We start from the raw sequence: 71,460 nt of genomic DNA, 5'->3' as shown, positions 1-71,460 counted from the left end.
CACTCTGAGGAAGCCATAGTTCCCTCAGCCCATGACCCTTGCCTGCTGTCTCCCAGACTCTAAGAGCTCCCTCGACCTAATAGGCAAGAAGACCTGCCAAGTCATGCATGGCTGCTCTCTGAATGTTCTTGGTTCAGGTACCTGGGCTGACAACCACAGACAACTGTAATAAGGCACAGAGGTGTATCACCTCCTCTTTTGCAGCACCCACAGCTGGCTCATCCACAGGGACATTGAGCTGACAGTGTCTTACACACAATCCCCAGGATTCCTTAAGAAATTAAGGGTGGGCATGGTTTGGTAGCACATGCCTGCAGACCCAGCTCTCTTGATGAGACAAAGACAATAGGAGATTCCCCAACTGGTGTGAAGCAGTCGGCAAGAGTCTATTCATAGAACAAAAACCTCAGGATGTCCAGGCAATTAAGGGGTGCTAGGGCACATAGGGTCAGGAGGCATCATCCCTTCCTCAGAATCCTTAGGTGGGTAATGATTACCAGGTAGGGAAGAGACATGTTTTTTTCAGTGATACATATCTACCTTTAAAGTGCCTGTTCTGTTTAAGAAGTTCTTACCCAATTAGTTACTGAACTGAATTTTTGGATGATCAAAAACAAGAAGACAGTAAAGTTGAAGAGGTACTAATTGAGAGTAGAAAGGAGAAGAGGGACAGTGAATGCAATAGTGGAATGAATATGAACAAATACTTCATTCACAAGTATGAAAATGTCATAAACCTATCATTATGTATCTTAGTATATACTAATGGAATATATAAATGGACTTCAACAGTATTAATTAATATCAACATACAGTTAATTGCTATTATTAATAACTTCTGGGATAACAATGATGCTATTAACACCTTCACAATGTCATTGCGCTCTTATTTTTCAACTTCTTGGCCAGAGAATTCCCTGGGTGCCCACAAAACGACTGTAGAAAGCTTCCTGGCCCTGGGCATCCAGAACTTTCCAGCCTCATACCCCACTGCTGAAATGAGAGGCCCAGGTTTCCTTCCCAATGTATCTGACCTTGGGCAACAGTACAACTTGGCTTCTAGAGTAAATGCAGTGTTGATAATAAGAATTATATAATTAATTGCATTGTTAATAATTAATAATGTCTGCTGTGAAGAGTATCTACATCAAGGCATAATTGCTTTTTAAGAATTAAATAATCTTTTTAAAATTTAATCACATTACAGTCGGATCTCAACCTTCTCCCTCCTCTCTTCCTAGACCCACCCTCATGCCCTCTTCCTCCTATTCCCTCCTCTCCTTCTTCTCAGGGAAAGGAAGGCCACTAAGGGGAACCAACCCACCCTTGTACCTCAAGTTGCAGCAGGACTAAGCACATCTTCTCCACTGAGGCCAGACAAGGCAGCCCAGCAAGGGGAAGAGGATCCAGAGGCAGGCAATAGAGTCAGAGATAGCCCGAACTCCCATTGTTAGGGGACCCATATGTTGACCAAGCTGAACATCTGTGTCCTATATGTATGAGATCTAGGTTCAGATGTCCTTGCATGATCTTTGGTGGTAGTTCAGTCTCTGTGATTACCCCATGGGCCCAGGTTAGTCGACTCTGTAGATCTTCTTGTGCTGTCCTTGACCCCTCCAGCTCCTTCTAGAGAAATATTTTCAAGAAGGAAGTAATTCAAGAGCATGCATCCTGCTGCAGGCCTAAGCATTCTCTGCTTTACTTCCCTGCCAGGTGTAATACTACAAGGTCTGGGAATCTCAAAAAGAAGACAGTGAACCTTGTTTACAGTACCACACCCCCAGCCAACCTCTACCCAGTGCACATCAGCAACCACCCATAATCCCATTCACCAACAAAGAAGACGTTTCTTTCTTAAAATTTATTTATTTATTTATAGAATTATTTATAAAATAACAGTTTATTCACTTTGTATCCCTGCTGCAGCCCTCTCCCTTGTCTTCTTCCAGTTTCACTCAACCTCCCTCTTCTCCCCCTATGCCCTTTCCCTAGTACCCTGACAGAGGACAACCTCCCCTTCTATCTGACCCTAGCCTATCAGGTCTCATCAAGGCTAGCAGCAGCATCTTCCTCTGCAGCCTGGTAAGGCTGCATCCCCCAGGGGGAGGTGAACAAAGAGCTGGCCACTGAGTTTATGTCAGAGACAGCCCATGTACCCTTTACTAGGAAACCCACTTGGAAACTGAGCAGCCTATGGGTTTCCTCTGAACAGGAGGTCTAAGTCCTCTCCATGCATGGTCCTTGGTTAGAATATTGGTCTCTGCATGTCCCCCTGGGCCCAGGGTTTTTTTTTTTTCTCCTCGTGGAGTTCCTGTCCCATCCAGATCTTTCTATTTCTCTCTTCTTCCATAAGGTTTCCTGTACTCTACCCAAAGTTTGTCTATGAGTCTCAGTATCTCCTCTGATACCCTGGTGGGTAGAATCTTTCAGAGGTCCTTTGGGGAAGGCTCCTGTCCTGTTCCTTGTCTTCTACTTCCTATTTGTCTATCCTGTTTGCCATTCTGAATGAAATTTGAGAATCTTCCCTAGAATCCTCCTTGTTTGGCTTCTTTAGGACTATAGATTTTAGTATGTTTATTCTATATTCTATGGCTAGTATCCACTTCAAAGTGAGTATATACCATGTGTGTTTTTCTGGTTCTGGGTTACCTCACTCAGGATGATCTTTTCTAGTTCCCACCATTTGCCTGCAAATTTCATGATTTCCTTGCTTTTTAATTAGCTGAGTAGTATTTCATTATGTAAATGTAGCACACTTTCTCATTCCTCTGCTGAAGGACATTAAGGTTGTTTCCAGATTCTGGCTCAACTATGTTTATAGCAGCTTTATTTGTAAAGAAAAGGTTTCTTACGCCCCTTTGCGATGTAACGTCAGAAGGCTCCCCAGTCCGACATGTGGCTGTGGTAACAAGGAGACTGTCTTGAGATATTAACACCCATGCTTGAATGTGTCTTGTCCTTCCCCTGGTGCCTCTCTTTAACACCTGTGCCAAAAACATGCAATCATCTCTGTCTTTAAAATGCCAGCTTAAAGGAAGTAGACTCTTGGATCTGAAGAGAAGAAAGAAAGGAGAAGAAACTCTTGGATCTGTTGAGCTGCATGGAATCCTCACATAGATCTCTAGGGAGGCAGCTATCATGAATTGTCACTTGGGCTGGGGTCTCTTTTGAGTTATCCGTGCTTCTATAAGCAACTTCTCACCAATATTTCATATTCCAATAAACTCCTTGATCACCAACCCTAACAAAAGAAAAACAAATACTGCCAGCTCTGTTTAATAAAAACAAGCAAACATGACAATAAATGTGTGTACTTATCTCTGGTTTTCCCAGATTGGTCACAACCTGACTCCTTTCTGGGATGGACTTTGCCACCCTCAGACTAAAAGAACACCATTCCTCTAAATGCCATGGCAGGAAAAGCTTCTCTCAGAGGATGAGGCATCATTGTTGTGCCATGCTCTAAGCAGGACGACTTTAGCAGATTTTATCTGTTGCTGTAACAATATCAACTGTGGATATCAACTGTGTCAAATATCAACTGTGGACTCAGTGAGCTCCATGGTCAGAGATGCCATACAGGAACATTTTCCATGTGTGAAGCAAGCCACTGAGAAGAGGAAGTTGAGCTTCTGTTGACCTTGGAAAGATGTAAACCAAATTCTCTGATGCCTGTAGTTGCTGCTCTTCTGGCCTCATCCTTGTCAGTTGGGACAAAACACGTGGACCTGTGTGGATTTGATAGGAGAGGGCATCTCAGAAACACAAGGCTGGTCTAAAGCTTCGGCCTGCCAAATTCTACAGTGTCAAAGCACGATGCTATAAGGCAAGGTGCCAGGGAGATGGGAGCTTGTGGAGATGACAAACCGTAAAGGCAAGAAGGGCCTCACAGGACACTTCTTGAGCATCTTTGGGCGTGGAAAGAATCAGAGCTGTCTAAGGAGTGCACAGCATCCGAGCCAGTTCCTTCTGAGACAAAACAGAGATAAGGGTATGAGAAGAATATGCCCACTATTTCACGTACGAAAGGAGGTGACTTTGTCTGCCTCCTGGCCATTGGCTCCAGTCACTTCTGAACTTATCAGTTCTCCTACAGTGAGAACCTTGACTGATCACACCAAGTTCCCTGCCTACATACTATTGGTTTAAATTTATGCCGGACAAGGCTCACAGGCTCTTCCTGTTTGGAAACGTGGTCGTCCTAGCAGCACAGACTCAGGCAGGAGCCGATCATGCCACTGACCCAACTGCACAGCTGGCTGAAAGCTGTGCTCCTTGGGCTCCTGCTTCTCCTCCTCCAGGTGCAGGGTGAGGCTTCCTAAACAGGCAATGGGGACTAACTGGAGCTGCTGGGAATCCTCTATGTCAGACCCTGGGCTTGTGGGAGAAAGGGTATGGGGGTTAATGGAAATAATAAATCAGGAGTTCTCAATGTGTGGAGTCTGATCATAGAAAAATCCATATATCCAATGGTCTTAGAAGGCCCAAAGTGTCAGTTTGTTTTTATTACTACTTTCTAACTGTAATTTTTCTCTTCTGTGGTTCTCAGTTGTTGAGACAATCAGAAATATGCATTTTCCAATGGTCATTACAGGTTGAGGACTGGTGCTATAGATAAGGGTATAGGAAGTGTGTGCCTACCAATTTCCCCAACAAAATCCCACACATGTTGTGAGTCCATGTCAGACACATCTAAGATCAATCCATACTGAGGAGACTGTTCAGTGTAAGGAGTTCTGGAGAGAACAGTAAACAATTCAAGAAAAAGTGAGAAGGTATTTTTCCCTTCTTGGTGTATGGTATGACTGTATCTACTTTTGACATTTGGATAAGAATGACAATAATCATGAATTCATGTGTCCAAGTGGCCATGAGTGTCTGACCTCTTTGGCTAGAGAAATGCTCTGATGCCCTTCAAATGGGTAATAGGAAAGTTTACCGGCCCAGGAGAGTAGGGAAGCTCCCATACTCATACTGAGTTGGGGGACCCTGAATTTCCTTCTCCTGTGCCCTGGTGAGAATGTAATAGGGAAATCTCACAATCACCTTTCAGCTAGTTACAGAAAATTAACCCTTATGGTGTCTCCCCAGCAGGTCAGGACTCATCAGAGGCCAGCCCCATCAGAAACACACATCTAGGCCAAGTCCGGGGAAGTCTCATCCAAGTAAAGGACAACAACATTGGCGTCCACACCTTTCTGGGAATTCCCTTTGCCAAGCCACCTGTAGGACCACTGCGCTTTGCACCACCTGAGGCCCCTGAACTGTGGAGTGGTGTGAGGGATGGGACCTCACACCCAGCCCTGTAAGTTCTAGACCCAGAGGGTTTAGAACTTAGCCACTGGGGTGAGAATGTGCTCTGAGCTCTGGGCCACTCTGAAGTGTTTCTCCAACTCAGCTACGCAGCAGTTTTCTCTCCTTGTGGGGAGTGTCCCATGTGTTTTTCTGATGATGTGTTAAAGTTGAATAGAACAAGCTGCTTGGTCAGAGCTTGGCACTCATGGGGAGTTATATGTAGACACTGTTAAGAACAACAAAGACAAATTTGTTCACAGTTTCTAATTAAGGCCAGTGGTCTCTGTCACAATGCGAGGGATCTCTAGGCTTCAGTTAATGTGACTTATCATGCAGCAAACACTCCTGAATTCAGGAGAATTCACTTCAGGTCCCTGAAAACTGCAGCCGTGATAGATACATGCAAACCCACTCTCATAATCACTGTGACAACCAACAGAGCCAAGTGCCATTGACCAAGGGACAAGCATATGCAATTAATTTCCTCTGGAGACACTATAGGCAAAAGAAGTTCCCTGAGTGTCTGTACTTGGGATGAAGGACTGCTCACCACTCTTTAGGGCAGTGTCGTCCATTGATTCCTCTGTTATCTGTGAGAGTACAATACTCCAATGTTGTAATCTTAGCGATTTTTTATGTTGCTATAAAAAAGTACTGATAAAGGCTATTTAGAAGTGAAAACTAGTATCATATGCTCCAGACTTTAAGGTATTACTTGGGGAAACACAGTGAAACAAAACTACAGGAGTTGATCACACATCATCCATAAGGGTGAGCAGACTAGAAAATGCTTGCATGCCTGCTAATGCTTAGCTCACTTTTCCATTCTTATATAGTTTAGTGAATGCCATTATAGACAACCAATCATTTCCACAGAGACATCTAGCAGTGTCTCTCTCCCAGACTCAGAAAGATTAACATCCAGGCCACACCCAACTGGAAGCCTCCCTAGAAGTCAGGCTTCACTCCAGCTTTCACGAAGCTTGTGGCTCCTACCTTGGTTTGAAGTGACTTAGGGAGGGAGTATGTGTTACCAGGCATTGTGAAGAGCAGCAGCTGAAGGTGGCTGAGAAAAAAATAAAGACTCGCATTTGGTTTTGATAATCATACATCTCTTGATATAACTTTTTTTTCCATCAGATGTCTGCAAAATGTTATGATGACTGTGGAGGTCCTGAAGAAAATGAATCTGAGCCTGCGTCCCATCTCTGTATCTGAGGACTGCCTATATCTTAACATCTATGCACCAGCTCATGCTCATGAGGGTGCTAACCTGCCTGTGAGTGCCAGGCCATGGTCAGCTTGTGGATATGACATTATTTTCCAAGCTGATTAGAAGGGACAAAAGCAACCTGATCTCAAGTGCAGGATAGACTCTGATGAAATGTCTTACCTCACTTAGGACATAGAAGGTCTTTTCTATGCTGAAACCTGGGTATGGGACACAGACTGGAGCACTGAGTAAGGTCTCCATCTCTTTCATAAAACAAGTACTCATGCTACAACACCTGTTGAACCGCTTAGTTGTTCAACACCCCAACATTTTGGTCACCCAAATTTCCACTTTTGCATTATCTGTTGTGATGATGAGAGCTGATGATCCTTTCCATTTTTAATCCAGAGAGATACCCATGGAGACACCTCTCTTTGTTCCACTATGAAGGGTCTGAGTAATGATGACATTACTCGATACAGAAAGCCATCAATTCAGAGACACATGGTGGGGATGGGGACTAGAGATATACTGATGGGGCATCTAGAAGGCCCTGCTGTGGCCAAGCCCCTGAAGCCCTGAGGATTTTTGTATTTCTGGAGCTGCACAGAGGCACAGCAGTTGATATATAATAAGCAGATCTGCAGAGCGTGGATGGACTAGGAGCTTCCTGGCCTCTCTCTTGACTTCTCCAGGTGATGGTATGGATCCACGGTGGTGCACTGGTTACAGGAGGGGCTTCCATGTTTGATGGATCCCTATTGACAGCTACTCAGGATGTGGTGGTGGTCACTATCCAGTACCGTCTGGGTGTCCCGGGCTTCTTCAGGTGAGCCTGGGGCTAGTCTGGACAATGGTAGCTGAGAAGATCCTAGACAGCACTTTGATCCCTGTCTCTTCCACTTCTCAGCACTGGAGACCAGCATGCCAGAGGCAACTGGGGATACCTGGACCAAGTGGCCGCCCTTCGCTGGGTCCAGCAGAACATCGCTCACTTTGGAGGCAACCCTGATCAGGTCACAATTTTTGGCGAGTCAGCAGGTGGCACAAGTGTGTCTTCACATGTTGTATCCCCCATGTCCCAAGGACTATTCCACAGAGCCATCATGGAGAGTGGGGTTGCCGTGCTACCTGACCTTATCTCTGACAGCTCTGAGATGGTCTCCACTGTAAGTGCCCTCAACCATCACTGACCAAGTTTCCTTCCTCTGCCTTCATATGCTGGTACTCTGGGGTTCTGTTGTGTGGGAAAAGAAGGATCATTGGAAATAACTTGTTTCCAATAATTTCTGAGACACTCAGGGATTAGCATCTACTGACATCTACTTCATACTGAGTGAGTGAGTTATCTGACCAGAAAACTGCTCTTGCAGCTTCCATCCTTGCAAAATAAGTATGCATGGGTTTGGGAGCTGTTTCATCAGTTTTTCCCCCCAAAAAAGGTGCTTCGAATGCACGCCTGAGGACTTAAGTTCAAATCCCCAGTACCCACAAAGGGCTGGAGATAGTAACAGGAATCTGTAATCTTGACGTTTCTGTGCTCAGGTGAAGACAGAGACAAGAGAATTCCCAGTCATTGACAGAAAAGTTCAGCTAGTGTAGGCAGCAATAAAACAAAAAACACCCTGTCAAATAAGGAGGGCATTGAAGACTGAGACTTTGTCCTCAAACCTTCATATACAAACCTTGGCACACTTACTCCATCCCTCATACATGAAACAGAGAAAGAAGGGTGGAGAAAAGAAAACTACCCTCAACAGAAAGAACAAGTATGTAGGTAGAAAAGGCACTGCCTGCTGGCTGTCACCTTTGACCACTAGGGGAATGGGAACAATTTCTACTTATTTTAATCCATACAACACACATGATAGAATGGAAATTGGAGGAGAGAGGATCAACTTGGAACTGAGAAATCTTCTTCCTGCTCATTCTCTTTACAGACGGTGGCCAAACTATCTGGATGTGAGGCCATGGACTCAGAGGCCCTGGTGCGCTGCCTGAGAGGCAAGAGTGAAGCAGAGATTCTGGACATTAACAAGGTGGGAGAATTTTGTGTGTCTGAGAACCTGGTCTACATGATGAGGAATTCTGAACTACATACCTCATCTTTATGAGTTTGTGTTCTTTCAGTTTGCATATACAATGAACATGAGCTTAGGCTACTCTAAGTGCGGATTATCCTTAGGGTGAGCAGTGCACCCTGAACTAGTGTGAAATGAAAAGAAATGGTGATGGTAACTCAATGGACATCAGCTATTTCAACAATTTCTGCACTGATATTTAATGTTCCTCAGGACTTCAAGGTCATTCCTGCTGTGGTGGATGGAGTATTCCTACCCAGGCATCCCCAAGAGTTGTTGGCTTCCGTGGATTTTCACCCTGTCCCCAGCATCATTGGTGTCAACAATGATGAGTATGGTTGGAACCTTCCCATGGTGAGGCACAGTTCCAATCCTCTTGGAGCCTTGAGACCCATATGCTAAGCTGTGGGAACTCAATCCATCTTTAATCTAAGTCCCCTGATCTAACACTTTACACTGTCTTGTGCCTCCCAGTACTTGGGCTCTGCTCAGACAATAATGGAAATAACCAGAGAGAACCTGAATGCTGTTCTGAAGAATGCAGCAGCACAAATGGTGAGAAACCTCTGATCCTGTCCAAGTAGAGGGGTCCTTCATATCTCCTTTCAGACAGATTCTCTAGTAATACATCTCATTACATATTTCTGATTCTCGGTGGGCGTCCTCAGAGATGAAGCTTTTATTATTATTATTAATTACACTTTATTCATTTTGTATCCCCCCATAAGCCCCTCCCTCCTCCACTCCTGGTTCCACTCTTCCTCCCCTTTCTGCATGCATGCCCCTCCCCAAGTCCACTGATAGGGGAGGACTTCCTCTCCTTCTTTCTGATCTTAGACTATCAGCTCTCATCAGAAGTGGCTGCATTGTCATCTTCTGTGGCCTGGTAAGGCTGCTCCCCCCTCAGGGGGAGGTGATCAAAGAGCAGGCCAATCAGATTATGTCAGAGGCAGTCCCTCTTCCCATTACTATGTAACCCACTTGGACACTGAACTGCCATGGGTTACATCTGTGCCAGGGTTCTAGGTTATTTCTATGAATAGTCCTTGGTTGGAGTATGAGTCTCTGGGAAGTTCCCTGTGTTCAAATTTTCTTGTTCTGTTGCTCTCCTTGTGGAGTTCCTGTCCTCTCCAGCTCTTGCTATTTCCCACTTCTTACATAAAATTCCATTAACTCTTCCCTACAGTTGGCCATCAGGCTCAGCATCTGCTTTGATAGTCCGCAGGGCAGAGGCTTTCAGAGGCCCTCTGTGACAGGTTCCTAGGTTGTTTCCTGTTTTCTTCTTCTGGCTTTCAGAGGCCCTCTGTAGCAGGTTCCTAGGTTGTTTCCTGTTTTCTTCTTCTTATGTCCATCCTCTTTTCTTTTCAGGATGGAGATTGAGCGTTTTAGTTAGGGTCCTCTCTTTTGCTTGGTTTGTTTAGATGTACAGATTTTAGTGGGTTTATCCTATGTTGTATGTTTATATGAGTAAGTATATACTGTGTGTGTCTTTTTACTTCTTGGACAACTCACTTAGGATGATCCTTTCCAGGTCCCACCATTTACTTGCAAATTTCATGATTTCTTTATTTTTCATTGCTGAGTAATACTCCATTGTATAGATGTACCACAATTTCTGCATCCATTCTTTAGTTGAGGGGCATCTGGGCTGTTTCCAGCTTCTGGCTACTACAAATAAAGCTGCTACAAACATGGTTGAGCAAATGTCCTTATTGTGTACTTGAGCCTCTTTTGGATATATGCCTAGGAGTGGTATGGCTGGATCTTGAGGAAGCGCTATTCCTAGTTGTCTGAGAAAGCGCCAGATTGATTTCCAGAATGGTTGCACAAGTTTACATTCCCACCAGCAGTGGAGAAGGGTTCCCCTTTCTCCACAACCTCTCCAGCATGTGTTGTCACTTGAGTTTTTGATCTTGGCCATTCTGATGGGTGTAAGGTGAAATCTCAGGGATACCCATTGTTATCCCAGGTGTCATTCTCCCAATCAAAGGCTGCTGCTTACCTAATGTAGAATATACCTATCCTCATTCCTACTCGTTTCCTTGGTGTAGATGCTGCCTCCTGAGTGCAGTGACCTGCTAATGGAAGAGTACATGGGAGACACTGAGGACCCCCAGACCCTCCAAATTCAGTATACAGAGATGATGGGGGACTTCTTGTTTGTGATCCCTGCACTCCAAGTGGCACATTTTCAGTGTGAGTACATCTGTCACCAGGATTAGGGGAGCATCTCAGAGATGTGGGTCACAGTGAGCACTGTGGTATTCGGGTTTCCTCATGTCTAATTCAAGAGAATGAAATCTAGATACAGAGGAGAAAATGGGTTTTTGACATTCTTTTGAATTAGCAAAATCACTCAGCTAGAAAGCCTTGGGCACTGTTTCCCCAAGGGTTTTTCCATAGCTAGTGTTCCAACCTGGAGCTCCTATTTAAATCCTATTTAAATCTCCTATTTTACCCCTGTAATTCAAGGTAACCAAATATGCAACAGTAAACCTTCAACTACATCACTCTCTGTCCCCACCTGCAGGTCCCCATGCCCCTGTCTATTTCTATGAGTTCCAACATCAATCCAGCTTTTTCAAGGATACCAGGCCACACTATGTGAAGGCTGACCATGGGGATGAGATTCCTTTTGTCTTTGGTTTCTTTGGCATGACACGTAAGTCTTCTTTACTTTTCTTCAGCTGAAGGAGGTCCCTAATGACTCCTTGGGGACTTCTGAGCTCTCAGTCTCTTTGAGAGAATTTATGTTCTGAGAGAGGACAAATCCAATGTGTACCACGTTATAGCCCTAATATCATAGCTTGTGCAGAATCTTTAACCAGACTAGCCAGTGATGAAGGGCCTGCCAGTACATTGGGGCAGAAATTCAGTTAGAGGCTTGCATGGCTCTTGGATACTCTTTATATCAAAGAAGGGAGGCAAAATGCCAATAGTGTGGGGTCAGACATCACCTGAGGTGGTGAGTGTGAAGAGTGAGTTGGCACTTGCTTGAGGTGGCATATACTTGGACCATTTTCTTCCTCATAACTACAGTTAACCTCACTGAGGAGGAGGAGCTGCTGAACAGGAGGATGATGAAGTACTGGGCCAACTTCGCACGATATGGGTGAGAACACAAATCTCTCTCTCAACCTAATATATGTGGGTCTCTATTAGAGATCTCTTTTAGTTTGTCACCTTCTAACATGCATGGATCTTCCATTGCATGAATGTATAATCTACACAATAGCACATTTATGAAGATACCTTGTAATTATCAGATCCTTGTCCTCTCACAGTGACCTACCTGATGAGCTATAGTGCTGTGGTACTGTTGTTGAGATCTTTCCTCTTAGCGGCAGATCTAGAACTTTCCCCACAAGGAGCCAAAACTAGTGAGTGACACTTGTATGCACGTATCAAGATACCTGTATCATCAGACCCCTTAAACACTGGCTGGCTTGTTCCACTGCCATGACCTAAATCAGGGGATTAGGCTTTGTAAAAGAGTGACCTCATCCTTCTTTCCTGTGTTATATTCACAGGAACCCCAACAGTGTGGGTCTACCTTATTGGCCTGTGTTGGGCTATGAGGGGCAGTACCTACAGCTGGACATCCAGCCTGCTGTGGGACGAGCCCTGAAGGCTAGAAGGTTGCAGTTCTGGACCAAGACTCTGCCCCAGAAGATCCAGGAGCTAAAGGGGGCTCAGGACAAGCATGCATAGTAGTAGTGTTCTCTGTCAGGAGAGGTGTGTGGGGTTCAGAGCAGATGTGGCTCATTCTAAAGTTACAAAGTTCATTTATTCATTTTTATTTGTTCCATCACTCACATAAGCATTTCTAACTTCACCATTTGTCCTTTCAGACTAGTATATCAAACCCTCTGTGCATTACTCCTTATTCTCCTGGGCAAACTTTCGTTGAAGCCATAACTGCTCTCATACACTGGGTGTGTGTGCCCTAAAGTCACCCATCTTCTTTAACTCTTCCCTGTGTTTAGACTCCTGTTCTTCCTTCTTTCCTTTCTTCCTTCCTTCCTACTTTCCTTCTTTCTTCCCCTCCATTAGCTCCTCCCCATCATCACTCTCTTCTTCTCCCAGTCCAAGACAATATTCAAATGAAGCAGAAGCTTCAGAGACTGCTGACTACAGGGATTGGCTGCATCAAAATCCTGTATAATCTCTTGGCAAGTTCATGTTTTTATCTGCCATCAGAAAACATTCTTTCCCCAAGCCCCATTGCCTTCATCAGTTCAGAATCATGTTCCCAAAGATCATAAATTCCAAATTGAACTCAGCATCTGTGGCCTCAGATGTTTGGAGGCTGAGACAAGAAGATTACATAAGCCAGGGAATACAAGACCCATACCTCTGCAACAAAACAAAAACCATGTCCTCAATAACTTACAAACAACAGTAATAAATATACTCATCTATAGATTGAGAAATCCAGGGTCAAGATCCCCACAAATTTTCTGTGTGGTGGTAATCAGTTCTCTGGCTAGAGGTCTTAATTATATCTTATGCTCTGTTCTGTTAGAATGTGTAAACAAGAGTATTACATGGGTAATATTAAGTCCCTGCTGACATGAACTGGGGGCAGGGAAGGCTTTCCTGTCAGTGAGACTGACCATGTAGATTTTTTGACTCTACATGTGTAGCATTGATAAAAGATCTTGTTGCTAGAATTTCTTTGCTTATCAGTTCAGTATATACACACTAAACTGCCAACAGTAAGTCAGAAAAAGTTTTAGTCTTCTAACAATTATCTCATTATTAATATCTTGAGTGTGAATTGTTTATATGGTGCTCTGGACTTATCTTGGACTTGTGTAAATTAGGTTAGTGTTCCATTCATGCATTATACTCTGAATTGTTCAAATGCAATTACGTTACTCTCTTTTAGGTGTCTGGCTTAGTAAGTCTGAGAAAACTCTCAAGGCCTGCAACTGCCACTAGATCAGAGTTAGAACATTCTTCCTACTTCCCACAGGGCTTTCCTCAGGTTCTTTTCTGTCTTTCACTACATTTAGCCCTGTTTCAAAGTAAACATGACATCACTTTATCTGGCTCTATTGAGTCTTGTCTCAAGTCCAATATAACAGCACATTTTGTCTTATTCCATACAATGTCTTTGTTTCTTTTTTTTTTAGAGTGACAGCCACGTGTGCACATTACACACTTTATATACTTAATCTATGCACAACTGTTGCCTTGTTTATTAGTTTGTAGTTTTGGAGACGTGGTTTCTATGCAGCTGTGTATTTGTCCTGAACTCATGATCTCACTGTGTGGTTGGATTTTAGCAATGGGCCACCCATCTCAGGTTTGCATTTTAATGAGCTATATGGATATTCTCACACATTATTTGATGTATTCAATTTTTGTATTTACAACCTAGAGTAGAATAAGATATATGTGTTAAACATTTAAAAAATTTGTAAGGCTAGGGATATGGCAGTGATAGAGTGCTCCCCCTGAATGTACAAAGCCCCGAGAAAGCAAAAAATTAAACAAAGCCAGATCAGATGCCATAGGCTTGCAATCCCAGTAGCTCAGAGAGTTGAGGCCAGAGAACACAGGTTAACACCTGTCTGAGTTGTAGAGCAAGCTCCAAGAAAATTGGAAAATTTAGTTGTGGTGTGTTTCCACATAAAAAGTACAAAAAATGGCTTGTAGGTGGCAATGGAATCTTAAATCCAGCACCCTGGAAGCAGAAGCAGGTGGATCTCTGAGTTCATGGCCAGCATAGAATATACAGGGAAGTTTCAGGACAGCTAGGGCTACATAGAGAAAGCCTGTCTTAAAAACAGGTATAAAAAATTCATAAAAATCTAACTTAACTTAGTGGGTTATCCAAAAGGGAGAGTAGTAGAAAAAGGAGGAGGAGAAAAGAAGAAAGAAGAGTAGAAAGAGTAGGAGGGGAGAGGAGGAGTGGGAGAATGAGAAGGAGAAGATGGAGGAAGAGCACAAGAAAAAGAAGAAGTGGGAAGGAAAATATGGTTCTGGGTTTGCTGGGTCTTGGGAGCAATGGGGGAGGCATGCATATGACAATTATGTTTGTTCATGAAATTACAAAAACAAAACAAAACAAACAAACAAACAAACAAAAAATAAAACCCCAAGGTTCTGGCATACATGTCAGTGGTAGAGGACTTATTTGACATATGAAAGACCATAAATACAATGTTCTGTGCCCTCCCTCTTCAGAGCTGGTTGGGTGTCAAATTTCCACGTCCACCTCCTACCAACCTCCAAGCTTTCTCACTTCTAGAAATGGCTTCAAACACATCTGATGAGCAGCGGACCTGCTCCTTCCATCAGTTCAAACTGCCTTGAAAATGAGCATAAGCTGCCAGCTAGGTCATCCCCAAGATGGATGTCTGTGGCTCAGCTTCTTGAAAGACTGAAGCAGGAGGATTTCATGAGCTCAGGAGCAAAAGGGCTACCCATTCTATATTCATACACTGGATCTCAATAATATATTGCTATGTTCATGTGTGATCATGTAAGCATCATAACATGTGGTTTATAAAAATAGACATGTGCATATAGTTTTGGAGACCATGGAGCTCAAGGTTAAAATACCACATATGTGCTATGTGGTAAGGGCTAACTCTCTATCAAAGATTGGACCTTGCATTTTCAACTGGGCATTTGGGGAAAATGATGGTGTTCAAGATATGGACATACTTTTTTGCATGTATGAAATTACTGAAAAATAAATAAAACCTTAAGGTTATGGTTATACAGATCAGTAGTAGAAGTCTTATCTAGAGTGTAAAACCCTAGATCCCATTTTCTGTACTGGCTTCTTTTAGATCTCCTGGTCTCCTGTGACAACTTCTAAAAACCTAACTCTTCTTAGCATCCCATTGGAGACAAGATTTCAACATAGGTATGAGATGCATGAACTTTCAGACCATTGCACCTAGAGGTTCCCATATTGCCACCCATGTTGTGAACAATGGAAAAGTTTCAACTTATTGTGCTTAAAATCAAATGTCACATTTTTTGGTTCTGTTGCTCTTCTTGTGGACCTCCTGTCCTCTCCAAATCTTACCATTTCCCACTTCTTTCATAAGATTCCCTGCATTCTGCCCAAAGTTTGGACATAAATCTCAGCATCTGCTTTGATAGTCTGCAAGGCAGAGCCTTTCAGAGGCCCTCTGTGGGAGGCTCCTAACTTGTTTCCTGTTTTCTTCTTCTTCTGATATCCATCCTCTTTGCCTTTTGGGATGGGGATTGAGCATTTTAGCCAGAGTCCTCCCTCTAGATTAGTTTCTTTAGGTGTACAGATTCCTGAGACTCATACTCCAAACAAGTACCATGCATGGAGATAATCTAGAACCCCTGCACAGATGTAGCCATTGGTAGTTCAGTGTCCAAGTGGGTTCCATAGTAATGGGAACAGGGACTGCTTCTGACATGAACTCATTGGCCTGCTCTTTTACCACCTCTCCCTGAGGGCAGAGCAGCCTTACCAGGCCACAGAGGAAGACAATGCAGCCACCCCTGATGAGACCTAACAAACTAGGATCAGAAGGAAGAAAAAGAAACCCTCCCCTACCAGTGGACATGGGGAGGGGCATGCCTGGAGAAGGGGGAGGAATGGAGGAATTGGGAGGGGAGGAGGGAGGAACTAGAGGGGGGAATACGAAGTAAATAAAGTGTAATTAAAAATAAAAATTAAAAAAATCAAATGTCACCTATTACCCATATTTGAGAGAATCTATTAATGTAGTTTATTTCTGTCTCAAAGTGGCAGGTGGTATAAGCTTTTGAGAAATAGGTCTTGGCATGTATTAGCTTTTTATGCCTGAGGCTGTGTGTGTGTGAGTGTGCATGTGTGTGTGTGAGTGTGTCCAGAGGAGTAGGGCTGACACTTTTGTGTCTGCTGAGGTTTGTTTTTGCCCCCAATGACTCTGGTGACCCTGGGAGGCCCACCCTTGCATGATCACAGCACATCTGTGGAGATATTGGACTGTGGGTTGTGTCATAAAAGTAGGACGAGTGTGTCAGAAGGTTCAGAGATTTCCAGTAGAGGAGATTCCTATTCCCGGTCCCCCTGAGACCATGTCTTTCCTGGACTGATCATCCTGGCTCTTTTCAATCTCCTGGTCCCCTGTGACTTGCCTCTACTCCCACTTCTGACCAACTGAACTTGTAGGAGAAGTTTTGTGGGTTAACAAGCTTTTCCCTTTTTAATACACTGCACTGAAGGCCAACCACAGGACCGCACGACCTTTGGAGTTATGTGTCTAGCAAGGTGCATGTCATTCTCCATACTCCAAATACAGTCATGACATGGTCTGCAAAGGTCATTTTTATACAGAATGGAGGACCTGGCTCAGGCCAGAGTGAGTGCAGCTTGTTCTCAGCAATGCAAGCCTGAGGGAGTTTTGTTTTTTAATCTAAACAGTTACGAACATTTCAAGCATGAGTTTCTGTGATAAACTTTCACATTATTAGGCAAGAAACATGAGAGTAGATTTATTGAATCAAAAAGCACAGGGTTTATTTAACTCTTGAAGGTAGTGCCAACCCGTCTTTCAAAATGACTACACCATTTTGAGCCACGTGTGAGGATGCCATTGATTTTTTTTTTTTCGAACACTGATTATATGGGTGTGTAGTAGTGGTGTAGTAGAGGAGCCATTTTCAACCTTTAAAATCTATTTTCTTCTTTTTAAATTTATTTCCCCTTTTATTAAAAATAGATTCTTTTCTCACTTTCTATATCCTGATTATGACTTTCTCTCCCTCTACTCCTCCAAGTTCCTCCTTACCTTCCCTCCCATTTGGATCCACTCCTTCTCTATCTTTTATTAGCAAAGAACAGGCTTCTATGAGATAATATTAAAATATAAAATAAAATATAATAAGATACATTTAAAAAACTATCACATCGAAGCTCAATAGAACCAGTGAAGGAAAAGAACCAAAAACAAGGTGTAAAAATCAGACACCCACACATTCACACTGGAATCCCATAATAGCACTAAATTTACAGCTATAATATATGCAGTAATGTCCTGGTGCAGACTTGTGCAGGCTGCTTCAGTCTCTATGAATTCACATGAGCTTTGCTCATGTCAGTTTAGAGTGCCTTGTTTTTTGGGTATCCTCTATCTCCTCGGGCTTTTTTTAAAGTTTATTACAATTTATTCACTTTGTATCCCAGCTCTAGCCCCCTCCTTCATCACCTCCCAGTCCCTCCCTCCCTCTTCTCCTATACCTCTTCCCCAGTCCACTGATAGGGGAGGTTCTCCTCCCCTTTATCTGATGCTAGCCTATCAAGCCTCATCACAACTGTCTACATTGTCTTCCTCTCTGGCCTGGTAAAGCTGCCTTCCCTTCAGGGGAGTTGATCAAAGAGCCAGACACTGAGTTCATGTCAGAGATAACCCTGTTCCCCTTACTAGGGAACCCACTTGGACACTGAGCTTCCATGGGCTACATCTGTGCAGGGGTTCTAGGTTATCTCCATGAATGGCCCTTGGTTGGAGTATCAGTCTCAGAAAAGACCCCTGTGCTCAGATTTTTTTTTAAGTTTTCTTGTGCTCCTTGTGGCGCTCCTGTCCCCTCTAGGTCCCTCTATCTCCTCCTTTTTTCATAAGATTCCCTGCACTCTGCCTTCAATTTGGCTATGAGTCTCACCATCTGCTTTAATCCCTGCTGGGTAGAGTCAGAGGCCCTCTGTGGTATGCTTCTCTCCTGTTCTGTGTTTTCTCCATCTTCCAAGTCCTATCCCATTTGCCTTTCTGAATGAGGATTGAGCATCTTACCCAGGGTCCTTCTTGCTCAGAGCATTGGCAGGATGCCGAGTATGAATGGCCTTGAACAGGAGGTAGAGGTGTGTACCATAAAGTCAGTTAAGAGAAGTGTAGATAGAACAGAAAAAAAAAATCTGCTGCAGGCATGATGGTCCAATTAAAGGAGTCCTGGCATGACCTGATGAGGTGCAACCAGGAGAGCCCATCCTGGCCAAATGCACTGATGTTAGGACCAATGAAATGATGATGCACACAGAAGATTTCATATTAAAGAGGTTTATTAGATGGAGATGAAGATAGAGAAGGAGAGAGTGAGACAGGATAGGGGGAAGGGGAGGGATTGCCCTGACAGAGAAAGGGGAGAGGGCAAGAGGGTAAGAGGGCAAGAGAGGAGAGGGCAAGAGAGAGACAAAGTCATGGGTTGAACCTTTTAAGGAGCAACTGTAACCATGTCTGTCAGGTGTGGCTACCTGGTGCAAAACATGATGACATCATAGGTTACTAGGCAACCCAGAAGCAGGCTGCCTAAATACTAACAAGCACTAGTCCTACTTTTCTGAGAAAGATCCAGATTTATTTCCAAAGTGGCTGTACAAGTTTACATTCCCACCAGCAATGTAGGAGGATTCCCCTTTCTTCACAACCTCTCCAGCATGTGTTCTCACTTGAGGTTTTGATTTTAGCCATTCTGATGGGTATATGGTGAATACTCAGGGTCGTTTTGATTTGCATCAAGAAACCCAGAATAGCTATAATAATCCTCTACAATAAAAGATCTTCTGGAGGTATCTCCATCCCTGATCTCAAGCTGTACTATAGAGAAAGAATTATAGAAACTGCATGTTACTGGCATAGAAGCAGACTAGTGAATCAATGGAATTGAATAGAAGAGCCAGAAATAAACCCCCACACTTATGGACACCTGATTTTTGACAAGGATGCCAAAAACCATACAATGGACAAAAGATCACATCTTCAACAAATGGTACTGGTGTAACTGTATATCTCCTCTTGCCGTGAGTCAAAGCTATCTACGGAAGCCAAAGCCAAAGCTATCTAGTGAAGACAAAGGTATCTACAGAAGCCAAAGTCAATTAGTGAGCCAAGGCTATCTATGGAAGCCAAAGTCAAAGCTATCTAGTGGAGACAAAGGTAGTTACTGAAGCCAAAGCCAAGTAGAGAGCAAAGGTCATTTAGTGGAGACCTAAAGCTATTTAGTGAAAGAGTTATCTAAGACCCTAAATCATGGGTGATAGACTGTGAGGACATCCGTTTGTTAGAGCATCTGTAAGATATCTTTAGAAACCATCCTTATGGTATCTTGCAGGTACAATATTTAATCCATGAAAGCACTCTTCCTATTTCCTGCAGCAGTAGATTAACCTTCCCCCTTTCCTGCCTTCTCCCTATATAAGTTGGGTAAAAATTTCTAATAAACGGAAGCCTTGATCAGACAAACAGCCTTGGCTTTCATTCCTGCGTCTCTTGTCCCTACCCCCCATTCCTTCCATTCTCCTACTTTAGGAACCCCACTGAAGCCCTGCGGGATGGGACATCCTCTTGCTCCCAAGGTCACTCTTCTTTTCTGCAGGCTTTCCTGAGCTCCAAGGGGAAGGATTTGATGGAGAAATCTTCTTTAGAGCTGAGTATTCCAAGCCTCTCACTTTCTGTGTAATGCCTGGCTGTGGATCTATGCATTTGTTGTCATCTACAGCAGGAGGGAGTTTCTTTGATGATGGCGTAACAAGGCACTGATCAATGAGCATAGTCAGTTAATCATTTCTTTCCTTTTTTTTTCTTCAGACTAGTAGTACTTGATTTTACCCTAGGTCCCTGGGTTGTCTAGTCTCTGTTTCTTGGTCACCCAAGGAGTGTTGAGTATGAGTTTCATCTCACAAAGCAAGTTGGGGGGTGGTTGGAAGGGAAGTAAAGGTGCTTAAGAACTCTAAATAAAATAGGTTTTGTGAAAAATCTAAGCATACATTGGTGTCAAATATTTTTACCCAGTGACCAACCTTGTCAATTGGTTTGGTTTTTTTGTTTTAATGTTGATTTGGTTTTTTTAGAGACATTCTTGGTGTATATAGCTCAGTCTGGCTTTGAACTCACTTTATAGCTAAGTCTAGGCCCAAACTCACAGCAGTACTCCTGACTCAGCCTTCCAAGTAGTGAGGTTATTGGCATTCACCATTATTCCCAATTTCTTTATACATTTATTTATTTATTTATTTATTCATTCACTTTATATCATGATTGCACCCCCTTCCCTTCTTTCCTCCTAGTCCTATCCTCCCATCCCTGCCTTCATGCTTCCTCCTTTCTTTTCAGAGAAGTGGAGGACCCCCCTATTTGTACCAACACACCCTGGCACATCAAGTCACAGCAGGACTAAAAGTATCTTCGCCCACTGGAGCTAGACAAGGCATCCCAGCTAGGGGAAATGGATCCAAAAACAAGCAACTGAGTCAGAAACCCCCATGATGACCATGCTTCACATCTGCTACATATGTGTAGGGGCCTTGGTCCAGCCCATGTATGCTCTTTGGTTGGTGGTTCAGTCCCTGTGAGTCTACACGGGCCCAGGTTAATTTATTCTGCAGGTCTTCTTGTGGTGTCTTCGACCTTTCTAGCTTCCTGAGTTCTTCCCCCAACTCTTCTCCAAGTCTTCACCAGTATCCACCTCTTTTTTTTTTTTTTTTTTTGGCTGTTGTTCTCTGCATTTATTTCCATCTGCTGTTGAATGAAGCCTCTGAGAGGACAGCTCTGCTAGGTCCCTGTCTGCAAGCATAGCAGAGTATCATTAATAGTGTCAAGGGTTGACTCTCTTCCATGGTGTGGGTCTCATGTTGAGCTAGTCGTTGGTTGGCTATTCTTTCAATGTCTGCTTCATCTTTATTCCTGTCCAGTGTGTAGGCAGGACAAATTTTGGATGAAAGGTTTCGTGGGTGGGTTGAGAGGTGCACCTGGTCACAGAAGGTGGCCATTTCAGGCTCCATATCCCCTGCTGCTAGGAATCTCAGCTAGGGTAACCCATATAGGCTCTTGGGAGCCTTCCCTGTCCCAGGTCTCTGCCTCACCCAGAGATGCCCACCCCTGATCAATTTCTGTTCTCCCTGATCTCCCTGCTCTGCACTATCTCCACATCTGATCCCCATCTTATTTCCCCTCTCCATTCTTCTCCCACCCAGTTCACTTCCTCCAGATGCTTCAGATGTACATTTTAGTTTCCCCTTTGAGTTAGATTCAAGCATCCTTTGTTTGGCCCTCCTTGGCTCTTGTATTGTAAATTATTTACTTGATGGTTTGTTGGTATAATGTTTTTGTGGCATGTATACAATTTCCCCTTGTTCATTCAAATGATGATTTCTCTACCCCACTATCTGGTTACAATCTGGACATGGCATTATGATGTTTATTCTAAGCATCACTTGTCTCAAGTTTGTGTAAACATGCCACCATTTGTTTTCTCTACTGTCAATAAAACAACCAGTTAATGCTAAGCAATGGAGAGATAAGGGTGGGACATCCTGGTCCAGAGGGGAGGAGAAAGAAGCTTGTGGGAGGAGTCAGAGAGGAGATCTTGGGAGGAGATGACTTGAAAACACCAGGAGAGATGAACCAACCGGACCTAAGATATGACTAAAAAGCAAGTATTGAAAGGGTTAGACTAACTTTGTAACCTATATGTCTTCTAAAGCCTATAGTTTTGAGTTTTAGGTCCAGGTTAAGCTAAAACCTCTTAGTACCTTTCCAGAGAGTGAAGGAATGTGACCCTATCTGTGAGGACAGATATAAAAAAAAGGGCAAGCAAGCAATGACCTTCACTCAGCAAAAGAAGGACCAGACCCTTGTCCTTGAGATAGCGTTTCTTAGCAACGAACCTAGACTTCTTCTGAGTAGCTTTTGACCTCCAGCCAAAAGTCTGTAGCCCCTAATCTTCAAGGATGAGCTAACCACCCCCACCTTAAATTGCAGCTGCATCCACACTTGGCAGGACTGGCCAAGCTTGAGCACCTAAGACTAACCAATTATCTTACTTTATAACTTCCTCATCCAATCCTAAATTGCCAAAACTACAACTTCAAATTTCCCGCAATTTTTCTTTTAAAAACCTAAAGGCCTTTGTCTCCCGGGGCCACTCTTTGCTGACCGGCAGGGGTGACCCCGTTGTACAATGGTTAATAAACCTCTTGCTTTTGCAACGAATCTTGGTCTGGGGGAGTTTCTGGGAAGGGCGCGATTGAACTCCTGAGCTGTGAGACCCCAGGTCTTACATTTTTGGTGCGTTGGCCCGGAAAGGGCGTGCCCCTTCCCCAACCCTCATCAGACTAAACTCGGAGGTCACACTCGGAACAGGTTAGTCGGTTTCTGTCTTACCAATCTGTTTCTTGTCAGAGGCAGCCTCTCAATTAGATTTCTGTGGTACCAATCTGTTTCAGTTTAGGCGCCTATCTGGACCTTTTTGGTCATCTGATCAGCCATTGCAATTGACAGAAGTGTCAAAATATCGCTCGACTGGGAACTGGGGGACGCCCCAGTTTCCGTTTGGGAAGTTAGATCTGAGATGGTCCTCCTCCCTTCTGATTTTCGTAGAGAACAATCGCCACCAGGCAGCCGTTCTATCAGAGCACTGTGGTACCACTCACAAGGGTGTCCTTGTTTGATTACTTGCCTGATTCTTTGTGTTTCTGTTGTTGTTGCCTCTCTGACTCTTTTGACAGGGAGATGGTCTAGCTTGAAAGCATCTGTAAAAGGGGTTCGAGTCCCCTGAGTGGTTCGAGGCCACTCGCCTGGAATGGTTTCATTAAGGCAGACAGACATGTCATTAATGCCAAGTCCATGGGACATCCTGTAGGACACTCAGCTTGCCCCTTTCTGTGAACAGGGAGGAGCAGAGAGATTCTGCTACCCCAGCAATTTAAATCCTGTGTTTCTCATGTATGTATGTATTTTTCTGTGTCTGTTTCTTTGTAGACTTGGACTGATAAAAATTCGGACAGAGGATAGTTAAAATTAGAACTAGTTCTCGGCCCGGGAGTGCACATGGCTGCATGGCAGGACACCAAGCAGTGTGCTCTCCCTCCCGAGGGAGCCAAGGAGGGAATGCTTTTGGGTGGCTGGGGAGACATGTGGAGCTGGGGCTGGAGGATTGGGCAGGCGGTGCTCAGGCACTTGATCGTCTGTGGAATAACAATGCATACCCAGCAGGGCATGGGCTTGACATGGCCCCTTGTTGCGATGGACATCCAAAGAGCACGGGGGAGGGGAGAGGCCCAGCCAGGAAGCAGGTTCAGGACCTGCGGGGGAGGTAAGCTACAGTAGAGCTCACAAGGGAGCCAAGGGAGCAGGCAAGGCTCATGGGCTTGCTGGGTGGAAGTCCTTAGACATGGCTAGGTGGGGATTGGCACCGTAGCTGCTCCATGATAGGAGCTGCTCTGGCTGCGAGGAGTGAGGAAAAACTCCTCCCCCTTGCCTTCATGCCAGCTTAACAGGGAAGTGAGCAGCAAGAGCTCACCACGCCCTCTTGCTCCTCTCTTCCCTCCTCCCACCTAGGGGGCTTGCAACTTACAGATCAAACAGTAATTTAGAAAAAAAACTGCACTTGCTGTAATGTTTAAAATTGCAGCTGAGTCTGTCTGTTTAAATATATGGCCATTATATGATTGTTTTCAACTGGTCTTAAATGGTTGATATGATAAAAAATAATTGGGTATGTTTTAAGGTTAAATTCAAATTCTTGTTTTAAACACGTATATGTGCCTATGTGTTTGTAGGGTCTATAAATACATATGTTTAAATAACAACAATGTAAATTGCCACATGGTGTGGCTCAGGAAAAGAACAAAGGTTGCAAAATCTCTGAGTCAAAATGATTTTATTTCCTTTTAGGATAAAAAAAGTTTTATTCTAGTTAATATTGGTTCTAAAGATTAGGTTGTTTTCACTGATAAATTTTGGTCTTAAAATCTGGTTTCAACTTTTAAAATTATGGTTATGCTTTATAAATTCACTCCTAAAGAAGATACTTTGCTTTGATATTGCAGGGACGAGTTTTAAAAATTGTTTAGATGTTTAAGAGGATAAAACATCTGCAGTTTATCAGATTTTTTTAAAGCAATAACTCTTGGGCAGTCTAACAATGAACTTAAAACAGTTTTCCAACCCTTAAAAAATTTAAAAAAAAAAAATTGAGCGTTTTCCTGTTGTCTAAAAAAAAGAGAGCGTGAGCAAGAGATATTAAAAAAAAATAGCTTGTCTAAAGCAAAAATGTTGGTTAAGCCAGAAAAAGAAAACTAAAAACCTGAAGGTATATAGGATGTTGCAGAAGGTTAGTGGATGTATTATAAAATGCCAGAGAGTTAATATGATTAAAAAAAAACAACTGTATTTAAATATGTTATAATTCATTTAAAAGGCTGGTGATTCTTCATTACAAAATGTTTTTTTATGCTCTTTTAAGGGAAAAGAATTCTGGCTGATAGGTTTGGTATGGCTATGTTTGATATTGCCAGTAACAACCTGTGCTAACACATGGCTAGCCGCCATGATGGTTCAGGGATAGAGAGCACGTGAAGCTGTAGTTTTGCTGCCATATTTGTTTAGGGCTTCCAGCTGAGTTCAGTTACATGTGGCCAGCCGCCATGCTGGTCCGGAGATAAAGAGGGTGGAGCCATGAGTTTACCACCATTTTGTTTAGGTCTCTCAGTTATGTTCAGTCCTCCAATTAGTGTTAAGTGCAAAGCTTTTTACTGTTCAATTTTAATACAAAGTGGTAGGATCAGCAAGATTTACTAGCCCCTCTATAAACTGTATCTGATTGAAAGGTTTACTTTAATTTTAGTTCAGAAAGAGCAGACTTAAAGCTACACTAACGACTGCAGTTGGTTAAGATGTTGAGCTCTACCTAGTGTCTTTGTATAGGGTTGTTTTTAAGGTTAAGCCTAGGATGGGTAACTATAAAGTTTGCCTATTTGTCTTAAAATATATCGTTCTAAAACATACATGTCAAAAATATGCTGGAACTAGATTAAATAGCATTCTATTTTATAGGACACAGTTTAAAACAGATAATAAAAACAAAGAGTAACTCAGATATGCTGACCCTCAAGCTTTTCAGAGATCTGATAAATATGGCATTTTAACATATGTAAGTTTATTGTTGCAGAAAGTCCCAAAATCCTGGCAGTAGCTCCCCAAAGTCTCCAAGAAGATTTGAACAACGACAGATGACTGTTGGTGTAATGTTCTTTTAAAATGTGTATGCCTTACCCTTGTTAATTAAAATGCTAATTTCCCCACCCCCAACTCTCTGGTTTCAATTTGGACATTGCATTGTGATACTATAAGCATCTTGTCTCAACTCTGGTGTAAACAGGACACAAATAAAGCAACTAGATACAATGTTGTGCAATGGGAGGAGCCAGAGGACAGGAAAGAGGGGAGGAGCTAGAGAACAGGAAGGGGCGAGAAGGAGGAGGAGCTCGAGGAGAGGAGTGCAGGAGGAGAGCAGAGCTGGAGGAGATCTTGGAGGCCGTGGAGCATGAACCAGACCTAAGATTTCACAAAAAGCAAGTATAATGTGGGAAATCGAAATGTTAGGAAACTGAGGGCTTGGAGGTTTAGGAGGGAGTAAATATTGCCCAGCATTGTGTTCTAGGTTAACTAAAAACCCAGTCTCTGTGTGGTGATTTGGTTATACAGCTGCTGAGGGTTAACAGCAAGCATTACTAAAAGATAAACCGGTAGTAAATATTGATAACCACTTACAACAGATGACTACAACTCTGGATTGTGGTATGCTAACCACTGGGCAATACTGCCCCAACTGGCCCACTGCTAGGGCCCAGCCTAAACTACGGACAAAGCTGGGGACACCTAAAGAGCCATTGTCTCACATTGTGAGAGGCAAGGTGAGGTCAATCTCTCCTGTTCCTCTTTCCACAGCAGCAGTTTCTCATCCTCTATGCCTGATGGCTGGACTGCCTCTGCTCAAAAAGCCAGGAGACCACAGGAGCCAGGGACACTGCCTAGGTGATGGACTAACTAGTCATCTCTGTCATTTTGATCGGTACATTTACTTAGCTCATAATTTATCCTTCTCAGGTCTCTGATCACATTGACAGCTAGGCTAAAAGGCTAGGCTTAGTTAACAGTAACTTGGCAGCTAAAGAGCAGACAGTTAGGTTCACTATCAGCTCATTGGACAGTTCATTAGTTAGTTAAAACTACTAGGTACTATATCTTTTGTGTAAAAAAAAAAAAACAAGTTTGCCCTGCTCACAGGCTTTACATCAGTTGCCAATGTCTTATAATAATAGTTAAATAAAAAATATAAAGTTTATATAGGGTCTGAGGATATAGGAGTTCAGGTTATAAAAATCTAAAAAATGTTGGTCTACATACTGATCAAAGTGTCAATTTAATGGACGTCAGGTTAACACTTAAGTAAAAAAAAAAAAGTATAAGCAGTTTCTCATGCAGGCAATTTTACTTAGCCAAAATATAGGAGGGTTTACTCAAGGTTGCACAGAGCCTGCTGTCTGGTTACTATAGTTGCACGGAGTTTCTCAGGGTCAGAGCAGTCTGCTGTAAGACCACCAAGGTCAGTCTGTCAGAGACTGGACTTTGGAAAATAGCCAAGAGGCTGAGTTCCGCTGCTCAGATGCCGTTAACTCCAAAAAGGCTGCCACGTGGACACACTTAAGTTGTTTATAAAAGATATAAAACAAACAGCTGACTGGTACCAATTCTGTTGGATATAGTTTTTACCTGTTACTCTCAAAATGTTGCTGTATTAGATTTGCTGATATGTTACTTTTCTGAGTTTTTTAATATATATATGTATATTAAAGGAAATATATGTATATATTTCCTTTTGTGTACCAAAAATTCATATGAGTTTATAAAAATCAAAAGGTCATGAGACCTAAATCTGGCATAGCTCAAATGGATCCCAGAAGAGTTTTTCCCTGCTGTTGGGATTCCTCACTTTTTCCATTTAACAGACAAATCTTAACTTCTGTCTCTAGTCTAAATTTGTCTCAGCAGATTGTCACCTGGTTGACTCTGGGCTGCAAACTAAAATCTGGACTTGTTGAAAGCTGACATGACTGCTCCCTGTCTCTTCAATTGGATCAACTAACCAGAGACCGTTAAGGACTGCCTCATTGACCAGCCTTTGACTGGCTCCTAGTAATCTTTACCCATGTACTCTCCCCAACTTTTCACCAGCATTTCAGCCTCTTTCAAACTGAGATATCAACGATCCAATCATCAGCATGAAAAAATTCCAGAAGACGGATCATCGGCCCATTGTCCCATTCTACAGGCTGAAATGTTGAGTCAAAAAAAAAAAAAAGAAAATTTTTTTCTTAAAATAAAATTCTCACTCTGCAGCTGCTTCATGATTAAAGCAGTTACAAGGAGAAGGGGGAAATGAAAGGGTTAGATTAACTTTGTAACCTATATGTCTTCTAAAGCCTATAGTTTTGAGTTTTAGGTCCAGGTTAAGCTAAAGCCTCTTAGTACCTTTCCAGAGAGTGAAGGAATGTGACCCTATCTGTGAGGACAGATATAAAAAAAAAGGACAAGCAAGCAATGACCTTCACTCAGCAAAAGAAGGACCAGACCCTTGTCGTTGAGATAGCGTTTCTTAGCAACGAACCTAGACTTCTTCTGAGTAGCTTTTGACCTCCAGCCAAAAGTCTGTAGCCCCTAATCTTCAAGGATGAGCTAACCACCCCCACCTTAAATTGCAGCTGCATCCACACTTGGCAGGACTGGCCAAGCTTGAGCACCTAAGACTAACCAATTATCTTACTTTATAACTTCCTCATCCAATCCTAAATTGCCAAAACTACAACTTCAAATTTCCCGCAATTTTTCTTTTAAAAACCTAAAGGCCTTTGTCTCCCGGGGCCACTCTTTGCTGACCGGCAGGGGTGACCCTGTTGTACAATGGTTAATAAACCTCTTGCTTTTGCAACGAGTCTTGGTCTGGGGGAGTTTCTGGGAAGGGCGCGATTAAACTCCTGAGCTTTTCTGGGGTCTCACAGTATAATGTGGGAAATCTGAATGGGAGGACGCTATGCAGGTTTGGAGGTTTAGGATGGAGTAACTATTGCCCCGCTTTAAGTTCTAGGTGAATTAAATACATTCTAGTCTCTCTGTGGTGATTTGGGTGTACAGCTGGTTTAGGAATAACCACTGTTTAACTAAAAGATAAATCAATAATAAATATTAAAAATCAACAACAAATGGCATACCAATGTGGGGCAGGTTTGACAGTAATCTAGCAAGAACTCACATAGAAAGTAAAACTATAGAGCAGTTTTCTACTTGTGTTTCTTATAATCAAAACAAAGGCAGTTCCTCAACTAGGAGCTCCCAGATTCCTGGTTAGACAGAGCCCCTCAGGGCAGCAAGGCCTCCAGAGAGCTATAGTAAAACAAAAATTGATACATTCAGTTTCTTTAGGTGGAGAAAAAAAGTGGCTTTTTAACAAGGAAGCTTTTCAAAGCCAGACTTTGCCAACGCAGAAAGCAAAATCCTATTGAGAAGGTGTTCTTGCCAGTATGAGGGACAAACAATTATGGACCCAATAACTTCCCAGAGTATGGAAGGGTTCAGGAAACAGTGAGGGTGGCAGAAAAAAATACCTCTCCCTGGAAACAAGAGCTAGAGACCGAGAGAGAAGCCTCAAACATCTGAAGTGATAAAGTCTAGAAGAAAAGCTGGACTGGTGTTTAAACAGCTTTCTCAGGACAAAAGCTTATGTAAAGGAAAAAGGCCAATTTAATATGTCCAACCTAAGTGCTTTTCCAAGTCAGACAGGCACTCAACTGACTGGGGGAGGAGTAGAGTTCTGGTAAAATAAATCTAAGTTGCATGTGTGATGCAAAAACATGCTGTTGTATGTGGCGATTAATATTTACTATTGATATATCTTCTGGTAATGCTGCTGTAAGTCCTAAAACTTCCAAGCCCTCATAGTTTCCTAACATTTAGATTTCCCACATTATACTTGCTTTTAGTGAAATCTTAGGTTGGGTTCATTCTCCACATCGTTCCAAGACTCTCCTCCAGTTGTGCTCTCCTAGCTCTGCCTCTGCCCTTTTGCCTCCCACACTTTCCTGTCCTCTGCTCCTCTCCTCTTTCCTGTCCTCTGGCTACTCCCCTCTCCTGCCTACTCCTTCCTCTCTATTGCTCAACATTGTGGCTGGTTGTTTTATATTGGATGTTTACACAAGTTGAGACAGGTGATGCTGAGAATAAGTATAACAATACAATATCAGGATTGAAAACAGTGTGTGTGTGTGTGTGTGTGTGTGTGTGTGAAATCAGCATTTGAATGAACAAGGGTAAGGTGTATACATTTCAAAAGAACATTATACCAACACCACGCCTTTTTTCTCTGAGCTGATAAATAGGAGCATTGTGAGACACAGCACAGCACAAAAGAACACAGACTGGGAACAGAACTTATGATCAGGTAAATTGTTTCATAATCACACTTTTATGCTATACACAAATTTTAAGTAAAGCAGACAGGATGGGAGGGACAATAAAACAGACTTCTTGGAGCTTGGATGATAAACTCTCCCATGGTTTTAAGACAGAAATAAAGGAAAATTTAGAAATTACGAATATGGTTACCTTCGTAGTCCTCAATTTAACTTTAATCATTGGATTAGCCTTTTATGTCTTCTTAAAACAAAGGCTTTAGAAAAGGTATTGGACCAACACAAAGAACAAGTAGAACAATATAAAGAAAAATGATGGTTGGAAACAGGACATAAAACAAGAGATACAAAAACTTACAGAACAGAATAAACAACAGGATGATAGGGCAGAGGTTTTAGAAAAGATACTGGAACAACACTTTGAGCAACTAGAACAATATAAAGAAAAAATTAAAAGTTGGAAGCGAGACATGTAACAAGAGACTCAAGAGATTGTTGAACAAAACAAACTACAGAGAGATAGGTATGAAATATGGGTACAGACCTTAAGAGAAGAGTTTAGAATACTAAGTAAAGAAAATACTCAGGCAGAGGCGAAAGATACAAATAAAGAAAGCCAACCAAAGGTGGTTAGAAAACAAATGTTAGCTTATCCAGTCAGTATGCAACAGAGAACAGCAGATGATGATCATCCACAGGATTATCACAAAGCTGAATGGTGCCCTGTGGAAGTTCTAGATCTGAGGAAATTTAAGGAAAGTGTCACTAATTTTGGAATATATTCACCATTTGTAAAACAAATGCTGACTCCCTGGTCAACCAGAAGTAGAGTAATCCCAAAAGACTGGGAGGATATGGCAAAGGCAATATTAGAACCTGGGCCATATTTACAATGGCTTTCATGGTGGAGAGAAGAGGCTAGAGAGGTAGCACACAAAAAATAGAGCCAGAGGTGTTGGTGTTCCTAAGAAACAGCTGCTTAGTGATAGCCAGTATGCTGACACAGAGATACAAGCTGTATATAATGAGGAAACCTTAGCATTATGTCACCTAGCAGCCTTAAATGCCTGGGACAAGGTTGAGAAATCAGAAAAAAGACATTCTCTCAGGTCATGCAAGGTCCAAGTTGAAACATTCACTCACTTTTTGCAAAGACTGACCTCAGCTGTGGATAGAAGTATATCAGATCCACTAGCTAGAAAGGCACTCATAGAATCTTTAGCTTTTGAAAATGCTAATACTGAATGCAAAGAGGCAATAAGGCCATTAAGAGCAAGATTTGCACCAATAGGCGAAGGGATTAGGAATAGGATTGACATCAGACCTCATTCACACAGTATGACCTTGATAGAAGGTAGCGATAAAGACCTTGGGAAATGTCTTAATTGTGATGGGCAAGGTTGCTACAAATGGAATTACAAGGAAAACAAAAATAATTCAAAAAGGGATCCTATGCTTCCTAGAATATGCAGAAGATGTGGCAAGGGTTGACCTTGGCCTAGTGAATATAGAGCAGTTACAGATAAATGGGGTAATCCTTTCTCAAAAAATGCCCAAGGGGTCCTCTCAAGGACCCCAATACAGGAAAGGGATACTCCTCCATAAGAGAATTAAACACCAGTGCTCTGGGAATAAACATTAAAAAATTAGACAGTGAATCCAGAGCAAGTTCTATAGATAAATCAAAAAACAAGGAATGGAACAAAAACAAATACTTGGCAAGCCTCTATAATGATCAAAGGCCAAAGTTAAAGATAATTTTAAACAATATTGAAATTGAAGTTATTGTGAATACTGGGGCTGATGTCACAATTATCACTCCTAAATCCTGGCTCCCAGACTGGCCACTTCAAGAGGTGGATATTCAATTTCAAGGAGTTGGAACTTTATCTAAAGTAAAACAAAGTGTCAGGTGGATTAAATGTCAAGACCAGAATATCAATTAGGAAAATCAAGGCCATACATGGCTGAGGTATCCATAAAATTATCGGAAGAGTTTTGTTACAACAATGGAAAACCCAGATTAACATTTGCCCCCCCCCCCCAATTTCAGAGGCAAGCCACAAAACAGGTACATTTATTTTTAAATGTCATCAAAATCAGTTACAGACTGTCCAGGCTGTCCCTAAACAAAATACAGCAGAGGCCATCTCTTCAACTTCATGTTGGAAAGCCACTGGTAATAAAACCTGGCTGACCAACCTCTTTGGATTGAACAATCGTCTATGAGTAAAGAAAAATTACTGGCATTAGTACAGCTAGTCATAGAACAGCTGGAGGCTCTCCTGCATTTATCATCAAAAAGAAATCTGGTAAATGGAGGTTGTTAACAGGTCTCAAAGGAATTAACAAAATTATTCAATCAATGTCAGTGTTACAATCCGGAATCCCATTGCCTTCCTTGTTACCTAAGGAATGGCCTATTACAGTGTTTCATTTACAGGATTGCTTTTTAACAATTCCTTTACATGAACAGGATAGGGAAAGGTTTGCTTTCTCAGTACCCACTTTGAATAGAAGCTGTCCAATAAAGAGATATCACTGGAGGGTTTTACCACAGGGATGTTGAACAGTCTTACTTTGTGCCAATATTTTATACAACAGCTGTTGGAGACAATTCATAAGCAATTTTCTCAATCCATAATTTACCACAATATGAATGATATCTTATTGGCTGATTAAGATATGAAAACATCAGAAAAAATTTTGATGAAGTAAATAGGACTTTGCCTTTTTGGAGATTACAGATTGCTCCCGAAAAAATACAAAGTGGAGATTCTGTTAATTACCTGGGATACAAAACAGGTCTACAGAAAATTTGACCACAAAGGGTACAAATTAGTAGAAACCAATTAAAAACTCTTAATGATTTTCAAAACTTGCTGAGTGATATTAACTGGCTATGGCCTACCATTGGTTTAAGTACTCAGGAGCTAAGTAACTTATTTCAAACCTAAGTAGTCCAAGAACTCTATCAACTGAAGCTGAAAAGGAATTGGCTGTGGTAGAAAGGAAGTTACAAGATGCATATAAAGAGAGTATTGATCCAGAGATATCTTATATTTTGGTTATCTTGCCTTCCACTCATTCTCCCACAGGAATTCTTATACAGAGGAAGGATTATGTCTTAGAATGGATATTTTTGGCACACAAACAAAATAACAATTTTTTAAAATTTATTTATTATGTATACAGCGTTCTGCATACATATAACACCTGCATACCAGAAGAGGGCACCAAACCTTATTATAGATGGTTTTTGAGTCACCATGTGGTTGCTAGGAATTGAACTCAGGACCTTTGGAAGAGCAGCCAGTGCTCTTAACCTCTGAGCCATCTCTCCAGTCCCCCAAAATAACAAATTTAAAACCTAAATAGCAAAGGTTTCCGAATTAATCCTAAAAGGAAAAATGAGACTTTGTCAATTAGTTGGAATAGATCCAGCTGAAATTATGGTGCCCTTTACCAATTGCATCATTATGGGCAGACAACAAATACTGGCAAAGAGCTTGCTGTGCATTTTTAGGAGAACTCAACAACAGATACCCAAAAAGCAAGTGACTTTAGTTTCTAAAAAGAACCAATTGGATTCTCCCTCATATAATAAAAGAAAGTCCAATTTCTGGAGCTGCCACATTTTATATGGATGTCAGTAAATTTAAAAAGGCAGGTTATAAGTCAGAAAATATGAGTAAAGTGGTGGAAAGCCCTAATGATTCAGTTTGAAAATCAGAATTATATGCAATTCTCTTGGTGTTATGAGATTTTCAAGAATCTCTACTATATTCACTGACTCTCAATATGCACAGAATTTTTCTGCATGTAGAAACTGCTGATCTAATTCTGGATAATTCAGGTTTAACTTCACTGTTTCTTCAATTGCTTCAAGTAATCAGAAATAAAAATAATCCATTGTATGTAATATATCAGATCTCATATGGGTCTACCAGGCCCTCTAGCACAAGGCAATCATGGAATTGATCAACTACTGGTAAGAAGTGTGTTAGAGGCTTCAGAATTACATTAAAAAAACACCATGTTAAGAGCAAAGGTTTAAAAAGGGAGTTTTCTATCACTTGGCAACAAGCCAAAGAAATTGCAAAAAAATATCCCACTTGTTCTTTATATATCCAAACTCCACTACCTGCAAGGAGGACCCTAAAGGTAACCCAAGAGTGAATTTTGGCAAATGACATATTTTATTTTACAGAGTTTGGTAAACTGAAATATGTGCACCATACTATAGACACATATCCAGGGTTTTGATGGGCAACAGCCTTACATTCTTAAAAACCTGATTCAGTTATTACACATTTATTAGAAATGATGGCAGTTATGGGTATACCTAAACAAATTAAGACTGAGAATGCTACAGCATATGTCTCTAATAAAATGGAAGAATTCTTTTCATATTATAATATAAAACATATTACAGGTACACCACACAATCCTACTGGCCAAGCAGTCATTAAAATATCCAATCGTACTTTAAGAGACATACTTAACAAAAGAGATGGGTATCAAAACCCTCCCAGAGACAGATTACATAATGCTTTTTTGACCTTAAATTTTTTAAATGTTAATGAACAGCAAACCATGGTTGCAGAGAGACACTGGGTTATAGAAAAAAAACTGCTGAATAATTTCAGCCTATGTATTTCAAAGATACCCTAACTTCACAATGGAGAGCAGGGAATGTGTTACTCTGGGGAAGAGGTTTTGTGTATGTGCAAACAGGAGAAGAGAAATTATGGGTTCCAGCAAAACTGATAAAAATCAGATATGACTGAGGAAGTCCACCAGAAGCTCTTGGCCACCCAAATGAAGAGAGAAATCAAGAAGACTAAACAGAACAGGTAACATAAAGGGCTGATCCCTTCACATGGGAACAACTCTGAAACTGACTAAGACATAAAAAAAAATGTCTCCAGCCAGAGCTTCAACAATTCACAGCCAATAAATCTTTGGCTACACATTCTTCAAAATTTATTATGCCATTTTTTTTAAAAGGCAAAGATAAAATTAGTTTACAGTTTCGTTTCATCCTGTACATCTCATACATTTATAATTGTAGGACTGTATAATGCTTGTGAGAAATTCTATGTTTGCAGAACAAAAGGACCAGACCTGGAGACACTGGATCAAACCTGACAGAATTCATTCTTCCAGCATGCTGAGACATCAGCACATCATTTCCAGCCTCTTGCATGTTCCAGCATTCTGCTTGTTCCTGCCTCAACTGCTTCAATTGCTGTTTGTCATCAAAGCCTGCTCCCAAGAGAGCTTTGAAGAAAGCTACTAATCACAATTGGTTAGCATTTTAGACTCTTCAAACAGAACTTCTGTGAAGCCTGAAATTTCTCAACATTCAAAGACTGAAACACAAATATTAATGCTTGCTTAATTAACCATTTTTTTCCCCCAATTTTCTTTAGGCCACCTAACAGGATTTCTGTTTGTCCAAAAAATCAACTAGAAAAAATTCATGAGAATGACATCCAATTTCCTTTAAAGTAGGTTCCTTTAAATTTTTTGGGTTGTTTTCTGGGACTATGAATGTTTACTGTCATTGGGAGTGGTTATAAGTTGTTAATGATCTTACTCAGAGGAAAATAAGGTTAGGATATTAGGTAATGCAAGTTAATTGTTAGTTACTTAACTCATAGTCATATCAGACACTAGTCTAATTTATCACAGGAATGTATATCCTAGGGTTAACAGATAGATATGATTATATAAAGATAGGGTGTAAGACCTGGGATCTCACAGCTCAGGAGTTCAAGATCGTGCCCTTCCCAGAAACTCCACCAGACCAAGGCTCGTTGCAAAAGCAAGAGGTTTATTAACCATTGCACAATGGGGTCACCCGTGCTGGTCAGCAAAGAGTGGCACCGGGAGACAAAGGCCTTTAGGTTTTTTAAAGAAAAATTGCAGGAGATTTGAAGCTGCAGTCTTGGCAATTTAGGATTGGATGAGGAAGCTATAAAGTAAGATAATTGGTTAGTCTTAGGTGCTCAAGCTTGGCCAGTCCTGCCAAGTGTGGATGTAGCTGCAATTGAAGGTGGGGGTGGTTAGCTCATTCTTGAAGATTAGGGGCTGCAGACTTTTGGCTGGAGGTCAAAAGCTACTCAGAAGAAGTCTAGGTTTGTTGCTAAGAAACACTATCTCAAAGACAAGGGTCTGGTCCTTCTTTTGCTGAGTGAAGGTCATTGCTTGCTTGCCCTTTTTTTTATATCTGTCCTCACAGATAGGGTCACATTCCTCCATTCTCTGGAAAGGTACTAAGAGGCTTTAGCTTAACCTGGACCTAAAACTCAAAACTATAGGCTTTAGAAGACATATAGGTTACAAAGTTAGCCTAACCCTTTCAAGGGAAGTTTTCAAAAACCTCAGAGACCCACAAAATATGGCATTTTAAAAATGTCTTTATTATTTTGAAGATTTTTTGAAATTGGACAGGTCATCTCCTAGCAGCACCCAACCTATCTCAAAGAAGATGATGAGCATCAAGAACCTCCATATGGAGATGGCTTCAAATGTGGCAAACGAGCCACCCGGGCCAAAAGAAAATGCCCTCGTTTCATGACAGACAGAATTCTGCCAAAAATGGGCAAGCTTAAATGTAGGACAAGTCTACTGCTGAACTCCGCAAGTCCTAAATAGTTTCTGCTTCAAATATATGTCTGTCAAATATACTGAGCCAGAAGGCAGAAGATGGTGCTCCAACACTAAAGAGAGTTTTGTGTGATTGTTCAGGCAGCAAACTGTCATGTCAATTTTTTATTTTTTGGAAGCTGCTAACAAGCACTTCTTATTTACCCCAGTAACTAATTTTATTTTTTCTCATGTCTCCTTGGGGTTGACAACCAAATAGTTATAGTTCCACAGTTAAGCTTACGTTGTTAGAACTTAAATTGTTTTCATATAGGAAATACCAATAAGGATAAAAGTTAAGTATAGAACTTTAAACTTTTGAAGAGAGGATAATCAGATACTTTCTTCGAAGTTGGGAAATACACGTGGATTGGACATTGCACATGTAAATTTTACCTAATAGTTTTCATAACTTTTATAATTATTATTGCATTGAAAGAGAAGGACCCTTTTATTGGACTTAAAGTGGGAAACATTGGTATAATGTTATTGTGGAATGTATGCGATTTCTCCTTTGTCATTCAAATGATGACTTCTCTACTCCACCATCTGGTTTCAATATGGACATTGCATTGTGATGTTTATTCTAATTATCATCTGTCTCAAGTTTGTGTAAACATGCCACCATTTGTTCTCTCTATTGTCAATAAAACAACCAGTCAATGCTGAACAATGGAGAGATTAGAGTGGGAAATCCTGGTCCGGAATGGAGGAGAAAGAAGCAAGTGGGAGGAGATTACCTGAAAGCACGGGAGAGATGAATGAACTGAATCTAAGGTATGACTAAAAAACAAGTGTAAAGTGGGAAATCTGAATGGGAGGAAGCTATGTAGGTTTGGAGGTTTAGGATGGAGTAACTATTGCCTAGCATTGTACATCAATAAACCCTAGTCTCTGTGTCATGATTTGGGTATACAGCAGGTTTAGGAATAACCACTGTTTAACAAAAGACAAATCAAAAATAAATATTAACAATCAACAGCAATGGTAAATATCCACTCATAAATGATAACATACCACACATGTCTTTTTGGGTCTGGGTTACCTCATGACATTTTCTAGTTCCATCCATCTGCCAGCAAATTTTATGATGTCTTTGTTTTCAAATATCTAAACAGTATTTCATTGTGTAAATGTACCATATTTCTCTTTTTGTTTTTGAGATGAGGTTTCTCTGTGTAGGAATTTTTGCTTTGTAGACCAGGCTATCCTCAAACTCACAGAGATCCACCTGCCTCTGCCTCCCTGAATGCTGGGATTAAAGGCCTGCAATACCATGCCCAGCTTGTACCGCATTCTCTTTTTCCACTGTTTGGTTGAGGGTTAATTAGGTTGTTTCCAATTGTGGCTATTAAGAATAAGGCTGTTATGAACTTAGTTGAGCAAGTGTCCTTAATGTATGGAGGACCATCTGGGTTGTTTCCAGATTCTGGCTCTTACAAAAAAAGCTGCTACAAACATGGTTAAGCAAATGTCCTTGTTGTATACTTGAGTATATTTTGGATTTATGCCCAGGAGTGCTACAAGTTAAATACCAACAAACCAAGTATTCTAATTTATAAATGGGTTACAGATCTAAACAGATAATTCTTTAAAATTTAAAAAAAAATTTATTAATTACAGTTTGTTCACTTTGTATCCTGCTATAGCACCCTTTCCCACCCTCTCCCAATCCCATCCTCTTTCCCTCTTTTCCTCCTATGTTCCTTCCCTTGTAAAATGATATGGGAAGTCCTCCTCCCCTTCCATCTGACCCTAGTCTATCAGGTCTCATCAGGACTGGATTCTTTGTCTTCTTCTGTTGGACTGGTAAGGCTGCTCCCCACCTCAAACAGAGGTGATCAAAGAGCCAGCCCATGAGTTCATGTCAGAAACAGTCCCTTAAACAGAGAATTCTTATAGAGGAATACCTAATGACAGAGAAACACTTCAAGAAATGCTCAATGTCCTTAGTCATCAGGGAAATTCAAGTCCAGATGACTGAGATTTCATCTTATACTCATCAAAATGGCTAATATCAAAATCTCAAGTGACAACACATGCTGTAGAGGATGTGGAGAAAGGGGAACCCTCCTCCATTGCTGGAGGGAATGTAAACTTTTACAGCCACTTTGGAAACCAATCTGGTGCTTTCTTTGAAAATTAGGAACGGTGTTTCTTCCGTACTCTATTTTTAATTGGATTATTTGGTTTTTTTAGGCTCTAATTTCTTGAGTTCTTTATATAGTTTGGGTATTAGCCCTCCTTCAGATGTAGGTTTGGTGAAGATCTCTTCCCGTTTTGTAGACTGCTGTTTTCTCCTATTGACTGTGTCCTTTGCCCTACAAAAGTTTTTCAATTTTGTGATGTCTCATAGTGCCTGAGCTGTTCAGGAAATTGTCTCCTGTACCAATGGCTCCCCCACTTTCTCTTCTGTTAGATTTAGTGTATCTGGTTTTATATTGAGGTCTTTGATCTACTTGGACTTGAGTTTTGTGCAGGATGATAAACTTGGATCTTTTTGCATTCTTCCACATGCAGATATCCAGTTAGACCAGTTAATCTATTTGTTGAAGATACTTTCTTGTTTCCTTGGATGGTTTTGGGTTCTTTGTTAAAAAAATCAAGTGTTCTTAGGTATGTGGGTTTATTTCTAGGTCTTTGATTCTGTTGTTGATTAACTTGTATGTTTTTATGCCAATACAATGTGTTTTTTGTTACTATTGCTCTGCAGTACATCTTTTTTTTTTAAATTTTCATCAATTACACTTTATTCATTCTGCTTTTTTTTTTCTGCAGTACATCTTAAAATCAGGGATAGTAATACCTCCAGAAGTTCTTTTATTTCACAGGATTGTATTGATTTTCCTGTGTTTTCTGTTTTTCAAAATGAATTTGAGAATTTCTCTTTCAAGGTCTATAAAGGATTGTGTTGAAATTTTGATGAGATTTGCATTGAATCTAGATTGCTTTTGATAGGATGGCCATTTTATTATGTTAATCTGACCTATCCATGACCGTGGGCAATATTTCCTTCTTCAGATACTTGAAGTTCTTGTCATACAGGTTTTTCACTTGCTTGTTTACAGTTATACCAATATATTTTATATTATTTGTGGCTAGTGTGAAGGGTATTGTTTCCCTGATTTCACCTGAGCAGGGGGCGTAGGTCCTTTCCTTGCATGGTCCTTGGCTGGAGCATCAGTTTCTGCAAACACCCCTGTGATGACGCCTGATTACCTTGGTTCAGATAGTAGGGGAGGAGGGCCTCCCCTATGAGTAGACTAGGGAGGGGCATAGAAGGAGAAGAGGGAGGGAAGGTGAGATTGGGAGGAGATGAGGGAAGGGGTTATATTTGGGATACAAAGTGAATAAATTATAGTAAATAATAAATCAATAAAAATGTCTGGAATTGAGGAGCACAGGGATACGCAGCATTCAGTGGGATCAGATTTCTCCATCCTGAGATTGGAGAAAATGGGAAATTCTCAGCCCTCCTCATCTTCTAGTTCCTTTGGTAGGGAACTTAGGGTAGAAAAAATAGCTGCCAAGAAAGGCTAGAATCACAGACAGGACAAGAATGCATTGGAGGGGTGACATTGAGTCAAAGGAGCCCCTGTTTATTACAGGAGACAGGAAAAACCATGCTGTGTTAAGTCAGAATAACAGCCAGCCAGACACCAAGAGAGAAGTAGCGCCATCCTGTAACACTCTAGATTATTACTTGGATAACAATGATGGTAATCATAATTTGGAGCCACTGCCAATTCTCAGGTGCACTAAGGATTTCTGACAGAGATTCCCCCCAATACTTCCTCCAGGGAATCAGGCTGGGCTGGAGATGGGATCCCACTCCTGCATTCTTTAATTTACCCTGACAGGTTTATTCTGATTCTGAGACTCTTACTTATAGATTTGTATCTCAGCTTTATCATCGATTGACCCCAGTGTTGGAGCCAGCAAGCCCCCATTAAATACTTGTCATGTTGTTAAGAGAGAGAGTGTGTGATCAGAGTGTGGTATTAGAATTTACCTTCAGTCCTGATAACCTAAGTTCCACCTTGAGATTCACACTGTGGAAGGTGAATACAGACTTGACACACATTGTCTTTTCATCTCCCTATGTGAGCCATGACCTGGGAGCACTCCCACACACATATGTACATCATCTCAATTGTGGACGTTTTGGTTTATGATATGTGAATATGTTTTCGTTATAATTCCCAGTTGGGGGTTTTAGTTTTTCCATACCTTTTCAGTGTCTTATGAGGAGTGTGTTTTTTGCCAGATGGAATTAGTTGAATTCTGAGGACTTTGAGGGCATAAATATGATATCCCAGAGGAAGAGGACAGATACGTGGAGGAGAACTGCTTGCTGCTGGTTGGTCCTGCTGCTGTGTTTGCTGTTTGCTGATTTGCTGGTTACCTGGATATCTGGATTTCTTGCTGCCTGACAGTGGTATTGCCCTAAAGGGTTCCTATGACCCTACCCAGGGGAAAGTAGCAAACAGAACTCCATCCCAAGTCCCAACTACCTTTCTTTCCTTCTTTCCTGGTGTTCTCTTTGCTGCTTCCCACTGAATATGGAGGTAGAACAAGGTAGAACATATAAGAACCCTAAATAAAGTAGGTTCGTTAAGAATATGCATATAGCTCAACACAAAATAAATGCAAACAATCAAGAGTATGTGTCACATGAACAAATCACCGTGAAGTTGACCTTGGCAAGAGCCAGCACAGGAGACACATCATGCTGGTGGAGTGGATACGGGGTGTGGACTTTAAGCACCGGGATTTCAGTGTGCTCCGTTGGGACACATGTGACCTAACGGGGCGAGGAGTCCATGCAGACCCTAAGATAACTGTAGGGACCAGGGACTCTGGAAGTCGGCTCAGTAAACCGAGTCTTCAAAGCACAGCGAAGCCTTGAGAATGAAGGTCACACTCAGAGCTCCTGCATGAGCCTGTCTCTCCTGAGTGAGCTTGAGTGTGACCTAGAAGGCCTCTGGTTTCTTCTGTTAGAGCTTTCTGCCCTGGTGTGGGGCGGTGTTCCTGGTATCACAGAAGAGCTTCAGAATCCATGCTGTGCCTTTCCAGGAGGCCAAAGGGGCAGAAGAAACAGCAGAGGTGACTTGTCCCTGCCTCCTGGCCATTGGCTCTGGTTACTTCTGGCTAATAAGTTCTTCTAAAATGAGAACTTTGACCCATCACACCGTGTTGCTCTCCTACATCTCTTTGGTGTAAATTCCTGCCTGGGGAAGGCTCACAGGCTCTTCCTGTTTGTGAAACGTGGTCGTCCTAGCAGCACAGACCCAGGCCTGGGAGCTGATCATGCCCCTGAACGAGCTGTACAGCTGGCTGAATGCTGTGTTCCTTGGGCTCCAGCTTTTCCTCCTCCGTTTGCAGGGTGAGGCTCCATAAACAGACAGTGGGCACTGACTGGAGCCAGAGCTGCCGAAATCCTGAATGTCCTCAGAGTCTGGGCTTGTGGGATGGAAGGCATGGGGGAGGGTCTGAAGGAAATATTATACATCTCTCCTCCAGCTCTGCTCTCCTAGCTCTCCTCTTGCCCCTTCTCCTCCCACTCATCTCCTGCCTTCTGGCGCCTCCCCTCTTTCCTGTCCTCTTGCTCCTCCCAGCTCAACAGTGTGTCCAGTTGCTTTTATTTTGTTCCTGTTTTCACAAGAGATAAGACAGGATGCTTAGAATGAGTATCAGAATGCAATATCCGGATTGAAACCAGAGAGTTGGGGGTGGGGTGGGGGAGAAATCAGTATTTGAATGAACAAGGGTAAGGTGTATACATTAAAAAACAAAACATACACAAAAAAAAACCCAAACAACATTATACCAACAGGGGCCTAGTTTTTCTTAGCTACTTCCTGCTGGTTAGGGTCCAGTGGGTTCCTTGGAGCAATTCCAACCTTCCTTTCAGGAGATCTCTGACTTCTCTTCAAACTGTATCAACAGCAACCAGGAGCAGCAGGGGAGCAGCCTTCTTCTTTCCTGGAGCCTCCTCAACACTCTCTGGGCTCTGGCATTTATTCCCTCTCCAGAGTCCTCAGATTTAAACTCTCTGTGTCATGCCCCAAAAGACCAGGAATAAATAGACTTTGCTGTAAATACATGAGGTTTTTTATTACAAGTTACAAGCTGCAACTTGGGCCCACACCCCTACCACCAAAGGGGTGAGAGCCTAGAAGCTTGTGCTCAGGTTAGTTGGATGATTTAAAGATTCTGGTCCCTCCCAGCATGCCCAAAGAAGGGGCGATTCCTGCCTGGCAAGTATCTATTGGGCAAAAGGCAAAAGGGATGTTGCACTTTAAATTGATTGGCTATAGGAAGATCCCCAAACCATTAATGATCTGGTGTTCCTCCCTAGGGGGATGGGCCAGTTTCCTAGCAACTTTATCTCTAGTGGGCAGGAAAAGAAGGCAGGGCATTGCTGGAAATGTGTCACCTAGCTAGTTCAGGCCTTAAACATTAAAATATCCATTTTTAATCTTTTGGTCTCTCATTTGCAGCTGGCAATGAGTCCCTCTCAGAGCCTGCACAAGGTCAAATATTTGCTGCTGTGGATAATCTGAATCAGTCCCATATCCTGCACCTGGGATCAAAACAAAACATGTTTTCATCCACAACAGTGGCTGACACTTTTCAGTTTACCTGTGTTGAAGTATCTCTGTGTCTCTGGAATAGAGCCTATTTGACTACTAGGATGATCTTTTTGATGCGTTCTTGGGTCCATATTGCAAGTATTTGAGTATTTGTGCCTCTGTGTTTATGAGGAAAATTGTGGTTTGGCTATCAGGTTAACTGTGGCTTGGTAAAATGAATTGGGCAAGGTTCCTCCTGTTTCAATTTTGCGGAATAATTTGGAGAGTATTGGCATTCACTCTTCTTTGAAATTCTGGTAGAATTTCGTACTAAAACCATCTGGCCTTGGGTTTCCTTTGGTTGGGAGGCTTTTAATAACTGCTTCTATTTAACTAGGGGCTCTAGATCTGTTTAACTTATTTATCTGATCTTGAATTAATTTTGGTAAGTGGTATGTACTTCCAAAAAATATCTGTTTCTTTTAGTTTTTCCAATTAGGTGTAGTAATGGTTTTTAATTATGTTCTTTTTTAAAAAAGATTTATTTATTCATTATGTATATAATGTCCTGTCTGTATGAAGACCTGCATGCTAGATATGGGCACCAGATCTCATTATAGATGGTTTTGAGCCACCATAGGGTTGCTGGGAATTGAACTCGGGACCTCTGGAAGAGCATACAGTGCTCTTAACCTCTTAAACTCTGAGCTCTCTCTCCAGCTGTACAGTATGTTCTTATGATTCCTTGGATTTCCTCGAATTCTATTGTTATGTGTCTCTTCTGATTTCTAGTTTTGTTAATTTGAATCTGTCTCTCCACATTTCAGTTCGTTGGATACATGTTTGTCATTCTTACTGATTTTTCTTAAAGAATGATTCTTTGTTTTACTGACTTCTTGTTTGTTTCTGTATTATTGATTTTTATCCCCGTGTCTACTCCATTTGGATGTAATTTCTTTCTTCCTTCCTTCCTTCCTTCCTTCCTTTCTTTCTTTCTTTCTTTCTTTCTTTCTTTCTTTCTTTCTTTCTTTCTTTCTTTTTCCTAGCATTCTGCTTCTACACACTGCTGTGAGATGACTCCAGTTTTTTTGTAAGCAGTTAGTATATGAAGTTGCTTTCAGTATGTCCCATGAGTTTGAGTATGTTGTAAATTCATTTTTATTGAATTATAGAAAGTCTGTGATTTCTTTCTAAATTCTGTCTTGATCCATTTTCCCTTTGGTAGAGAGTTGTTCAGGTTCCATGGGTTTGTGCTGTTACTGTTGCTGTTGTTATCCAACTTCAATCCATGATGATCAGATGGGGTGCATGGAGTTATTTCACTTTATTTTTTTGTATTTGTAAAGGCTTGCTTTTTGCCCGAGTATTTGGTCAGTTTTGGAGAGAGTTTCATGAAGTGCTGAGAAGAAGGTGTGTGTGTATATATATATATATATGTGTGTGCGTGTGTGTATATATATACATATATACATACATATGTATATATATATTTAATTTGTGTAGAATGTTCTGTAAATATGTTCGTCTCTTTCGGGTTATGACATCATTTAGCTCTAACATTTCTCTGTTTAGTTTTTGTCTAAATGACCCGTCTGTTGGCAAGAATGGGATACGGAAGTCTCCCTCTATCAGTGTGTGAGAATCGATATGTGATTTCAGTTGTACTAATATTACTTTTACAAACTTTTGTGCCCTGTTGTTTGGGTCATGAATGTTAAGAATTGCAATGTCCTCCCACTGTCAGCGTGTGAGGGTCAATATAGGATTTCAGCTGTAGTCATGTTTCTTTTACAATCTTTTGTGTCCTTCTGTTTGGTGCATAGATGTTAAGGATTGCAATGTCCTCTTGATGGACTTTTCCTTTGATGGGTATGTAGTGTTCTTCTCCATCTCTTCTGATTAGGTTTGGTTTGAAATCTAGTTTGTTAGATGTTAAAATTGCCGTGGACCTGGAGATGACACTGGGCGACTGGACTAGGAAGAATGGAGGGAGAGGTGGAGGTCTGCATTTAGCCAACTTACTTCCCTAGTCTGAGTGGCCTGTGGGTTCCCAGGAAGTGCCTGCTGAAGTTGAGGGCTGGGACAAAGCAATGGATGGGAGGAGGGAAGTTAGCAGGGCAAGATCTGTGGGATCCACTGGGGATGGGTGCAGCTGGGGGAGGGAGGCTGCAGCAGGTGGTGCAGAGCTGGGGATGAGATTGGGTACTGGATTTGGAGGAGCAGTGGGGGAAGTGAAGATCCGCAGTTGGCCCACCTGCTCCCTTGAGAGACTGTGCCCGCGAGCTTTTATTCTCTCTGTCTCTATCTCTCTTTCCATCTCCTTTTTCTCTTTGGTTTCACATGTGGTTTTATATATGGTTTCACAACTGTCTCATACACACAGATTTGAGCCAATTCTTCAGTCTAATTTTGCTATGATCTCCTCCATCATCAATGATGATGGCCTCTGAATGATGGTGCAGTGTGTGACAGAGCACATGGGACCATCCCCCAAGCCATGTACACAGCAGCCCAGGATTAAGAGCACACACCAGGCTGACCACGTCACATAAAGAAGCTGCTTCCATAATTGGAGATATTCCATAGCCCAGCAATTCCTTCATTTGGAAAGAGGAAGAGAGAGAGAGAGAGAGAGAGAGAGAGAGAGAGAGAGAGAATGGAGACACTGAAATTGTAGAATTCTTTATAAGTTGGAGGGGCAGCGTGATCAGTGAAAACCACTAAAAAGAAAAGCCTGCTGTTCTGGACTGTGGATTCACTCGACTTGGGGCTGGGTAGAAGGAGCCATGTTTAGGCAGTCCTCAGGTATCCCTGAAGTCAGAGGTTGCTTACTGTAGCACCTTATCCAGAAATTCCGACTGAGCTGTTTTAGACCCTGCCCTGTGTTCTTTGTGTATCCTGGCAGTGTTCACTGGGAATCTGAAACACCTGTTCATGGGCCAGTATCTCGACTTTATCATAGGTTCTGAGTGCCCACAGAGACCAGGTGTTGGAAACAACAGGGCCTGAAAATGTTGGTGAGGTCAATAGAAATGTCTCTGAGTGTGGTCTCAATGGGAGCTTGCCATTAGTGCAGCCAGAGAGTGACAGAAGCATAAATAGGAAATGTGCGCTTATGAAGAACCACACAAATATATACAGGATATATAATTTAAATGACACCATAGATCAAATAGACTTAACCCTACCTACACAAAATTTCAAACCGTACAGAATACACTTATGTTTCAGCAGCCCCTGGGACTTAATATATAATATATTAGAGCATGAAGCTAGTTTTAATAAATACAGAGACATTGCTTTTCTCTTATTTTGTTACAAAGCAATTAAACTCCCAACCCACACTAAGAGAAACTGTAGAACACACACAATCTCCTGAAGATTAAACAACACACTTTTGAATAATGAATGTGTTATTCAGGAAATTCAAAATGAATTTAAAATGCCAAGAATCAAACGACAATGAAAAAGAAACAAATGAAACCCAAAAGACAGCATATAAAATCCCAGGGGAGATGAAGTGGCCTTAGGAGGAGCATTTGCTGACCTAAGTCCCAGGGTATGAATTTCGCATGTCCATCTTCCTTCTCCATTTTGTTTTCTCCATCTGTGGGATACTCTGCACACAGCAGAAACAACAGGGCAGAATCAGAGTCTTCAGTTTCCTGCTTCTGCTCCTTCACCCACCCTGCATCAGTGACAAGAAAGAACCATGATTTGGGGTGAGGTTTGGGGTGAGCATTACTAGTATGTGGAATGATTCCAGGGTCCACGCTGTGCCTATGGTGCTGGGGGAGGGTGAACAATGAAAAAGCAAGACAGAAGAGGTGGTCTTGCATGCCTGATAACCACTGGGTCCTTCCCCTTTGCCTGGTCGTGCCACTCTTCTGCCACATGACCTTGCACTGTGCCATAGAGCTTCCACCTACCATGCTGGGTACAAATTCCCACATGGGCAAGGCCCACAACTGCTTCCTGTTGGGAAACAATGTATCCCATAGCAGCACAGACTCATGCCCAGGAATTCATCCTGTCCCTAGATCACCTTGCTATGTTTCTGAAGGCTATGGCTATAGACTTTGCTTATCTCATTCTCTCTCTCTCTCTCTCTCTCTCTCTCTCTCTCTCTCTCTCTGTGTGTGTGTGTGTGTGTGTGTGTGTGTGTATGTACTCAGTGTGAGACCCCGAAAGGGGAAGATGTGAACAAGGTTAGAGCTGCCACTACTAGAGAGTCAAGAGACTGAGAGTGGGCAGGTGGCCATAGATCACATAGAGGGGGCTTATGGGGATGACAAAGAGCAGTGCGGGAAAATGCCTCCACTATAGCCCACAAGGTTCCCTCCTGTAGCATCCTACCGGGTCAGTGATGTCTGAGGACACTCAGCATTGAGGAGCCAGCACAGTGTGATGGACTCTGATGCGTGCTGGGCCTGGAGGTCAGAAGGACCAGGCAAAAGATGATCAGGAAGAGAGGGGCAGATGGGACATTTCCTTTTTCTGTGTGTGCCTGTGGCTAGCTTGTGGCTGTTGCTGCTGAGGACTCTTGGATAACAATGTATCTGTTCACATCTTTAGAATGTCATTGTGCTCTTAGTACTCAACTCCTTGGTCAGTTAACTACCTGGGTACCTACAAAAGCATTCTATAAAGTTTCCTGGCCCTGGCCATCCAGAAGTTTCCAGCCTCAGACCCTGCTGCTGAAACAGGAGGCCCAGATTCTCTTCCCAATATATCTGACCTTGGGAAACAGTAGAACTTGGCTTCTAGGGCAAAGAGAATGTGGTCTGGGCCTCCCACACAGTCCCTTATCAGAAGCTGAGCCAACAGAGTGCTAGGACAGAATGTGCGTGCACACCGTGAAGCCCCTTGTACCCAGACATTCTACTGAGAACACTGGCACTCGGTGTTCTACCACTTCCTACAGTCTGAGCCACTCTGAGGAAGCCATAGTTCCCTCAGCCCATGACCCTTGCCTGCTGTCTCCCAGACTCTAAGAGCTCCCTCGACCTAATAGGCAAGAAGACCTGCCAAGTCATGCATGGCTGCTCTCTGAATGTTCTTGGTTCAGGTACCTGGGCTGACAACCACAGACAACTGTAATAAGGCACAGAGGTGTATCACCTCCTCTTTTGCAGCACCCACAGCTGGCTCATCCACAGGGACATTGAGCTGACAGTGTCTTACACACAATCCCCAGGATTCCTTAAGAAATTAAGGGTGGGCATGGTTTGGTAGCACATGCCTGCAGACCCAGCTCTCTTGATGAGACAAAGACAATAGGAGATTCCCCAACTGGTGTGAAGCAGTCGGCAAGAGTCTATTCATAGAACAAAAACCTCAGGATGTCCAGGCAATTAAGGGGTGCTAGGGCACATAGGGTCAGGAGGCATCATCCCTTCCTCAGAATCCTTAGGTGGGTAATGATTACCAGGTAGGGAAGAGACATGTTTTTTTCAGTGATACATATCTACCTTTAAAGTGCCTGTTCTGTTTAAGAAGTTCTTACCCAATTAGTTACTGAACTGAATTTTTGGATGATCAAAAACAAGAAGACAGTAAAGTTGAAGAGGTACTAATTGAGAGTAGAAAGGAGAAGAGGGACAGTGAATGCAATAGTGGAATGAATATGAACAAATACTTCATTCACAAGTATGAAAATGTCATAAACCTATCATTATGTATCTTAGTATATACTAATGGAATATATAAATGGACTTCAACAGTATTAATTAATATCAACATACAGTTAATTGCTATTATTAATAACTTCTGGGATAACAATGATGCTATTAACACCTTCACAATGTCATTGCGCTCTTATTTTTCAACTTCTTGGCCAGAGAATTCCCTGGGTGCCCACAAAACGACTGTAGAAAGCTTCCTGGCCCTGGGCATCCAGAACTTTCCAGCCTCATACCCCACTGCTGAAATGAGAGGCCCAGGTTTCCTTCCCAATGTATCTGACCTTGGGCAACAGTACAACTTGGCTTCTAGAGTAAATGCAGTGTTGATAATAAGAATTATATAATTAATTGCATTGTTAATAATTAATAATGTCTGCTGTGAAGAGTATCTACATCAAGGCATAATTGCTTTTTAAGAATTAAATAATCTTTTTAAAATTTAATCACATTACAGTCGGATCTCAACCTTCTCCCTCCTCTCTTCCTAGACCCACCCTCATGCCCTCTTCCTCCTATTCCCTCCTCTCCTTCTTCTCAGGGAAAGGAAGGCCACTAAGGGGAACCAACCCACCCTTGTACCTCAAGTTGCAGCAGGACTAAGCACATCTTCTCCACTGAGGCCAGACAAGGCAGCCCAGCAAGGGGAAGAGGATCCAGAGGCAGGCAATAGAGTCAGAGATAGCCCGAACTCCCATTGTTAGGGGACCCATATGTTGACCAAGCTGAACATCTGTGTCCTATATGTATGAGATCTAGGTTCAGATGTCCTTGCATGATCTTTGGTGGTAGTTCAGTCTCTGTGATTACCCCATGGGCCCAGGTTAGTCGACTCTGTAGATCTTCTTGTGCTGTCCTTGACCCCTCCAGCTCCTTCTAGAGAAATATTTTCAAGAAGGAAGTAATTCAAGAGCATGCATCCTGCTGCAGGCCTAAGCATTCTCTGCTTTACTTCCCTGCCAGGTGTAATACTACAAGGTCTGGGAATCTCAAAAAGAAGACAGTGAACCTTGTTTACAGTACCACACTCCCAGCCAACCTCTACCCAGTGCACATCAGCAACCACCCATAATCCCATTCACCAACAAAGAAGACGTTTCTTTCTTAAAATTTATTTATTTATTTATAAAATTATTTATAAAATAACAGTTTATTCACTTTGTATCCCTGCTGCAGCCCTCTCCCTTGTCTTCTTCCAGTTTCACTCAACCTCCCTCTTCTCCCCCTATGCCCTTTCCCTAGTACCCTGACAGAGGACAACCTCCCCTTCTATCTGACCCTAGCCTATCAGGTCTCATCAAGGCTAGCAGCAGCATCTTCCTCTGCAGCCTGGTAAGGCTGCATCCCCCAGGGGGAGGTGAACAAAGAGCTGGCCACTGAGTTTATGTCAGAGACAGCCCATGTACCCTTTACTAGGAAACCCACTTGGAAACTGAGCAGCCTATGGGTTTCCTCTGAACAGGAGGTCTAAGTCCTCTCCATGCATGGTCCTTGGTTAGAATATTGGTCTCTGCATGTCCCCCTGGGCCCAGGGTTTTTTTTTTTTCTCCTCGTGGAGTTCCTGTCCCATCCAGATCTTTCTATTTCTCTCTTCTTCCATAAGGTTTCCTGTACTCTACCCAAAGTTTGTCTATGAGTCTCAGTATCTCCTCTGATACCCTGGTGGGTAGAATCTTTCAGAGGTCCTTTGGGGAAGGCTCCTGTCCTGTTCCTTGTCTTCTACTTCCTATTTGTCTATCCTGTTTGCCATTCTGAATGAAGGTTGAGAATCTTCCCTAGAATCCTCCTTGTTTGGCTTCTTTAGGACTATAGATTTTAGTATGTTTATTCTATATTCTATGGCTAGTATCCACTTCAAAGTGAGTATATACCATGTGTGTTTTTCTGGTTCTGGGTTACCTCACTCAGGATGATCTTTTCTAGTTCCCACCATTTGCCTGCAAATTTCATGATTTCCTTGCTTTTTAATTAGCTGAGTAGTATTTCATTATGTAAATGTAGCACACTTTCTCATTCCTCTGCTGAAGGACATTAAGGTTGTTTCCAGATTCTGGCTCAACTATGTTTATAGCAGCTTTATTTGTAAAGAAAAGGTTTCTTACGCCCCTTTGCGATGTAACGTCAGAAGGCTCCCCAGTCCGACATGTGGCTGTGGTAACAAGGAGACTGTCTTGAGATATCAACACCCATGCTTGAATGTGTCTTGTCCTTCCCCTGGTGCCTCTCTTTAACACCTGTGCCAAAAACATGCAATCATCTCTGTCTTTAAAATGCCAGCTTAAAGGAAGTAGACTCTTGGATCTGAAGAGAAGAAAGAAAGGAGAAGAAACTCTTGGATCTGTTGAGCTGCATGGAATCCTCACATAGATCTCTAGGGAGGCAGCTATCATGAATTGTCACTTGGGCTGGGGTCTCTTTTGAGTTATCCGTGCTTCTATAAGCAACTTCTCACCAATATTTCATATTCCAATAAACTCCTTGATCACCAACCCTAACAAAAGAAAAACAAATACTGCCAGCTCTGTTTAATAAAAACAAGCAAACATGACAATAAATGTGTGTACTTATCTCTGGTTTTCCCAGATTGGTCACAACCTGACTCCTTTCTGGGATGGACTTTGCCACCCTCAGACTAAAAGAACACCATTCCTCTAAATGCCATGGCAGGAAAAGCTTCTCTCAGAGGATGAGGCATCATTGTTGTGCCATGCTCTAAGCAGGACGACTTTAGCAGATTTTATCTGTTGCTGTAACAATATCAACTGTGGATATCAACTGTGTCAAATATCAACTGTGGACTCAGTGAGCTCCATGGTCAGAGATGCCATACAGGAACATTTTCCATGTGTGAAGCAAGCCACTGAGAAGAGGAAGTTGAGCTTCTGTTGACCTTGGAAAGATGTAAACCAAATTCTCTGATGCCTGTAGTTGCTGCTCTTCTGGCCTCATCCTTGTCAGTTGGGACAAAACACGTGGACCTGTGTGGATTTGATAGGAGAGGGCATCTCAGAAACACAAGGCTGGTCTAAAGCTTCGGCCTGCCAAATTCTACAGTGTCAAAGCACGATGCTATGAGGCAAGGTGCCAGGGAGATGGGAGCTTGTGGAGATGACAAACCGTAAAGGCAAGAAGGGCCTCACAGGACACTTCTTGAGCATCTTTGGGCGTGGAAAGAATCAGAGCTGTCTAAGGAGTGCACAGCATCCGAGCCAGTTCCTTCTGAGACAAAACAGAGATAAGGGTATGAGAAGAATATGCCCACTATTTCACGTACGAAAGGAGGTGACTTTGTCTGCCTCCTGGCCATTGGCTCCAGTCACTTCTGAACTTATCAGTTCTCCTACAGTGAGAACCTTGACTGATCACACCAAGTTCCCTGCCTACATACTATTGGTTTAAATTTATGCCGGACAAGGCTCACAGGCTCTTCCTGTTTGGAAACGTGGTCGTCCTAGCAGCACAGACTCAGGCAGGAGCCGATCATGCCACTGACCCAACTGCACAGCTGGCTGAAAGCTGTGCTCCTTGGGCTCCTGCTTCTCCTCCTCCAGGTGCAGGGTGAGGCTTCCTAAACAGGCAATGGGGACTAACTGGAGCTGCTGGGAATCCTCTATGTCAGACCCTGGGCTTGTGGGAGAAAGGGTATGGGGGTTAATGGAAATAATAAATCAGGAGTTCTCAATGTGTGGAGTCTGATCATAGAAAAATCCATATATCCAATGGTCTTAGAAGGCCCAAAGTGTCAGTTTGTTTTTATTACTACTTTCTAACTGTAATTTTTCTCTTCTGTGGTTCTCAGTTGTTGAGACAATCAGAAATATGCATTTTCCAATGGTCATTACAGGTTGAGGACTGGTGCTATAGATAAGGGTATAGGAAGTGTGTGCCTACCAATTTCCCCAACAAAATCCCACACATGTTGTGAGTCCATGTCAGACACATCTAAGATCAATCCATACTGAGGAGACTGTTCAGTGTAAGGAGTTCTGGAGAGAACAGTAAACAATTCAAGAAAAAGTGAGAAGGTATTTTTCCCTTCTTGGTGTATGGTATGACTGTATCTACTTTTGACATTTGGATAAGAATGACAATAATCATGAATTCATGTGTCCAAGTGGCCATGAGTGTCTGACCTCTTTGGCTAGAGAAATGCTCTGATGCCCTTCAAATGGGTAATAGGAAAGTTTACCGGCCCAGGAGAGTAGGGAAACTCCCATACTCATACTGAGTTGGGGGACCCTGAATTTCCTTCTCCTGTGCCCTGGTGAGAATGTAATAGGGAAATCTCACAATCAACTTTCAGCTAGTTACAGAAAATTAACCCTTATGGTGTCTCCCCAGCAGGTCAGGACTCATCAGAGGCCAGCCCCATCAGAAACACACATCTAGGCCAAGTCCGGGGAAGTCTCATCCAAGTAAAGGACAACAACATTGGCGTCCACACCTTTCTGGGAATTCCCTTTGCCAAGCCACCTGTAGGACCACTGCGCTTTGCACCACCTGAGGCCCCTGAACTGTGGAGTGGTGTGAGGGATGGGACCTCACACCCAGCCCTGTAAGTTCTAGACCCAGAGGGTTTAGAACTTAGCCACTGGGGTGAGAATGTGCTCTGAGCTCTGGGCCACTCTGAAGTGTTTCTCCAACTCAGCTACGCAGCAGTTTTCTCTCCTTGTGGGGAGTGTCCCATGTGTTTTTCTGATGATGTGTTAAAGTTGAATAGAACAAGCTGCTTGGTCAGAGCTTGGCACTCATGGGGAGTTATATGTAGACACTGTTAAGAACAACAAAGACAAATTTGTTCACAGTTTCTAATTAAGGCCAGTGGTCTCTGTCACAATGCGAGGGATCTCTAGGCTTCAGTTAATGTGACTTATCATGCAGCAAACACTCCTGAATTCAGGAGAATTCACTTCAGGTCCCTGAAAACTGCAGCCGTGATAGATACATGCAAACCCACTCTCATAATCACTGTGACAACCAACAGAGCCAAGTGCCATTGACCAAGGGACAAGCATATGCAATTAATTTCCTCTGGAGACACTATAGGCAAAAGAAGTTCCCTGAGTGTCTGTACTTGGGATGAAGGACTGCTCACCACTCTTTAGGGCAGTGTCGTCCATTGATTCCTCTGTTATCTGTGAGAGTACAATACTCCAATGTTGTAATCTTAGCGATTTTTTATGTTGCTATAAAAAAGTACTGATAAAGGCTATTTAGAAGTGAAAACTAGTATCATATGCTCCAGACTTTAAGGTATTACTTGGGGAAACACAGTGAAACAAAACTACAGGAGTTGATCACACATCATCCATAAGGGTGAGCAGACTAGAAAATGCTTGCATGCCTGCTAATGCTTAGCTCACTTTTCCATTCTTATATAGTTTAGTGAATGCCATTATAGACAACCAATCATTTCCACAGAGACATCTAGCAGTGTCTCTCTCCCAGACTCAGAAAGATTAACATCCAGGCCACACCCAACTGGAAGCCTCCCTAGAAGTCAGGCTTCACTCCAGCTTTCACGAAGCTTGTGGCTCCTACCTTGGTTTGAAGTGACTTAGGGAGGGAGTATGTGTTACCAGGCATTGTGAAGAGCAGCAGCTGAAGGTGGCTGAGAAAAAAATAAAGACTCGCATTTGGTTTTGATAATCATACATCTCTTGATATAACTTTTTTTTCCATCAGATGTCTGCAAAATGTTATGATGACTGTGGAGGTCCTGAAGAAAATGAATCTGAGCCTGCGTCCCATCTCTGTATCTGAGGACTGCCTGTATCTTAACATCTATGCACCAGCTCATGCTCATGAGGGTGCTAACCTGCCTGTGAGTGCCAGGCCATGGTCAGCTTGTGGATATGACATTATTTTCCAAGCTGATTAGAAGGGACAAAAGCAACCTGATCTCAAGTGCAGGATAGACTCTGATGAAATGTCTTACCTCACTTAGGACATAGAAGGTCTTTTCTATGCTGAAACCTGGGTATGGGACACAGACTGGAGCACTGAGTAAGGTCTCCATCTCTTTCATAAAACAAGTACTCATGCTACAACACCTGTTGAACCGCTTAGTTGTTCAACACCCCAACATTTTGGTCACCCAAATTTCCACTTTTGCATTATCTGTTGTGATGATGAGAGCTGATGATCCTTTCCATTTTTAATCCAGAGAGATACCCATGGAGACACCTCTCTTTGTTCCACTATGAAGGGTCTGAGTAATGATGACATTACTCGATACAGAAAGCCATCAATTCAGAGACACATGGTGGGGATGGGGACTAGAGATATACTGATGGGGCATCTAGAAGGCCCTGCTGTGGCCAAGCCCCTGAAGCCCTGAGGATTTTTGTATTTCTGGAGCTGCACAGAGGCACAGCAGTTGATATATAATAAGCAGATCTGCAGAGCGTGGATGGACTAGGAGCTTCCTGGCCTCTCTCTTGACTTCTCCAGGTGATGGTATGGATCCACGGTGGTGCACTGGTTACAGGAGGGGCTTCCATGTTTGATGGATCCCTATTGACAGCTACTCAGGATGTGGTGGTGGTCACTATCCAGTACCGTCTGGGTGTCCCGGGCTTCTTCAGGTGAGCCTGGGGCTAGTCTGGACAATGGTAGCTGAGAAGATCCTAGACAGCACTTTGATCCCTGTCTCTTCCACTTCTCAGCACTGGAGACCAGCATGCCAGAGGCAACTGGGGATACCTGGACCAAGTGGCCGCCCTTCGCTGGGTCCAGCAGAACATCGCTCACTTTGGAGGCAACCCTGATCAGGTCACAATTTTTGGCGAGTCAGCAGGTGGCACAAGTGTGTCTTCACATGTTGTATCCCCCATGTCCCAAGGACTATTCCACAGAGCCATCATGGAGAGTGGGGTTGCCGTGCTACCTGACCTTATCTCTGACAGCTCTGAGATGGTCTCCACTGTAAGTGCCCTCAACCATCACTGACCAAGTTTCCTTCCTCTGCCTTCATATGCTGGTACTCTGGGGTTCTGTTGTGTGGGAAAAGAAGGATCATTGGAAATAACTTGTTTCCAATAATTTCTGAGACACTCAGGGATTAGCATCTACTGACATCTACTTCATACTGAGTGAGTGAGTTATCTGACCAGAAAACTGCTCTTGCAGCTTCCATCCTTGCAAAATAAGTATGCATGGGTTTGGGAGCTGTTTCATCAGTTTTTCCCCCCAAAAAAGGTGCTTCGAATGCACGCCTGAGGACTTAAGTTCAAATCCCCAGTACCCACAAAGGGCTGGAGATAGTAACAGGAATCTGTAATCTTGACGTTTCTGTGCTCAGGTGAAGACAGAGACAAGAGAATTCCCAGTCATTGACAGAAAAGTTCAGCTAGTGTAGGCAGCAATAAAACAAAAAACACCCTGTCAAATAAGGAGGGCATTGAAGACTGAGACTTTGTCCTCAAACCTTCATATACAAACCTTGGCACACTTACTCCATCCCTCATACATGAAACAGAGAAAGAAGGGTGGAGAAAAGAAAACTACCCTCAACAGAAAGAACAAGTATGTAGGTAGAAAAGGCACTGCCTGCTGGCTGTCACCTTTGACCACTAGGGGAATGGGAACAATTTCTACTTATTTTAATCCATACAACACACATGATAGAATGGAAATTGGAGGAGAGAGGATCAACTTGGAACTGAGAAATCTTCTTCCTGCTCATTCTCTTTACAGACGGTGGCCAAACTATCTGGATGTGAGGCCATGGACTCAGAGGCCCTGGTGCGCTGCCTGAGAGGCAAGAGTGAAGCAGAGATTCTGGACATTAACAAGGTGGGAGAATTTTGTGTGTCTGAGAACCTGGTCTACATGATGAGGAATTCTGAACTACATACCTCATCTTTATGAGTTTGTGTTCTTTCAGTTTGCATATACAATGAACATGAGCTTAGGCTACTCTAAGTGCGGATTATCCTTAGGGTGAGCAGTGCACCCTGAACTAGTGTGAAATGAAAAGAAATGGTGATGGTAACTCAATGGACATCAGCTATTTCAACAATTTCTGCACTGATATTTAATGTTCCTCAGGACTTCAAGGTCATTCCTGCTGTGGTGGATGGAGTATTCCTACCCAGGCATCCCCAAGAGTTGTTGGCTTCCGTGGATTTTCACCCTGTCCCCAGCATCATTGGTGTCAACAATGATGAGTATGGTTGGAACCTTCCCATGGTGAGGCACAGTTCCAATCCTCTTGGAGCCTTGAGACCCATATGCTAAGCTGTGGGAACTCAATCCATCTTTAATCTAAGTCCCCTGATCTAACACTTTACACTGTCTTGTGCCTCCCAGTACTTGGGCTCTGCTCAGACAATAATGGAAATAACCAGAGAGAACCTGAATGCTGTTCTGAAGAATGCAGCAGCACAAATGGTGAGAAACCTCTGATCCTGTCCAAGTAGAGGGGTCCTTCATATCTCCTTTCAGACAGATTCTCTAGTAATACATCTCATTACATATTTCTGATTCTCGGTGGGCGTCCTCAGAGATGAAGCTTTTATTATTATTATTAATTACACTTTATTCATTTTGTATCCCCCCATAAGCCCCTCCCTCCTCCACTCCTGGTTCCACTCTTCCTCCCCTTTCTGCATGCATGCCCCTCCCCAAGTCCACTGATAGGGGAGGACTTCCTCTCCTTCTTTCTGATCTTAGACTATCAGCTCTCATCAGAAGTGGCTGCATTGTCATCTTCTGTGGCCTGGTAAGGCTGCTCCCCCCTCAGGGGGAGGTGATCAAAGAGCAGGCCAATCAGATTATGTCAGAGGCAGTCCCTCTTCCCATTACTATGTAACCCACTTGGACACTGAACTGCCATGGGTTACATCTGTGCCAGGGTTCTAGGTTATTTCTATGAATAGTCCTTGGTTGGAGTATGAGTCTCTGGGAAGTTCCCTGTGTTCAAATTTTCTTGTTCTGTTGCTCTCCTTGTGGAGTTCCTGTCCTCTCCAGCTCTTGCTATTTCCCACTTCTTACATAAAATTCCATTAACTCTTCCCTACAGTTGGCCATCAGGCTCAGCATCTGCTTTGATAGTCCGCAGGGCAGAGGCTTTCAGAGGCCCTCTGTGACAGGTTCCTAGGTTGTTTCCTGTTTTCTTCTTCTGGCTTTCAGAGGCCCTCTGTAGCAGGTTCCTAGGTTGTTTCCTGTTTTCTTCTTCTTATGTCCATCCTCTTTTCTTTTCAGGATGGAGATTGAGCGTTTTAGTTAGGGTCCTCTCTTTTGCTTGGTTTGTTTAGATGTACAGATTTTAGTGGGTTTATCCTATGTTGTATGTTTATATGAGTAAGTATATACTGTGTGTGTCTTTTTACTTCTTGGACAACTCACTTAGGATGATCCTTTCCAGGTCCCACCATTTACTTGCAAATTTCATGATTTCTTTATTTTTCATTGCTGAGTAATACTCCATTGTATAGATGTACCACAATTTCTGCATCCATTCTTTAGTTGAGGGGCATCTGGGCTGTTTCCAGCTTCTGGCTACTACAAATAAAGCTGCTACAAACATGGTTGAGCAAATGTCCTTATTGTGTACTTGAGCCTCTTTTGGATATATGCCTAGGAGTGGTATGGCTGGATCTTGAGGAAGCGCTATTCCTAGTTGTCTGAGAAAGCGCCAGATTGATTTCCAGAATGGTTGCACAAGTTTACATTCCCACCAGCAGTGGAGAAGGGTTCCCCTTTCTCCACAACCTCTCCAGCATGTGTTGTCACTTGAGTTTTTGATCTTGGCCATTCTGATGGGTGTAAGGTGAAATCTCAGGGATACCCATTGTTATCCCAGGTGTCATTCTCCCAATCAAAGGCTGCTGCTTACCTAATGTAGAATATACCTATCCTCATTCCTACTCGTTTCCTTGGTGTAGATGCTGCCTCCTGAGTGCAGTGACCTGCTAATGGAAGAGTACATGGGAGACACTGAGGACCCCCAGACCCTCCAAATTCAGTATACAGAGATGATGGGGGACTTCTTGTTTGTGATCCCTGCACTCCAAGTGGCACATTTTCAGTGTGAGTACATCTGTCACCAGGATTAGGGGAGCATCTCAGAGATGTGGGTCACAGTGAGCACTGTGGTATTCGGGTTTCCTCATGTCTAATTCAAGAGAATGAAATCTAGATACAGAGGAGAAAATGGGTTTTTGACATTCTTTTGAATTAGCAAAATCACTCAGCTAGAAAGCCTTGGGCACTGTTTCCCCAAGGGTTTTTCCATAGCTAGTGTTCCAACCTGGAGCTCCTATTTAAATCCTATTTAAATCTCCTATTTTACCCCTGTAATTCAAGGTAACCAAATATGCAACAGTAAACCTTCAACTACATCACTCTCTGTCCCCACCTGCAGGTCCCCATGCCCCTGTCTATTTCTATGAGTTCCAACATCAATCCAGCTTTTTCAAGGATACCAGGCCACACTATGTGAAGGCTGACCATGGGGATGAGATTCCTTTTGTCTTTGGTTTCTTTGGCATGACACGTAAGTCTTCTTTACTTTTCTTCAGCTGAAGGAGGTCCCTAATGACTCCTTGGGGACTTCTGAGCTCTCAGTCTCTTTGAGAGAATTTATGTTCTGAGAGAGGACAAATCCAATGTGTACCACGTTATAGCCCTAATATCATAGCTTGTGCAGAATCTTTAACCAGACTAGCCAGTGATGAAGGGCCTGCCAGTACATTGGGGCAGAAATTCAGTTAGAGGCTTGCATGGCTCTTGGATACTCTTTATATCAAAGAAGGGAGGCAAAATGCCAATAGTGTGGGGTCAGACATCACCTGAGGTGGTGAGTGTGAAGAGTGAGTTGGCACTTGCTTGAGGTGGCATATACTTGGACCATTTTCTTCCTCATAACTACAGTTAACCTCACTGAGGAGGAGGAGCTGCTGAACAGGAGGATGATGAAGTACTGGGCCAACTTCGCACGATATGGGTGAGAACACAAATCTCTCTCTCAACCTAATATATGTGGGTCTCTATTAGAGATCTCTTTTAGTTTGTCACCTTCTAACATGCATGGATCTTCCATTGCATGAATGTATAATCTACACAATAGCACATTTATGAAGATACCTTGTAATTATCAGATCCTTGTCCTCTCACAGTGACCTACCTGATGAGCTATAGTGCTGTGGTACTGTTGTTGAGATCTTTCCTCTTAGCGGCAGATCTAGAACTTTCCCCACAAGGAGCCAAAACTAGTGAGTGACACTTGTATGCACGTATCAAGATACCTGTATCATCAGACCCCTTAAACACTGGCTGGCTTGTTCCACTGCCATGACCTAAATCAGGGGATTAGGCTTTGTAAAAGAGTGACCTCATCCTTCTTTCCTGTGTTATATTCACAGGAACCCCAACAGTGTGGGTCTACCTTATTGGCCTGTGTTGGGCTATGAGGGGCAGTACCTACAGCTGGACATCCAGCCTGCTGTGGGACGAGCCCTGAAGGCTAGAAGGTTGCAGTTCTGGACCAAGACTCTGCCCCAGAAGATCCAGGAGCTAAAGGGGGCTCAGGACAAGCATGCATAGTAGTAGTGTTCTCTGTCAGGAGAGGTGTGTGGGGTTCAGAGCAGATGTGGCTCATTCTAAAGTTACAAAGTTCATTTATTCATTTTTATTTGTTCCATCACTCACATAAGCATTTCTAACTTCACCATTTGTCCTTTCAGACTAGTATATCAAACCCTCTGTGCATTACTCCTTATTCTCCTGGGCAAACTTTCGTTGAAGCCATAACTGCTCTCATACACTGGGTGTGTGTGCCCTAAAGTCACCCATCTTCTTTAACTCTTCCCTGTGTTTAGACTCCTGTTCTTCCTTCTTTCCTTTCTTCCTTCCTTCCTACTTTCCTTCTTTCTTCCCCTCCATTAGCTCCTCCCCATCATCACTCTCTTCTTCTCCCAGTCCAAGACAATATTCAAATGAAGCAGAAGCTTCAGAGACTGCTGACTACAGGGATTGGCTGCATCAAAATCCTGTATAATCTCTTGGCAAGTTCATGTTTTTATCTGCCATCAGAAAACATTCTTTCCCCAAGCCCCATTGCCTTCATCAGTTCAGAATCATGTTCCCAAAGATCATAAATTCCAAATTGAACTCAGCATCTGTGGCCTCAGATGTTTGGAGGCTGAGACAAGAAGATTACATAAGCCAGGGAATACAAGACCCATACCTCTGCAACAAAACAAAAACCATGTCCTCAATAACTTACAAACAACAGTAATAAATATACTCATCTATAGATTGAGAAATCCAGGGTCAAGATCCCCACAAATTTTCTGTGTGGTGGTAATCAGTTCTCTGGCTAGAGGTCTTAATTATATCTTATGCTCTGTTCTGTTAGAATGTGTAAACAAGAGTATTACATGGGTAATATTAAGTCCCTGCTGACATGAACTGGGGGCAGGGAAGGCTTTCCTGTCAGTGAGACTGACCATGTAGATTTTTTGACTCTACATGTGTAGCATTGATAAAAGATCTTGTTGCTAGAATTTCTTTGCTTATCAGTTCAGTATATACACACTAAACTGCCAACAGTAAGTCAGAAAAAGTTTTAGTCTTCTAACAATTATCTCATTATTAATATCTTGAGTGTGAATTGTTTATATGGTGCTCTGGACTTATCTTGGACTTGTGTAAATTAGGTTAGTGTTCCATTCATGCATTATACTCTGAATTGTTCAAATGCAATTACGTTACTCTCTTTTAGGTGTCTGGCTTAGTAAGTCTGAGAAAACTCTCAAGGCCTGCAACTGCCACTAGATCAGAGTTAGAACATTCTTCCTACTTCCCACAGGGCTTTCCTCAGGTTCTTTTCTGTCTTTCACTACATTTAGCCCTGTTTCAAAGTAAACATGACATCACTTTATCTGGCTCTATTGAGTCTTGTCTCAAGTCCAATATAACAGCACATTTTGTCTTATTCCATACAATGTCTTTGTTTCTTTTTTTTTTAGAGTGACAGCCACGTGTGCACATTACACACTTTATATACTTAATCTATGCACAACTGTTGCCTTGTTTATTAGTTTGTAGTTTTGGAGACGTGGTTTCTATGCAGCTGTGTATTTGTCCTGAACTCATGATCTCACTGTGTGGTTGGATTTTAGCAATGGGCCACCCATCTCAGGTTTGCATTTTAATGAGCTATATGGATATTCTCACACATTATTTGATGTATTCAATTTTTGTATTTACAACCTAGAGTAGAATAAGATATATGTGTTAAACATTTAAAAAATTTGTAAGGCTAGGGATATGGCAGTGATAGAGTGCTCCCCCTGAATGTACAAAGCCCCGAGAAAGCAAAAAATTAAACAAAGCCAGATCAGATGCCATAGGCTTGCAATCCCAGTAGCTCAGAGAGTTGAGGCCAGAGAACACAGGTTAACACCTGTCTGAGTTGTAGAGCAAGCTCCAAGAAAATTGGAAAATTTAGTTGTGGTGTGTTTCCACATAAAAAGTACAAAAAATGGCTTGTAGGTGGCAATGGAATCTTAAATCCAGCACCCTGGAAGCAGAAGCAGGTGGATCTCTGAGTTCATGGCCAGCATAGAATATACAGGGAAGTTTCAGGACAGCTAGGGCTACATAGAGAAAGCCTGTCTTAAAAACAGGTATAAAAAATTCATAAAAATCTAACTTAACTTAGTGGGTTATCCAAAAGGGAGAGTAGTAGAAAAAGGAGGAGGAGAAAAGAAGAAAGAAGAGTAGAAAGAGTAGGAGGGGAGAGGAGGAGTGGGAGAATGAGAAGGAGAAGATGGAGGAAGAGCACAAGAAAAAGAAGAAGTGGGAAGGAAAATATGGTTCTGGGTTTGCTGGGTCTTGGGAGCAATGGGGGAGGCATGCATATGACAATTATGTTTGTTCATGAAATTACAAAAACAAAACAAAACAAACAAACAAACAAACAAACAAACAAAAAATAAAACCCCAAGGTTCTGGCATACATGTCAGTGGTAGAGGACTTATTTGACATATGAAAGACCATAAATACAATGTTCTGTGCCCTCCCTCTTCAGAGCTGGTTGGGTGTCAAATTTCCACGTCCACCTCCTACCAACCTCCAAGCTTTCTCACTTCTAGAAATGGCTTCAAACACATCTGATGAGCAGCGGACCTGCTCCTTCCATCAGTTCAAACTGCCTTGAAAATGAGCATAAGCTGCCAGCTAGGTCATCCCCAAGATGGATGTCTGTGGCTCAGCTTCTTGAAAGACTGAAGCAGGAGGATTTCATGAGCTCAGGAGCAAAAGGGCTACCCATTCTATATTCATACACTGGATCTCAATAATATATTGCTATGTTCATGTGTGATCATGTAAGCATCATAACATGTGGTTTATAAAAATAGACATGTGCATATAGTTTTGGAGACCATGGAGCTCAAGGTTAAAATACCACATATGTGCTATGTGGTAAGGGCTAACTCTCTATCAAAGATTGGACCTTGCATTTTCAACTGGGCATTTGGGGAAAATGATGGTGTTCAAGATATGGACATACTTTTTTTGCATGTATGAAATTACTGAAAAATAAATAAAACCTTAAGGTTATGGTTATACAGATCAGTAGTAGAAGTCTTATCTAGAGTGTAAAACCCTAGATCCCATTTTCTGTACTGGCTTCTTTTAGATCTCCTGGTCTCCTGTGACAACTTCTAAAAACCTAACTCTTCTTAGCATCCCATTGGAGACAAGATTTCAACATAGGTATGAGATGCATGAACTTTCAGACCATTGCACCTAGAGGTTCCCATATTGCCACCCATGTTGTGAACAATGGAAAAGTTTCAACTTATTGTGCTTAAAATCAAATGTCACATTTTTTGGTTCTGTTGCTCTTCTTGTGGACCTCCTGTCCTCTCCAAATCTTACCATTTCCCACTTCTTTCATAAGATTCCCTGCATTCTGCCCAAAGTTTGGACATAAATCTCAGCATCTGCTTTGATAGTCTGCAAGGCAGAGCCTTTCAGAGGCCCTCTGTGGGAGGCTCCTAACTTGTTTCCTGTTTTCTTCTTCTTCTGATATCCATCCTCTTTGCCTTTTGGGATGGGGATTGAGCATTTTAGCCAGAGTCCTCCCTCTAGATTAGTTTCTTTAGGTGTACAGATTCCTGAGACTCATACTCCAAACAAGTACCATGCATGGAGATAATCTAGAACCCCTGCACAGATGTAGCCATTGGTAGTTCAGTGTCCAAGTGGGTTCCATAGTAATGGGAACAGGGACTGCTTCTGACATGAACTCATTGGCCTGCTCTTTTACCACCTCTCCCTGAGGGCAGAGCAGCCTTACCAGGCCACAGAGGAAGACAATGCAGCCACCCCTGATGAGACCTAACAAACTAGGATCAGAAGGAAGAAAAAGAAACCCTCCCCTACCAGTGGACATGGGGAGGGGCATGCCTGGAGAAGGGGGAGGAATGGAGGAATTGGGAGGGGAGGAGGGAGGAAATAGAGGGGGGAATACGAAGTAAATAAAGTGTAATTAAAAATAAAAATTAAAAAAATCAAATGTCACCTATTACCCATATTTGAGAGAATCTATTAATGTAGTTTATTTCTGTCTCAAAGTGGCAGGTGGTATAAGCTTTTGAGAAATAGGTCTTGGCATGTATTAGCTTTTTATGCCTGAGGCTGTGTGTGTGTGAGTGTGCATGTGTGTGTGTGTGTGTCCAGAGGAGTAGGGCTGACACTTTTGTGTCTGCTGAGGTTTGTTTTTGCCCCCAATGACTCTGGTGACCCTGGGAGGCCCACCCTTGCATGATCATAGCACATCTGTGGAGATATTGGACTGTGGGTTGTGTCATAAAAGTAGGACGAGTGTGTCAGAAGGTTCAGAGATTTCCAGTAGAGGAGATTCCTATTCCCGGTCCCCCTGAGACCATGTCTTTCCTGGACTGATCATCCTGGCTCTTTTCAATCTCCTGGTCCCCTGTGACTTGCCTCTACTCCCACTTCTGACCAACTGAACTTGTAGGAGAAGTTTTGTGGGTTAACAAGCTTTTCCCTTTTTAATACACTGCACTGAAGGCCAACCACAGGACCGCACGACCTTTGGAGTTATGTGTCTAGCAAGGTGCATGTCATTCTCCATACTCCAAATACAGTCATGACATGGTCTGCAAAGGTCATTTTTATACAGAATGGAGGACCTGGCTCAGGCCAGAGTGCAGCTTGTTCTCAGCAATGCAAGCCTGAGGGAGTTTTGTTTTTTAATCTAAACAGTTACGAACATTTCAAGCATGAGTTTCTGTGATAAACTTTCACATTATTAGGCAAGAAACATGAGAGTAGATTTATTGAATCAAAAAGCACAGGGTTTATTTAACTCTTGAAGGTAGTGCCAACCCGTCTTTCAAAATGACTACACCATTTTGAGCCACGTGTGAGGATGCCATTGATTTTTTTTTTTTTTCGAACACTGATTATATGGGTGTGTAGTAGTGGTGTAGTAGAGGAGCCATTTTCAACCTTTAAAATCTATTTTCTTCTTTTTAAATTTATTTCCCCTTTTATTAAAAATAGATTCTTTTCTCACTTTCTATATCCTGATTATGACTTTCTCTCCCTCTACTCCTCCAAGTTCCTCCTTACCTTCCCTCCCATTTGGATCCACTCCTTCTCTGTCTTTTATTAGCAAAGAACAGGCTTCTATGAGATAATATTAAAATATAAAATAAAATATAATAAGATACATTTAAAAAACTATCACATCGAAGCTCAATAGAACCAGTGAAGGAAAAGAACCAAAAACAAGGTGTAAAAATCAGACACCCACACATTCACACTGGAATCCCATAATAGCACTAAATTTACAGCTATAATATATGCAGTAATGTCCTGGTGCAGACTTGTGCAGGCTGCTTCAGTCTCTATGAATTCACATGAGCTTTGCTCATGTCAGTTTAGAGTGCCTTGTTTTTTGGGTATCCTCTATCTCCTCGGGCTTTTTTTAAAGTTTATTACAATTTATTCACTTTGTATCCCAGCTCTAGCCCCCTCCTTCATCACCTCCCAGTCCCTCCCTCCCTCTTCTCCTATACCTCTTCCCCAGTCCACTGATAGGGGAGGTTCTCCTCCCCTTTATCTGATGCTAGCCTATCAAGCCTCATCACAACTGTCTACATTGTCTTCCTCTCTGGCCTGGTAAAGCTGCCTTCCCTTCAGGGTAGTTGATCAAAGAGCCAGACACTGAGTTCATGTCAGAGATAACCCTGTTCCCCTTACTAGGGAACCCACTTGGACACTGAGCTTCCATGGGCTACATCTGTGCAGGGGTTCTAGGTTATCTCCATGAATGGCCCTTGGTTGGAGTATCAGTCTCAGAAAAGACCCCTGTGCTCAGATTTTTTTTTAAGTTTTCTTGTGCTCCTTGTGGCGCTCCTGTCCCCTCTAGGTCCCTCTATCTCCTCCTTTTTTCATAAGATTCCCTGCACTCTGCCTTCAATTTGGCTATGAGTCTCACCGTCTGCTTTAATCCCTGCTGGGTAGAGTCAGAGGCCCTCTGTGGTATGCTTCTCTCCTGTTCTGTGTTTTCTCCATCTTCCAAGTCCTATCCCATTTGCCTTTCTGAATGAGGATTGAGCATCTTACCCAGGGTCCTTCTTGCTCAGAGCATTGGCAGGATGCCGAGTATGAATGGCCTTGAACAGGAGGTAGAGGTGTGTACCATAAAGTCAGTTAAGAGAAGTGTAGATAGAACAGAAAAAAAAATCTGCTGCAGGCATGATGGTCCAATTAAAGGAGTCCTGGCATGACCTGATGAGGTGCAACCAGGAGAGCCCATCCTGGCCAAATGCACTGATGTTAGGACCAATGAAATGATGATGCACACAGAAGATTTCATATTAAAGAGGTTTATTAGATGGAGATGAAGATAGAGAAGGAGAGAGTGAGACAGGATAGGGGGAAGGGGAGGGATTGCCCTGACAGAGAAAGGGGAGAGGGCAAGAGGGTAAGAGGGCAAGAGAGGAGAGGGCAAGAGAGAGACAAAGTCATGGGTTGAACCTTTTAAGGAGCAACTGTAACCATGTCTGTCAGATGTGGCTACCTGGTGCAAAACATGATGACATCATAGGTTACTAGGCAACCCAGAAGCAGGCTGCCTAAATACTAACAAGCACTAGTCCTACTTTTCTGAGAAAGATCCAGATTTATTTCCAAAGTGGCTGTACAAGTTTACATTCCCACCAGCAATGTAGGAGGATTCCCCTTTCTTCACAACCTCTCCAGCATGTGTTCTCACTTGAGTTTTTGATTTTAGCCATTCTGATGGGTATATGGCGAATACTCAGGGTCGTTTTGATTTGCATCAAGAAACCCAGAATAGCTATAATAATCCTCTACAATAAAAGATCTTCTGGAGGTATCTCCATCCCTGATCTCAAGCTGTACTATAGAGAAAGAATTATAGAAACTGCATGTTACTGGCATAGAAGCAGACTAGTGAATCAATGGAATTGAATAGAAGAGCCAGAAATAAACCCCCACACTTATGGACACCTGATTTTTGACAAGGATGCCAAAAACCATACAATGGACAAAAGATCACATCTTCAACAAATGGTACTGGTGTAACTGTATATCTCCTCTTGCCGTGAGTCAAAGCTATCTACGGAAGCCAAAGCCAAAGCTATCTAGTGAAGACAAAGGTATCTACAGAAGCCAAAGTCAATTAGTGAGCCAAGGCTATCTATGGAAGCCAAAGTCAAAGCTATCTAGTGGAGACAAAGGTAGTTACTGAAGCCAAAGCCAAGTAGAGAGCAAAGGTCATTTAGTGGAGACCTAAAGCTATTTAGTGAAAGAGTTATCTAAGACCCTAAATCATGGGTGATAGACTGTGAGGACATCCGTTTGTTAGAGCATCTGTAAGATATCTTTAGAAACCATCCTTATGGTATCTTGCAGGTACAATATTTAATCCATGAAAGCACTCTTCCTATTTCCTGCAGCAGTAGATTAACCTTCCCCCTTTCCTGCCTTCTCCCTATATAAGTTGGGTAAAAATTTCTAATAAACGGAAGCCTTGATCAGACAAACAGCCTTGGCTTTCATTCCTGCGTCTCTTGTCCCTACCCCCCATTCCTTCCATTCTCCTACTTTAGGAACCCCACTGAAGCCCTGTGGGATGGGACATCCTCTTGCTCCCAAGGTCACTCTTCTTTTCTGCAGGCTTTCCTGAGCTCCAAGGGGAAGGATTTGATGGAGAAATCTTCTTTAGAGCTGAGTATTCCAAGCCTCTCACTTTCTGTGTAATGCCTGGCTGTGGATCTATGCATTTGTTGTCATCTACAGCAGGAGGGAGTTTCTTTGATGATGGCGTAACAAGGCACTGATCAATGAGCATAGTCAGTTAATCATTTCTTTCCTTCAGACTAGTAGTACTTGATTTTACCCTAGGTCCCTGGGTTGTCTAGTCTCTGTTTCTTGGTCACCCAAGGAGTGTTGAGTATGAGTTTCATCTCACAAAGCAAGTTGGGGGGTGGTTGGAAGGGAAGTAAAGGTGCTTAAGAACTCTAAATAAAATAGGTTTTGTGAAAAATCTAAGCATACATTGGTGTCAAATATTTTTACCCAGTGACCAACCTTGTCAATTGGTTTGGTTTTTTTGTTTTAATGTTGATTTGGTTTTTTTAGAGACATTCTTGGTGTATATAGCTCAGTCTGGCTTTGAACTCACTTTATAGCTAAGTCTAGGCCCAAACTCACAGCAGTACTCCTGACTCAGCCTTCCAAGTAGTGAGGTTATTGGCATTCACCATTATTCCCAATTTCTTTATACATTTATTTATTTATTTATTTATTTATTTATTCATTCACTTTATATCATGATTGCACCCCCTTCCCTTCTTTCCTCCTAGTCCTATCCTCCCATCCCTGCCTTCATGCTTCCTCCTTTCTTTTCAGAGAAGTGGAGGACCCCCCTATTTGTACCAACACACCCTGGCACATCAAGTCACAGCAGGACTAAAAGTATCTTCGCCCACTGGAGCTAGACAAGGCATCCCAGCTAGGGGAAATGGATCCAAAACCAAGCAACTGAGTCAGAAACCCCCATGATGACCATGCTTCACATCTGCTACATATGTGTAGGGGCCTTGGTCCAGCCCATGTATGCTCTTTGGTTGGTGGTTCAGTCCCTGTGAGTCTACACGGGCCCAGGTTAATTTATTCTGCAGGTCTTCTTGTGGTGTCTTCGACCTTTCTAGCTTCCTGAGTTCTTCCCCCAACTCTTCTCCAAGTCTTCACCAGTATCCACCTCTTTTTTTTTTTTTTTGGCTGTTGTTCTCTGCATTTATTTCCATCTGCTGTTGAATGAAGCCTCTGAGAGGACAGCTCTGCTAGGTCCCTGTCTGCAAGCATAGCAGAGTATCATTAATAGTGTCAAGGGTTGACTCTCTTCCATGGTGTGGGTCTCATGTTGAGCTAGTCGTTGGTTGGCTATTCTTTCAATGTCTGCTTCATCTTTATTCCTGTCCAGTGTGTAGGCAGGACAAATTTTGGATGAAAGGTTTCGTGGGTGGGTTGAGAGGTGCACCTGGTCACAGAAGGTGGCCATTTCAGGCTCCATATCCCCTGCTGCTAGGAATCTCAGCTAGGGTAACCCATACAGGCTCTTGGGAGCCTTCCCTGTCCCAGGTCTCTGCCTCACCCAGAGATGCCCACCCCTGATCAATTTCTGTTCTCCCTGATCTCCCTGCTCTGCACTATCTCCACATCTGATCCCCATCTTATTTCCCCTCTCCATTCTTCTCCCACCCAGTTCACTTCCTCCAGATGCTTCAGATGTACATTTTAGTTTCCCCTTTGAGTTAGATTCAAGCATCCTTTGTTTGGCCCTCCTTGGCTCTTGTATTGTAAATTATTTACTTGATGGTTTGTTGGTATAATGTTTTTGTGGCATGTATACAATTTCCCCTTGTTCATTCAAATGATGATTTCTCTACCCCACTATCTGGTTACAATCTGGACATGGCATTATGATGTTTATTCTAAGCATCACTTGTCTCAAGTTTGTGTAAACATGCCACCATTTGTTTTCTCTACTGTCAATAAAACAACCAGTTAATGCTAAGCAATGGAGAGATAAGGGTGGGACATCCTGGTCCAGAGGGGAGGAGAAAGAAGCTTGTGGGAGGAGTCAGAGAGGAGATCTTGGGAGGAGATGACTTGAAAACACCAGGAGAGATGAACCAACCGGACCTAAGATATGACTAAAAAGCAAGTATTGAAAGGGTTAGACTAACTTTGTAACCTATATGTCTTCTAAAGCCTATATTTTTGAGTTTTAGGTCCAGGTTAAGCTAAAACCTCTTAGTACCTTTCCAGAGAGTGAAGGAATGTGACCCTATCTGTGAGGACAGATATAAAAAAAAGGGCAAGCAAGCAATGACCTTCACTCAGCAAAAGAAGGACCAGACCCTTGTCGTTGAGATAGCGTTTCTTAGCAACGAACCTAGACTTCTTCTGAGTAGCTTTTGACCTCCAGCCAAAAGTCTGTAGCCCCTAATCTTCAAGGATGAGCTAACCACCCCCACCTTAAATTGCAGCTGCATCCACACTTGGCAGGACTGGCCAAGCTTGAGCACCTAAGACTAACCAATTATCTTACTTTATAACTTCCTCATCCAATCCTAAATTGCCAAAACTACAACTTCAAATTTCCCACAATTTTTCTTTTAAAAACCTAAAGGCCTTTGTCTCCCGGGGCCACTCTTTGCTGACCGGCAGGGGTGACCCCGTTGTACAATGGTTAATAAACCTCTTGCTTTTGCAACGAATCTTGGTCTGGGGGAGTTTCTGGGAAGGGCGCTATTGAACTCCTGAGCTGTGAGACCCCAGGTCTTACATTTTTGGTGCGTTGGCCCGGAAAGGGCGTGCCCCTTCCCCAACCCTCATCAGACTAAACTCGGAGGTCACACTCGGAACAGGTTAGTCGGTTTCTGTCTTACCAATCTGTTTCTTGTCAGAGGCAGCCTCTCAATTAGATTTCTGTGGTACCAATCTGTTTCAGTTTAGGCGCCTATCTGGACCTTTTTGGTCATCTGATCAGCCATTGCAATTGACAGAAGTGTCAAAATATCGCTCGACTGGGAACTGGGGGACGCCCCAGTTTCCGTTTGGGAAGTTAGATCTGAGATGGTCCTCCTCCCTTCTGATTTTCGTAGAGAACAATCGCCACCAGGCAGCCGTTCTATCAGAGCACTGTGGTACCACTCACAAGGGTGTCCTTGTTTGATTACTTGCCTGATTCTTTATGTTTCTGTTGTTGTTGCCTCTCTGACTCTTTTGACAGGGAGATGGTCTAGCTCGAAAGCATCTGTAAAAGGGGTTCGAGTCCCCTGAGTGGTTCGAGGCCACTCGCCTGGAACGGTTTCATTAAGGCAGACAGACATGTCATTAATGCCAAGTCCATGGGACATCCTGTAGGACACTCAGCTTGCCCCTTTCTGTGAACAGGGAGGAGCAGAGAGATTCTGCTACCCCAGCAATTTAAATCCTGTGTTTCTCATGTATGTATGTATTTTTCTGTGTCTGTTTCTTTGTAGACTTGGACTGATAAAAATTCGGACAGAGGATAGTTAAAATTAGAACTAGTTCTCGGCCCGGGAGTGCACATGGCTGCATGGCAGGACACCAAGCAGTGTGCTCTCCCTCCCGAGGGAGCCAAGGAGGGAATGCTTTTGGGTGGCTGGGGAGACATGTGGAGCTGGG

At 42.6% G+C, this 71,460-nt stretch overlaps 2 protein-coding genes across 6 annotated transcripts; both read left to right on the top strand.

Moving 5' to 3' along the window:
- Positions 1-4,099: 4,099 nt before the first annotated feature.
- On the top strand, positions 4,100-12,300 carry LOC132656824 (acylcarnitine hydrolase-like). Of its 3 annotated transcripts, XM_060392129.1 has the most exons (12): positions 4,100-4,308; positions 5,095-5,305; positions 6,436-6,574; positions 7,204-7,337; positions 7,419-7,677; positions 8,449-8,547; positions 8,803-8,943; positions 9,064-9,144; positions 10,641-10,785; positions 11,120-11,251; positions 11,629-11,701; positions 12,120-12,300. In XM_060392129.1, exons 1-12 carry the CDS (start codon positions 4,233-4,235, stop codon positions 12,298-12,300), a joined length of 1,671 nt encoding a protein of 556 aa, XP_060248112.1. In that variant the 5' UTR covers positions 4,100-4,232. The 3 variants fall into 3 exon arrangements, with proteins under 3 accessions (XP_060248112.1, XP_060248113.1, XP_060248114.1); XM_060392130.1 differs by lacking the exon at positions 8,449-8,547; XM_060392131.1 differs by lacking the exons at positions 7,204-7,337; positions 7,419-7,677.
- A 39,771-nt stretch (positions 12,301-52,071) lies between these two features.
- LOC110559743 (acylcarnitine hydrolase-like) lies at positions 52,072-60,272 on the top strand. 3 transcript variants are annotated; one of them, XM_021655347.2, is made up of 12 exons: positions 52,072-52,280; positions 53,067-53,277; positions 54,408-54,546; positions 55,176-55,309; positions 55,391-55,649; positions 56,421-56,519; positions 56,775-56,915; positions 57,036-57,116; positions 58,613-58,757; positions 59,092-59,223; positions 59,601-59,673; positions 60,092-60,272. In XM_021655347.2, exons 1-12 carry the CDS (start codon positions 52,205-52,207, stop codon positions 60,270-60,272), a joined length of 1,671 nt encoding a protein of 556 aa, XP_021511022.1. In that variant the 5' UTR covers positions 52,072-52,204. The 3 variants fall into 3 exon arrangements, with proteins under 3 accessions (XP_021511022.1, XP_021511021.1, XP_060248115.1); XM_021655346.2 differs by lacking the exon at positions 56,421-56,519; XM_060392132.1 differs by lacking the exons at positions 55,176-55,309; positions 55,391-55,649.
- Positions 60,273-71,460: the final 11,188 nt, after the last annotated feature.

The sequence above is a fragment of the Meriones unguiculatus genome, chromosome 10, assembly GCF_030254825.1.
Source record: "Meriones unguiculatus strain TT.TT164.6M chromosome 10, Bangor_MerUng_6.1, whole genome shotgun sequence".
Classification (NCBI taxonomy): domain Eukaryota; kingdom Metazoa; phylum Chordata; class Mammalia; order Rodentia; family Muridae; genus Meriones; species Meriones unguiculatus.
Note: the sequence above shows the minus strand (reverse complement) of the source record. Positions and strands in the feature narration are given on the sequence as shown.

Coding starts and splice junctions, on each gene's coding strand:
- LOC110559743 (XM_021655347.2), top strand. CDS start 52,205: ATGCCACTGACCCAACTGCACAGCTGGCTGAAAGCTGTGCTCCTTGGG. Junction 54,547..55,175: donor ATGAGGGTGCTAACCTGCCT/GTGAGTGCCAGG, acceptor TGACTTCTCCAG/GTGATGGTATGGATCCACGG. Junction 58,758..59,091: donor CCAAGTGGCACATTTTCAGT/GTGAGTACATCT, acceptor CCCCACCTGCAG/GTCCCCATGCCCCTGTCTAT.
- LOC132656824 (XM_060392129.1), top strand. CDS start 4,233: ATGCCACTGACCCAACTGCACAGCTGGCTGAAAGCTGTGCTCCTTGGG. Junction 8,548..8,802: donor AGATTCTGGACATTAACAAG/GTGGGAGAATTT, acceptor AATGTTCCTCAG/GACTTCAAGGTCATTCCTGC. Junction 10,786..11,119: donor CCAAGTGGCACATTTTCAGT/GTGAGTACATCT, acceptor CCCCACCTGCAG/GTCCCCATGCCCCTGTCTAT.